We start from the raw sequence: 72,089 nt of genomic DNA on the forward strand, positions 1-72,089 counted from the left end.
TGAGCTTTCTGCCATTTGGATGGTATCATTTGCATATTTAAGGTTATTGATATTTCTCCCAGTAATCTTGATTCCAGCTTGGGCTTCATTCAGCCTGGCATTTTGCATAATGTATTCTGCATAGAAGTTAAATGAGCAGGGTGACACTATACAGCCTTGACGTACTCCTTTCCCAATTTGAAACCAGTCCATTGTTCCATGTCTGGTTCTAACTGCTGCTTCTTGACCTGAATACGGACTTCTCAGGAGGCAGGTAAGGCAGTCTGGTATTCCCATCTCTTTAAAAATTCTCAACAGTTTGTTGTGACCCACACAGTCAAAGGCTTTGACATAGTTAATGAAGCAGATGTTTTTCTGGAACTCTCTTGCTTTTTCTATGATCCCATGGATGTTGGTAATTTGATCTCTGATTCCTCTGCCTTTTCTAAAGTCAGCTTGAACATCTGGAATTTCTTGGTTCAAGTACTGTTGAATCATAGCTTGGATAATTTTGAGCATTATTTTGCTAGCATGTGAAATGAGTGCAATTGTGCAGTAATTTGAACATTCTTTGACATTTCCTTTCTTTGAGATTGGAATGAAAACTGATCTTTTCCAGTCCTCTGGCCATTGCTGAATTTTCCAAGTTTGCTGACATGTTGAGTGCAGCACTTTAACAGCATCATCTTTTAGGATTTGAAATGGCTCAGCTGAAATTCCATTACCTTCACTACCTTTGTTCATAGTAATGCTTTCCAAGGCCCACTTGACTTCACATTCCAGGATGTCTGACTCTCTAGGTGAGTGATCACACCATCGTAGTTATTTGAGTCATCAAGACCTTTTTTGTGTAGTTCTTTTGTGTATTCTTACCATCTTTTGTTAATCTCTTCAACTTCTGTTAGGTCCATACCATCTCTGTCCTTTTGTGCCAGATTTGCATGAAATGTTCCCTTGGTATCTCTAAGTTTTTTAAAGAGATCTCTAGTCTTTCTCATTCTCTTGTTTCCCTCTAATTTTTTTGTATTGTTCACTTAAGAAGGTTTTCTTGTCTCTCCTTCCTATTCTTTGGAATTCTTCATTCAGATGGGTTTATCTTTCCTTTTCTCCTTTGCCTTTTTTTTCTCTTCTTTTCTCAGCTATTTGTAAGGCCTCCTCAGACAAGCTAATAGTAGACACTGCAATTTTAGATTGCAGTAAATTGAAATTAGCTTTTACATAATATATTGCCATAAATATTTCGCATTTGAATTGCTTCACAAATCAGTGAAATACTGATAACTCCTACCTAACACCAAATCCCAGATTATGTCCTTAGTCTCCATCCTAAATTAATTTCTAGACATTTCCCTTGGAAATATGCCATAGAAACCATGAATTTTCAAAGCTACATAATGCATCTTCTATTTTCTGTTTTAAAGTCACAATTGGGAGTACATGGCAGAAACATCAGAGTTAGTCTGACAGAGCTGGAGTAGATCTTCATTTATTTAATCATGCAAGCATGCATTCTTTCATTCTTGTTCTGTTCTTTTCTCCTTGACCATCTATGCTGCCATCACAGCTATGTCTTTTCAGTTTTGATTACATGTAATGCTGTGGTCTCTCTGCCTGTAGTCTCAGCCCACTCCAATCTACCATTCATGCTATACTCTGTGCCAATTTGGTGATGGCATTTTCTTCATTAAAAGCCTTCAAGAACTCATAGTTGTGTGTAGTGGTAGATGATAATGAGGATCCAGAAAAGATAGCTAAAAGGAAAAAGGAGTGAGGAAAGAAGGAAAAGTAGAGGGAGGGGACAGTTTTGTTCCATGATAAAATGAGTTAAGAACATAGTTCAACTTAAATAGATTTCTTTCCGTCAAGATTTGTCTGTCTTAACATCATGGACATGGAATAACAGACTGATTCTAAATAGGAATAGGAGTACATCAAGGCTGTATATTGTCAACCTGCTTATTTAACTTATAGGCAGAGTACATCATGAGAAACGCTGGGCTGGAAGAAGCACAAGCTGGAATCAAGATTGCTGGGAGAAATACCAATAACCTCAGATATGCAGATGACATCACCCTCATGGCAGAAAGTGAAGAGGAACTAAAAAGCCTCTTGATGAAAGTGAAGGAGGAGAGTGAAAAAGTTGACTTAAAGCTGAACATTCAGAAAATGAAGGTCATGGCATCCGGTCCCATGACTTCATGGGAAATAGATGGGGAAACAGTGGAAACAGCGTCAGTTTATGTTTTTATGCTCCAAAATCACTGCAGATGGTGATTGCAGCCATAAAATTAAAAGACACTTACTCCTTGGTAGCAAAGTTATGACCAAACTAGATAGCATATTCAAAAGCAGAGACATTACTTTGCCAACAAAGGTCCGTCTAGTCAAGGCTATGGTTTTTCCAGTGGTCATGTATGGATGTGAGAGTTGGACTGTGGAGAAAGGTGAGCACCGAGGAATTGAAGCTTTTGAACTGTGGTGTTGGAGAAGACTCTTGAGAGTCCCTTGGACTGCAAGGAGATCCAACCAGTCCATTCTAAAGGAGATCAGCCCTGGGATTTCTTTGGAGGGAATGATGCTGAAGCTAAAACTCCAGTACTTTGGCCACCTCATGCGAAGAATTGACTCATTGAAAAAGACTCTGATACTGGGAGGGATTGGGGGCAGGAGGAGAAGGGGACAACAGAGGATGAGATGGCTGGATGGCATCACCGACTTGATGGACATGAGTTTGGGTGAACTCCGGGAGTTGGTGATGGACAGGGAGGCCTGGCGTGCTGTAATTCATGGGGTTGCAAAGAGTCAGACACGACTGAGTGACTGAAATGAACTGAACTGAACATCTAGTATGGTTTTAATTTCCCAAATTGGGAATTATAACACTCACTACTTTCCACCTTATTTGACTACAAAGACTGTCTGAGGAATGTCTGTTAATATCTTGTGTGTCACTGGTGTCTTCGAAAACCTTCCACACCACAATGTTTCCTTGTGAAGGAAATCAGAGTGCTTTTCTTTTGCTACAATCTCTGATTCTTTGAATAATATTTTGGATTGCCAGTCAACTTGCTGATCCCCCAAACACTGTCTGTTTCTTTGTAATCTCTTCAGTTTTCTTTCTTTTCTCTTGGGAAACAGACCTGAAGTACCTCTGTGATTCCTTTGTGCTACCCTCAAAAATGTTTTTCTCAGCTCCTTCTTTATTTGACCCATCTCTTGTCTGTACTTCCATGAGTAAACATGAAATAGCAGCAACATTTTGTTTATGAGCAATCATTTATTGTTTATCTTGTTTTCTCTCAAATTATTAATGCAATGCTTATGATATTTTAGTGTGAACAATGGAAAATCTGTGGTAATCTTTTTCTGGATATTGCATGTTTCCTTGAATATAGGAAATTCCACAGGGACAGGGAACTTACAGTTGATGAATTTTTGTTGTTGTTGTAGTTCAGTCACCAAGTCGTGCCTGACTCTTTGTGACCCCATGGACTGCAGCATGCCAGGCTTCCCTGTCCTTCACTATGTTCTGGAGTTTGCTTGAATTCATGTCCATTGAGTCAGTAGTGTTATGCTGCCATGTCATCCTCTGCCACCCTCTTCTCCTTTTACCTTTGGTCTTTTACAGCATCATTTCCATGTTTTTAAACTGGTGCATTTAAAAAATATTTTAACTATTTTTAATCAAGTATAGTTACTATGTTGTGTGAATTTCAGGTACACAGCAAAATGATTCAGTTAACACATTATTTATCTATCTATATTCTTCTTCAGATTCTTTTCATTATAAGTAACTCAGTTCAGTTCAGTTCAGTCACTCAGTCATGTCCGACTCTGCGACCCCATGAACTGCAGCACTCCAGGCCTCCCTGTCCATCACCAACTCCCGGAGTTCACCCAAACCCACATCCATTGAGTCAGTGATGCCGTCCAGCCATCTCATCCTCTGTCATCCCCTTTTCCTCCTGCCCCCAAATCCTTCCCAGCATCAGAGTTTTTTCCAAAGAGCCAACTCTTCACATTAGGTGGCCAAAGTCCTGGAGTATCAGCTTTAGCATCATTTCTTCCAAAGAACACCCAGGACTAATCTCCTTTAGGATGGACTGGTTGGATCTCCTTGCAGTCCAAGGGACTCTCAAGAGTTTTCTCCACACCACAATTCAAAAGCAGCAATTCTTCGCTGCTCAGCTTTCTTCACAGTTCAACTCTCACATCCATAAATGACTACTGGAAATATCATAGCCTTGACCAGATGGACCTTTGTTGACAAAGTAATGTCTCTGCTTTTCAATATGCTATCTAGATTGGTCATAACTTTCCTTCCAAGGAGTAAGCATCTTTTAATTTCATGTCTGCAGTCACCATCTGCAGTGATTTTGGAGCCCAGAAAAATAAAGTCAGCCACTGTTTCCACTGTTTCCCCATCTATTTCCCATGAAGTGCTTGGACTAGATGCCATGATCTTCATTTTCTGAATGTTGAGCTTTAAGCCAACTTTTTCACTCTCCTCTTTCACTTTCATCAAAAGGCTTTTTATTAGTTCCTCTTCACTTTTAAAGCGTCTGCCTGAAATATGAGAGAACTGGGTTCGATCCCTGGCTTGGGAAGATACCCTGGAGAAGGAAATGGCAACCCACTCCAGTATTCTTGCCTGGAGAATCCCATGGATGGAGGAGCTTGGTGGGCTATAGTCCACGGGTCGCAAAGAGTTGGACACGACTGAGCGACTTCACTTCACTTCACTTCACTTTCTGCCATAAGGGTGGTATCATCTGCATATCTGAAGTTATTGATATTTCTCCCAGCAATCTTCATTCCAGCTCGTGCTTCTTCCAGCCCAGAGTTTCTCATGATGTACTCTGCGTGTAAGTTAAATAAGCAGGGTGACAATATACAGCCTTGACATACTCCTTTTCCTATTTGGAACCAGTCTGTTGTTCCATGTCCAGTTCTTACTGTTGCTTCCTGACCTGCATATAGGTTTCTCAACAGGCAGGTCAGGTGGTCTGGTATTCCCATCTCTTTCAGAATTTTCCACAGTTTATTGTGATCCACACAGTCAAAGGCTTTGGCAGAGTCAATAAATAATTACCAGATACTAAATGTAGTTCCTCTTACTATACAGGAAGTCTTTGCTATTTATCTGTTTTATATATAGTAATGTGTATATGTTAATCCCAAACTCCTAGTTTATCAAACCACTATCCCCTTTGGTAACATAAATTTGTTTTTTATGTCTGTGAGTCTATTCCTGTTTTGTAGATAAGTTCATTTGCATAATTTTTTAAGATTCTACATATAAGTTATATCCTCTGCTCTTTGTCTTTTGGTGTCTTATTTACTTCTCTTATTATGATAATCTTTAGGTCCATCTGTATTGCTGGGAATGGCATTATTTCATTCTTTTTATGGCTGAATAATATTCAGCCCTTACCCACACACACACACACACACACACCCCACATCTTCTTTATTCATTCATCTGTCAATGGACATTGGAGCTTTCCCAGTGGCTCAGTGGTAAAGAGTTTACCTGTAGCGCAGGAGACATGGGAGACACAGGTTTGATCCCTGGGTTGGGAAGATCCCCTGGAGGAGGAAATGGCAACCCACTCCAATATTCCCTTGGACAGAGGAGCCTGGCAGCCTACAGTCTATGTGACTGCAAAGCATTGGACATGATTGAGCAACTGAGCACACACACACACACACACACATGCCACATCTTCTTTATTCATTCATCTGTCAATGGCCATTTAGTTTGCTTTCAAGTCTTGGCTGTTACAAATGTTACTGCTATGGACATTTGGCTGCATGTATCTTTTTGAATTAGTAAACAACTGCATCTTCTAAACCAGATCATGTTCTTCCCTGTGCATTTAAATTTAGTACAGAATCCCTTTGCAAGAAAGAGGCAAAGGTCTAGTTAAATTCACTAAGATGAATTTCAGAAAAGATAAGTTTCTGCATGGTTGAAACATTTGTAACTCTTAGACTCTCATTTTGTACTATTTACTCCAAAAATCAGAGCCAAACATACTTTAATCACAGTCATTAAAGTGTCCTGGAGATGGTTGATATTGAAGATCTTCTTTTAAATAAAATAGGATCAGAGGCATTAAATTGAATCTGAAATTTACCCTATCCCAAATTGTTTATTTCAAAGTTTAAAAATATGTAAAAGTCATTAAAAAATTCTGAATCAGACTGTGCTCTTTAATTATTTTATTTTATTTTATTTTTTTAATTTTAATTTTTACTTTATTTTACTTTACAATACTGTATTGGTTTTGCCATACATTGACATGAATCCACCATGGGTGTACATGCGTTCCCAAACATGAACCCCCCTCCCATCTCCCTCCCCACAACATCCCTCTGGGTCATCCCCGTGCACCAGCCCCAAACATGCTGTATCCTGCATCGGACATAGACTGGTGATTCGATTCTTACATGATAGTATACATGTTTCAATGCCATTCTCCCAAATCATCCCACCCTCTCCCTCTCCCTCTGAGTCCAAAAGTCCGCTCTACACCTCTGTGTCTTCAATTATTTTATTCTGGCGTTTTGGAAACCTATAGATGGATCTAGGTCTTTGAATTTGAAATTCAAGTCCAAATTCAAGTCTCATCTTAGAAGGAATCAAGTGAAATTTCTGCTCCAGTCTTATTTGGCAGAGCTTCTCTGCCTCCATTTTTTCTTTTGTCAAATGAGCATTATCAATAAACTCTAAAGAAGTTCCTAGAAAAATATTGTTATTAACTTTATGTACATTTATTAGTCACTTAGATAATGGGAAAGTTTGGATGCAGGTTCAATTATCAAGTCTACCCACATTTTCAACAGCATCTGAATCAAGAAGAATGGTCCATTAATTACCTACATTGTCAGGGGAGTGACTTGGGAGACTTTGGAACAAAAGGAGTATTCATTAGTGGAAAAAGAAAATGGATGGAGCTTGAGTTCTTTGTTTTTTGGTTCCATGCCAACAATGAAAATGGTTTAGCTTCAACTCTTAGCAATGTATTCCTGTAATTGCAGAGGATTTGATAATGTGTTTAGAATGCCAGGATATGGCTTGCATTATTACCCACAAATGCAGCTTGTTGGATTTCTGCTGCAGGGCACCCTTTCTTGTGCTAGGAAAACGTCTACATCTTGAAGTTACTTTTTGATGCAGTTTCTTTTTAACTGGGCCCAAGCTCAAGGAAACAGAAAAAGAGAAACAGAAAAAGTTGTCTTCCTTTGGCCTGTACTACACAGCTCTCTCCTTTGGGTATCCAGAGTCTTCCATGTAGGTAGGTGCTTACCATGGCTTGTGGTGATGAAGGAGGATCTTGCCAATGTGTGGTGGTTTCTGGAATGCTTTCTGGAATGCTGAAGTTCTTGAAATCATGCAGATCATACCACATACTTTTGACTTAGGAAAATTCTTCAACAAGATCAAAGTCTTCTTTCATTCTACCAACCTTTCACTCATTCATCAAATATTTTTTGAATGTTGCAATGTTTCAGGGCACATGAGACATGCTCCTACCTTTAAAACACTGAAAATATATGGGACAGAGGTAAATTAAAACACTGGTGTGACGCTTCAGTTCTCTTTGATACTGTCCAGTCATGTCACTGAGATTGTAGATGAATAAACTGAAGAACAGGCAACGCAGCTAGCCAAGTACTAGGAAGTGCTAGAATTTAATACAGTGGTCCAAATAGAGAGCACAGGATCTTATGATGTAAACTTATTTCAATTATTGCACGCATAACATTGTCTTGCATAGCACTTGTTCTATGCTGACTGTCCAGTGAAATGTCAACTGACGTTGTTGTTATTTTATTTATGATCACTCTACCATTTGGTGGGGGAAGAGCATAGTGGTTAGGCATGCTCTGTGCCTCAAACTGCAATCAAATCCTCACTTGGATATTAAAAAATGTGCGTGACCTTTGTCAGGGTGCTTAACTCTTTCACACTTCAGTTTCCTAAAAATTGAGATTATAGTGGTAGCTCTCAGTAGAAAGTAACCTACAAGGCTGCAGTGTTATTTCCTGTCTTGCTCCTTTGCTGTAACCTCACCTAATATGACTCCGCCTGCTGCAAAGTAAGAGCTCAATAAATATTTGTTGAAAGAGTGAATGAAAATCTTCTAGAATTATTCCAAGATCTAAACGAGCTGACGTACATAAAGTGCTTAGGAAAATGCCTGAAATGGTATAAGTGTTTAACTTGATTTAACTCAATGTTAACTTGATTTATTTCTATTATTACTATTACTGGTATTATTATCAAATGCCACTTCCCTCATGAGGCCCTCACTGATTATCTCAATAGGACATGAGCTCTTCCTTCTCTAGACATTTAAATGTATGTCTCGGACTTGTCTTAAGACAGTTTCTTCTTTTTTTAAAATCTCTTCTGAGAGATTGAAGGTTCTGTGAGAACAGGCATTGCTTATACATCTTTGTGGCTAGCACACCATATTAGCGAGCTGCTACTCTGACCTCTCAAGTCTTTATTTCCTGCCTGATTATGCTCCTATATTTTTGTTTGTTTCTTGCCTTCTTAAGTCAGATATACAAGATCAGTAGAGAGACAAAACCCAAGTCAGCTCTATGGTATTGTGGCTTTCTAGGAAAGAAATTAGACATTGCACCGGCCATGTCCCTCCCTCCTCGTATGGTGCCTTCCTCCTCCAGGTACTACTCAGAGGTGTCTGATGGAAGAATAAAGGGATGGATGGGAGATGGAATATGCTTACTTTCCTTGACTTATAACAACCTAAGATGGAGACTGATTTACTTCCTGAAAGCAGGTATTATTTAAAAGAAGAATTGAAAAAAAGTATTCTCTCATATAACAGCTGTGTGTAGAGAGCTTTAAGGACCGTACATAGCATTTTCAGAAGATCTGTGTGTGAGTAGAGGGTGTAGAATGATAGACTAGAGATTAAGTCTGAGAGGTGTTCAGATGTGGAAGAGAACTCATTCCCTTAGGATGGGGTTGGGGTAAGGCATTAAGAGTAAATTGTTTGTTGGGGAACTGAGATACCACAAGCCACATGGTACAGCCAAAAAAAGTGCACTATTTAATATATGCTCTTTGAAAATGAATACCTCACTAAATAATTCCCAAAGGAATGGTTCCATCAAGTACAAAGATACGGGTGGAAAGCAAAGCAAAGCAAGACAAAATAAAACAAAACAAAACGTGTTTTGGAGCCAGACAGACACTTTGGAGCTACTGTTGGTAGATGAATTCTGGGATCCATAGACTGACTCAGAGGAATAGCCTCCGTGTCTCATCATCTCTACACTGTAGATACCAAAAAGCTTTATTGAAAAATCACACACATAGAAGCTAGGCTGATTAAAATCTGGACTGAAGCCCATGAAAACCTGTTCAGATAGCGGTCCTTGGTAGTACTTTGGTGAGCTCAGTTGGGAAATGTTTCAGATCAGTTTAAAAAAAAAATGAATTAAACTGAATTGAACATCGAGTTGATTAAGAGCTTACCCCACGGAGAGGAAAGACCACAGGATTTGGGTCAGCAGTCCAGGCTTTATGAGCATTAAGTAATTAATCGGTCAGGGGTAAGCATGGCAATCTGATGTGGTTGATCATTCGCTCAGAAACTGATACTTGTAGCACTTAAAAATAACAACCCTGAAAGAAAACCTTGTAATTTTTCACAACAACAAAGAAGAGATTTTTGATTTCTAGGAGTAATTTTATGCAATAACATTCTTAGAAAAATATACACAATAGGCGTGGAAGTGTTCGGGACAAATGTCTCAATCAAGCCTGGCTCCACCTCTTACTACGTGGCCTTGGGCAAGTTAGTCTAGCTCTTAAATTGTCAAATAAATATATCTACTGATAATACCTAACTCATGGGGATGCAGTACGAATCATAACAACTCCAGTGATATCAAATGGAAAAGCAGATTAATTTGGTGATGTGCCCATGGACCCTTGAGTCAGACTACCAAGATTTGAAGGTCAGTCTCACTACTTCCTAGGTGTTTGCTGGTGAGATCATCTTACTTATTGTTCAATCTCCCTGTGCTTTGTTTTCTCACCTGTAAAAGGAGATGGTAATAATTGTACCTGTGAGGGTAGGTGGTAGTGAGAATTGACTCACTGATTTAAAGAATATTGATTGAGCTTCTACTATAATCCAGCCACCATTGTAGGTGTTATCTGTATGCTAAAAGTGAAAAAAATCACTGCCTTGTTATTTACCTTCTGGTAGAGTGAGAGAGAAAGCAAATAAACATTTTAGAAAGGAGAAGAAGATTAGGAGTGCCAGCCAGGGAAAATAAGAATTGGGGATGCCAGAGAAGGAAGAAGAGTTGGGAATTCCAGAAAGTGGGTAGGCATGTTATAATGCAGCAGTTAGGGTGTTCAGAGTTGGCTTCATTAACATGAAGAATATGAGCAAAGACTTGAATGAAAGGAAGGGGTTATCTACACAGGTGTCTGGGGAGAAATTCTCTAAGCAAAAGGCCCAGATAGACAAAAAAGTAAGCTGGGAGCATTCCTGGCCTGTCTCAGCAACAGCAAGAATCCAATGTGGCTGAAGCAGAGTAGGAGCTGAGAAGAGAGGTAGAAAGTGGGAGGAGATGGCTAATGGGAGTTTGTGATGTTTCAGGACATTGTGGGCCACTGTTAGGATCTGGCTTCAAGTCTAAAGTAGTGTATCCCAGGATTCTAAGAAGAGAGATGATGTAATCTAATTTATGTCTCAAGATCACTCTGGCCATTGTGTTGAGAATACATGTAGAGAGGCAAGAATAAAGGTGGACAGGGCTTTGTGGCAAATATTCTGTACCATGTGTTCTTCTATGTTTCCCAAAATCCCTTTTGGCTAACCTTACCATGTGACTGAGTTCCAGCAACAGGTGATTATGGGACTTCCTGCGGAGGTCCTGAGGCCCTAGGAGTTGTAGAGCCATTGTCGAAGAGGTCTATGGTTTCTATAGTACAGCATAGGAGAGTATTTCTGAAGAACCACCAAACCAGGGGCATCTGCATTGAATTTTGCATGAGCCAAACATAAACTTTCATTGAGTTAGGCCACTCATATTCTAGAATTGTGTTTTACAGCAGTCACCTCATTTGATCAATACGACTTGTTAGATGATTATTGCCAGTAACTCAGAAAGAAATGATGGTATCTCACATCGGTGTGGTAGCAATGCAAGAGGCTGAGAAAGTAGAACCTTCTGGATTGGGTTTGAATATGAAAGAAAGAAAAATGTCAAACGATTTCAAATATTTTTATTTGAACAACTGTAAGTAAGAATGGAGTTACCAACTGAAATAGGGTAATTTTATGTACAGTAGTTTGGGCAGAAGGTCAGGAAGTTTACTTATACATCTTTTGACTTTGAGTTAACTATTATACATCCAAGTGAATTTCTTGAGGAGTCACTTGTATATATGTGTTTAGAGTGAGAGAAAGTTCTGAGCTGGGGAGTTATACTTGAAAGGCATAGATATGTTAGATCACATTTAATGTCATGGGATTGGATATGATCAGTAAAGTTTTAAGTATAAATTGAGAATGAAATAGAGAATTTAATTTTGGCCTACTTCAAAATCAAGCAGTAAGGGAGAAGAGCAAAAATTCAGAAAGTAGACTGAGAAGGAAGGATCAATGAGAAGAGGAAGAGAAAGGGAGTGAGGTAACTTGGAATGCAAGAAAGCTCATCAAAGAGAAGGAAATGATCAGTTGTATTAAAAATGCAGGTAAAATGAGGAGCTCATTCTTGACCTTGATAGATCTTTTTCAGTGGAGGGGTGGTAGTGAAGAATTGCTTAGAATGGGCTTCAGAGACTGAAAAGAGAAAAACTGGAGATAGCAATTCCAGACAACTCCTTTTTAGGCAGTTTTTACTGCAAATGAGGGGCTTCCCAGGCGATTCAGGGGTAAAGAACCTGCCTGCCAATGCAGGAGATGTAAGAGACGCAAGTTTGATCCCTGGGTCGGGAAGATTCCTGGAGGAGAAAATGGCAACCCACTGCACTATTCTTGCCTGAAAAATTCCATGGCCAGAAGATCCTGGTGGGCTATAGTCCATGGGGTCTCAAAGAGTCAGACATAACTGAGCATGCACACATGCTGCAAATGATTGTGAAGAAATTTTGAAACTCTTGTACACTGTTGCTGGAAATGTAAAAAGTCAATCATTGGAAATCTCAAATAAGTAGATTTCCAAAGCCAAAAGGTGGGAGTGTCCTCTTGCCCTCTGATGATAGCAAAGCCCAGCAGGAAGAAGAAAAGCTCATTTTTCCTGATAACAGCTCATCAAAAAAAAGTCATGGACTCTTTGTTTGCTTTAACCATTCCAACCTCTTTTTCTCCTTTTTAGTAGAGTTTTCCTTCCCTTACTGTGTGGGCACTTGCACATGGCTTGTCATAGTTGCAGACCCCAAGTTGATATTTTCTGCTGATCACGAATAAATCTTTTCTTTCTTCTTCTTCTTCTTCTTCTTTTTTTTTTTTTTTTTTTTGCTGGAGAAATAACTGAAAATCTACTTGTTTTAGGTCAACATTTTGATGGCCCATATAGAGACCAGAGAAGACCCTTGATGTCTCTGAGAAGTCAAGTGTGGTACCTAAAACAGCACACTGTCACTCACTGCTTTTCTCTCCAACTCTATAGTTTGAAGATATGTCTTTCTCTTAAATCCCAGCTTCCAACCTCTGCATTTTGAAACTCTCCAGGTTTATTTGGGGTCTATTTTAAGGTTTCTTCTTTTCTGGTTAAGGCTTTGTTTTGTATGTAAGTAATCATTTGGTACTTCAGTCTGATTTTGACTGTTTCAGTCGAAACTGGCTTGCCTTTGAGTCATTTCTTTGGGAACAGGGACTGTTTCATTGAAACTCTGCCATTTTCGGCTTTCGGCCCATTCCTTTGGAATAATAATTATAATAATAAGAAGAACTGGCCTGAAAAGTCTTCAGCCTAGCTCATCCAGAACAAAACGTTCCCCTTAAAAGTGGATAATATTAAACCTGCAGTTGTTGAGATATTTGAGATGTTCAAGTTTGATCTATGTGAGCCATAAACTGTTTGAGCTATGTAAGCTTTTAGGCTGTTTGAAAATCATTCTTTTACTTTACAGAAATCCTTAGAGAAACTTGGAGAAATGGAATCCCCATTATCTATTTTAAGGACACCTCCCTGCTACAGAAACCCTGGCCAATTTTATGTTTAAGAACTACTGTCTTTCTTCATACACATTTCTAACTGAAATTGAATTTCTAACTTTGGAATTGACCAAAGGTGGGTTAGAATATAAATGGCCTGTATAAGGAACTTTCAAAATCCCCAAAATTAATTTTTAAAAAATTGAATTGGATCACTGTAGCTACATTTTATATATAATTTATATATAATATATAAATAATTATATAAATTATATATACTATATATATATATATATATACACACACACACAAAACTTTTACCAGAATTGAATGGAAATTCTATTTAAATTGGTATTTCAAAGGTTTCAAAATTTATCAGGAGCCTAAAATTGCCTCTCTGAAAATAAGACTCTCTCATACTCCAAATGAGTCACCTACAAGGAAGATAGCCAAAATGTTTAATCTTCAACTCCAACAATTGAAAACTGCTAAATAAAACCAAACCTTCCTAGTTTCTGCTGTAATTGCAAAGAACCACAGAATTGGAAAATAGATTGTTACAAATTCAAGCTTTTCAGGGGCCTTCTAATGATCATTTCCTCTGCCCTCCTAATTCTCAATGACAGAGTGCTGAAGAACTCAGAGACTCTTCATAGTCCTCCCTTTTAATCATCTTGGCAAAACATTTCTTCAGATTTGGGATGAATCTCTTCTAGTCTGAATTTGTGTTCAACTCTGCTACTATAAAGCAGTCCCTGCCTTGGAATACTAGAAGAACTCAAATAGTGGGTATCTCTAATAAACCTCAAGAGGTAACTATCTCTGAACCTATTCCCTTTTTTTAGGAATCCAGAGAGACATGCCTTTTTCTCCATAGTTACTTTGCTTCTATCCATTTATTAGGCCAAGTAACATAATGGAATATCTTTCTCTGCAAAGGGGGGAAAAATTCTAGAACTTGAAGAAGTCATCAAAGCAGCCAACTAGGTGGATTAAATGGTCCTTTGACATCTTTTATTTGCTATGAAACTAACAGTACTAGAGCTGATTCTGGAAACACTGGTCATTTGTCCTTATTGACTCAGCTACCCCCTTCCCTATGGACAAAATCTCCAACTGGTGTTGGCAAAAGTCACAGTACACTTCCCATTATTCATATAGATTACTCAAAATCTCTTCCCAGATTTAATCAATACCCTATAAGCAAAGAACTCTTAACAAAGCATACAGCCCATAATAGAAGATTACAAGGTTCAAGGCCTTGTTATCCCTTATGTTTGTCTCTGTAGTATACCTAATTTGCTGGTGAAAAAACCTAAGGGCCAAAGGTGGAGGCTTGTCTAACAATAAACAGCATTATTATACCTTGATATTCTATTGTTCCTAAATCTCATTATGTGACTAACATACCTTCCCACTGGAAGCAAACTCTTCACTGTAATTGATACACGCAGTGCATTCTTTGGTATTCCGGTAGATGAAGCTAGTGAATACCTTCCTGCCTTCACTTGGGAAGAAAAGCAGTTCTCCTGGATAGTAATTTCTCAGGGTTTTACCGAGAGTCCTTCTTATTTCTCACAAATCCTGGGGGCTGTTTTGGATGACATAAAGTTCCCTAGAGATTCTACTTTGTTTCAGTGTGTGGATGATTTGCTTTTTTGCTGTCCTTCTCAAATCTCCTCATAGGAAGGTATCATTCACTTGCTAAAGCTTTTAGCCTTAAAAGGACCTATGGTCACCAAAAAAATCATGGTTTGTTCAAGGCATCTTATGTCAGAACAAGGGCTATGCTAAGAGCCATGGCATTCTAAGTTTCTCAAAACCTAAAACTAAGCACCAACTGTGAGATTTTCTTAGGCTAGCTGGAGAATTAGGGTTTAAATTTATTTATTTAAAACTTATTGCTGAATTTAGATTTCAGATTTCTCTCTTATGGCCAAAGCTTAATATGTTTTACTAAAAAATAACAACCCTAACACAATTTTATAGGAAGAACCATATAACATAGTCTTTAAAGCTCTAAAGGAGATTTTGATGAATCCATTTTACCCTTAGCATCCCGATGATTAGATTCTCCTTTTCTCTTTTGTATATTAAAAGAAAGGAAGTGTCCATGAGGTACTTACCCTAAAGCACAGAAATCAACATTAACCCATGGAGTATTATAGCCTTAAACTGGATCCTGGGGCATGGGGACACCCCCTTTAACTTAGAGTCTTTACTATCACTGTCTAAGGCCACCAAGAAAATTACTATGGGATACCCTATAACCATTTTGTACCTCATGCAGTAGAAGCTCTCCTGAATGCTCATCACATTCACATTTCTGTCAGCTATGTTACTTCTTGTGAAGCTTGTTAACTGCTCCTCACTTAACTCTGGTTACTTTAATTCTTCACTCTTCTCCCCTCCACCACTGATGAGTTCTCTCATGACAGCTTAATGCTTATGTATCACCTCCTGACTCCTTGTGATGCTCTGTAGGAAATTCTTTGGGTATAACTCTGACTTTCCATGGTTCACTTATGGTTTTCATTTAAAAGGTTACAATGGAAAATATTATGCTATATATGCTATTTTTCAGTTACTTTTTATATTGTTGAAGCAGCATCTTTACCTATGGTTATTTCAGCCCAATAAGGTGAATTATATACTCTTACATGGGCTATTATGTTAGCCAAGGACCAAAATTGATTTTAAAGTAACGTGATATTTGAATGTTGCGAAAGCAATGCCCTCAGTGGAGAGAATCCTGTCGTGTACTACTAACCAAACTTTGTGCCACCAAACAAAGTACATTCCTTCAGGGAATGTACTTTTCGGTTCACATGATCGGCCTAAAGAAAACACTGATCCTTGACTGGACCTATACATCATAGTGGCCTGAAAGTAAGGATTTTCCAAAATTGAGGCATACAGTGTCTGGTGAGACCGCTTTTCTCAGGCATCAGGGTCAGGCCTGTTTGAAGCTTTGATGATGATGTCATAGTTTACATGATTTCCAGTGTTTATGATCTTGACAACGTATGCATTTTAGGGAAAAAGTGCCTTAGAGCTCTCTCTACTTCCTCTTCTTGTTAACTTGAATATGATCTCAATAGGCTTCCAATCTGTGCACTTTCCCCCAAGAGAAAGTGTGAGATTCTACACCCTGGAAAGGCCCCTCTTGGCACCGAGGGGCAAGGAGACACTGAATGTGGACAACCTGACTACTGAGCACTGATGCTTTTAGAGAAAGACCTTGATTAAAAGAGGGAAATGTAAAAAGTTAATAAACAGAAACCTCAATTAAATAGACTTGAGAGGATAGAAAGGAGAACTCTCACAATCTGTGATGATCAGTTCAGTTCAGTTGCTCAGTCATGTCTGACTCTTTGCAATCCCATGAACCGCAGCACACCAGGCCTCCCTGTCCATCACCAAGTCCCTGAGTCCACCCAAACCCATGTCCATCAAGTCGGTGATGCCATCTAGCCATCTCATCCTCTGTCGTCCCCTTCTCCTCCTGCCCCCAATCCCTCCCAGCATCAGGGTCTTTCCAATGAGTCAGCTCTTCACATCAGGTGGCCAAAGTATTGGAGTTTCAGCTTCAAAATCACTTCTTCCAATGAACACCCAAGGCTGATCTCCTTTAGGATGGACTGACTGGATCTCCTTGCAGTCCAAGGGACACTCAAGAGTCTTCTCCAACACCACAGTTCAAAAGCGTCAATTCTTCGGTGCTCAGCTTTCTTTATAGTCCAACTCTCACATCCATACATGACCACTGGAAAAACCATAGCCTTGACTAGATGGACCTTTGTTGGCAAAGTAATGCCTCTGCTTTTGAATATGCTATCTAGGTTGGTCATAACTTTCCTTCCAAGGAGTAACTGTCTTTTAATTTCATGGCTGCAATCACCATCTGCAGTGATTTTGGAGCTCACTGTTTCCACTGTTTCCCCATCTATTTCCCATGAAGTGATGGGACCAGATGCCATGATCTTCGTTTTCTCGATGTTGAGCTTTAAGCCAACGTTTTGACTCTCCTCTTTCGCTTTCATCAACAGGCTCTTTAGTTCTTCTTCACTTTCTGCCATAAGGGTAGTGTCATCTACATATCTGAGGTTATTGATATTCTCCTGGTAATCTTGATTCCAGCTTGTGTTTCCTCCAGCCCAGCATTTCTCATGATATATTCTGCATATAAGTTAAATAAGCAGAGTGACAATATACAGCCTTGATGTACTCCTTTTTCTATTTGGAACCAGTCTGTTGTTCCATGTCCAGTTCTAACTGTTGCTTCCTGACCTGCATACAGATTTCTCAAGAGGCAGGTCAGGTGGTCTGGTATTCCCATCTCTTTCAGAATTTTCCACAGTTTATTGCAATTCACACAGTCAAAGGCTTTGGCATAGTCAATAAGGCAGAAATAGATGTTTTTTCTGGAACTCTCTTGCTTTTTCGATGATCCAGCAGATGCTGGCAATTTGATCTCTGGTTCCTCTACCTTTTCTAAAACCAGCTTGAACATCTGGAAGTTCATGGTTCACGTGTTGCTGAAGCCTGGCTTGGAGAATTTTAAGCATTACTTTACTAGCGTATGAAATGAGTGCAATTGTATGGTAGTTTGAGCATTCTTTGGCATTGCCTTTCTTTGGGATTGGAATGAAAACTGACCTTTCCTAGTCCTGTGGCCACTGCTGAGTTTTCCAAATTTGTTAGCATATTAATTGCAGCACTTTCACAGCATCATCTTTCAGGATTTGAAATAGCTCAACTGGAATTTCATCACCTCCACTAGCTTTGTTTGTAGTGATGGTTCCTAAGGCTCACTTGACTTCACATTCCAGGATGTCTGGCTCTAGTTAAGTGATCAAACCATCGTGATTATCTCTTTTGTACAATTCTTCTGTGTATTCTTGCCACCTCTTCTTAATATCTTCTACTTCTATTAGGTTCCTACAATTTCTGTCCTTTATCAAGCCCATCTTTGCATGAAATGTTCCCTTGGTATCTCTAATTTTTTTGAAGAGCTTTCTAGTCTTTCCCATTCTATTGTTTTCCTCTATTTCTTTGCATCAATCACTGAGGAATGCTTTCTTATCTCTCCTTGCTATTCTTTGGAACTCTGCATTCAAATGAGTATCTTTCCCTTACTCTTTTGCTTTTCACTTCCCTTCTTTTCACAGCTATTTGTAAAGCCTCCTCAGACAGCCATTTTGCTTTTTTGCATTTCTTTTTCTTGAGGATGGTCTTGATCCCTGTCTCCTGTACAATGTCATGAACCTCCATCCATACTTCATCAGGCACTCTATCTATCAGATCTAGTCCCTTAAATCTATTTCTCACTTCCACTATATAGTCATAAGGGATTTGATTTAGGTCATACCTGAATGGTCTAGTGGTTTTTTCCTCTTTCTTCAATTTCAGTCTGTATTTGGCAATAAGGAGTTCATGATCCAAGCCACAGTCAGCTCCCAGTCTTGTTTTTGCTGACTGTATAGAGCTTCTCCATCTTTGGCTGCAAAGAATATAATCAATCTAATTTCAGTGTCAACCATCTGGTGATGTCCATGTGTAGAGTCTTCTCTTGTGTTGTTGGAAGAGGGTGTTTGCTATGACCAGTGCATTTTCTTGGCAGAACTCTATTAGCCTTTTCCCTGCTTCATTCTGTACTCCACTGCCAAATTTACCTGTTACTCCAGGTATTTCTTGACTTCCTACTTTTGCATTCCCATCCCCTATAATGAAAAGGACATCTTTTTTGGGTGTTAGTTCTAGAAGGTCTTGTATATCTTCATAGAACTGTTCAACTTCAGCTTCTTCAGCATTACTGGTCAGAGCATAGACTTAGATTACCATGATATTGAATGGTTTGCCTTGGAGATGAACAGAGATCATTCTGTCATTTTTGAGATTGCATCCAAGTACTGCATTTCGGACTCTTTTGTTGACTATGATGGCTACTCCATTTCTTCTAAGGGATTCCTGCCCATAGTAGTAGATATAATCGTCATCTGAGTTAAATTCACCCATTCCAGCCCATCTTAGTTCACTGATTCCTAGAATGTCAATGTTCACTCTTGTTATCTCCTATTTGACCACTTCTAATTTGCCTTGATTCATGGACCTAACATTCCAGGTTCCTATGCAATATTGCTTTTTGCCACATCAAACCCTGCTTCCATCACCAGTCCTATTCACAACTGAGTGTTGTTTTTGCTTTGACTCTATCTGTTCATTCTTTCTGGAGTTATTTCTCCACTGATCTCCAGTAGCATATTGGGCACCTACCGACCTGGGGAGTTCCTCTTTCAGTGTTCTATCTGTGATGATAGCAGAACCCAGAAAGAAGAAGAAAGTCTCCTCTTCTTTCCTGGTAACAACTCAGCCAATGAAATGCCATGGGATCTTTATTTACCATAGCTCTTCCAACTTTCTTTTCCCTTTTATAAAAGAGTTATTCTTCTCTTACTGTGTGATGACTTGCATGTGACTCATCATGATTATAGATCCCAAACTGCAATTTGCTGCTAATTTTGAATCAGTTAATTTTTCACTGATGAAATAATTGTTTTTAAAGTCAGCACTACAATATTGTTGTTCTAGATTGTCTATATAGTAGTATGTCTTGCTCCATCATTTTTCTACTCACCCTCTTACTGTGATCATCCTCCAAAGTTATCATGGCAAGGCTAGGTTGTACATTCTTCTATATAAATTCTAAATTCTATTGAGGTGATCATACACACACATACATGCACACATTCATTCACACAAGCAGGTGTTGAGACTGAGTAAAATTTCATGAAATATGCAGTTTTATTTAATGAGAGTTATTACTTTGATGGGATTGAGATTTCCTCTCCATTATTATGATATATGTTTTCATTTATGTTTTTCAATATAGTTCAATAAATTATTTTGGAGAATCTTGAACATCGTTGAAATTTGCTTCTGAGCCCTTAGAGCTTTCACATTGTCATGCTGCTGCTGCTGCTGCTAAGTCGCTTCAGTTGTGTCCGACTCTGTGCGACCCCATAGATGGCAGCCCACCAGGCTCCTCCATCCCTGGGATTCTCCAGGCAAGAGCACTGGAGTGGGTTGCCATTTCCTTCTCCAATGCATGAAAGTGAAAAGTGAAAGTGAAGTCGCTCAGTCGTGTCCGACTCTTAGTGACCCCATGGACTGGAGCCTACCAGGCTCCTCCGTCCATGGGATTTTCCAGGCAAGAGTACTGGAGTGGGGTGCCATTGATTATTTTGGAGAATCTTGAACATAGTTGAAATTTGCTTCTGAGCACTTAGAGCTTTCACATTGTCATAATGTCATATTATTATTATTTTTTTTAATTAGAGGTTTTTGGTATTCATTTATTTTAAATTTTATTTGTTTATTTTTGGAAATGTTGCATCTTCGTTGCTGCCTCGGCTTTCTCTAGCTGTGGGGAGTGCAGTGTGCGGGCTCCTCATTGCAGTGGCTTCTCTCGTTGCAGAGCACAGGCTCCAGGGAGCAAGGGCTTTAGTAGCTGAGGCTCCTGGGCTCTAAATAACAGGCTCGATAGCTGTGGTACGTGGGCTTAGTCACTTCATGGTATATGAAATCTTCCCGGATCAGGGATTGAACCCCTGTCTCCTGCAGTGGTAGGCAGATTCTTTACCACTGAACCACCAGGGAAGCACTATCATATTATTATTTAAATAAAGTAAAATTCATGGATCTTAAGTGTTCAGTTTGAGAACTTTTGATAGTCGTGTAAACCTTTATATATTCAAAGCAAATATAAATCATTTTCACTACTCCAGACAGTTTCTCATGCTTTCCTATCAAATTTTCACTTACCACCAAAATAAGTACTTACTAATTTCTATCATTAGTTTTGCACATTCATGGACTTCATATAAATCATATTACACATTCTGTATTTTTTTTTTTCATTTGGTCCAAGCTTGACATAATGTGTTAGGTTTCTTTTCTTGTTGTTGCATGAGCAACATTTTATTTGATTTTATTGTGTGTACTATTCTATTGCATGGTTATACTACAATGCATTTATTGACATTTGGGTTGTTCCAGTTTTTGCTTATTCATGAACAAATCTCCTAAGAATTTCCTATGAAAATCATGCAATTCTCTTTGCAGATAGATGCCTTTCTTTCTCTAGGGTAAATACCTGGAATAGAACTGCTAAGCCATCAGGTAGGTATGTGACTTTATAACAGGTTGCCTAACAATTCTCCAAAGTGAAAGAACCATTTTACACTCCCATACACCTTATAGTTTTTCCTGTTTGGTAAAAATTGTCTTTGTAAAAACTTGCACATTATATTTGCATAATCTTTTAATATTGTTCTTATATGAAATATATATGCTGAACTTCCTCGTTAATAAGACTTTATAAATAAATCTTTTTGAATTTTCTGTATCTATTGGTTAATTTCTGTCAGATACAAATATACTGACATGCTGTAACATTCTCATATAACCAGTTTCTGTCCTCAAAGAGTCTTCAATTTAATTTAGCATGTAGGAACACAGTGTGACTTTTCTCCCCATATGTTTCCCCAGGTTTCCCACCCTCAATTTGGATGGGGTCAGGGTCACTAGTTCTAACACAATGGTTAACACATTTGGCACCTCCATTGTCTTGACCTTTGTCTCTCTGTCACACACTCTTTCTCTCTCTCCAACCTTATTTATCCTGTGCATTAAACTGGAAGCAAAGCATTCTGAATAGAGGAGCTAAGGATAAAAGCTACCTGAGTCCCTTAGTGGGTTCTTAGATAATAGCATTGTTATAGGACCATCCAGTCTACACTGGGTAGTGATTTAAGTGAAAAATACAGTTTTGTTCAACTACTGAACTTTGGGGGTTCACTTGCTCCTGAAATTTGAGTCTATCTTCTTATGAAAAGAAGAAATTAATTGCAAAACAATTAGTGCTGTCTTAAGTTCAAACTCAAGGTGCCAGGGAAATACAGAGGAGGTTATCTGACTCAGCTTTAGAAGTTAGAGGATGGTTTCTAGAGGACTTACACTCTAAACTGCAAAAATTAACAGGCATTATTGTGCTCCAGCACAGTTCCTAGAACATGGTCATTCTAAGTTCCTTTCTGAATGAATCAATGAACTCTGTCAATGATCGGAATAGAGGGGTGTTTTTGAGCATGTCCATAAAGGTTTTCTGATTAATCTAACCCTGGGTAACTGTCAGGACTAGTCTTAGAAGCTAGGACTTTTTGGAAAATAGCTTCATGTGTTCCAGTTATGGATTGATGACCGGAAGTGAAAACCTGTCTTCTCGCCTGCCTCACAACATAGCATCGATGCAGTTGCTATCTTCTTGGCCTCTTTTCCTTGCTGTTTATATTCCTATTGCCTGACAGTATTTATATAAATACTTCCCTGATAGGTCAGTTGGTAAAGAATCCACCTGCAATGCCAGAGACCTGGGTTCGATCCCTGGGTCGGGAAGATCCCCTGGAGACAGGAAAGGCTACCCATTCCAGTATTCTGTCCTGGGGAATTCCAGGGACTATATAGTGCATGGTGTCACAAAGAGTTGGACACAACTGAGTGACTTTCACTTTAAGGACTTCCCTGTAGCTCAAGTGGTAAAGAATCTGCCTGCAATGCAGGAGACCAGAGTTCAATCCCTGGGTCAGGAAAATCCTCTGGAGAAGGGAACGGCAAACCACTCCAGTATTCTTGCCTGGAGAATCCCATGGACAAAGGAGACTGGTGGGCTACAGTCTGTGGGGTCGCAAAATGTCGGACACAACTGAGCGACTAGTACACATTTATATTTCAGGCAGTTCTAGGGGGTTTCTCAGAAAGAGGAAACCAGAGCTCAGATAAGGTGATTAAAAGCAAAAGCAAGAGGGAGAACAAAGGTGTTTGCTTATGTTTAGAAGACATAGAGGGCAGCAGGGTGAGAGTGAAGGTGAGCAGAGAAAGAGAGACTGAAAGCAAATTGGCCCAGTGACAATAGTGACCTTATGATTCAGAAGTAAATCCATGGTAACCTGGGGGTAAACACCTGAAAGGAAACAGCTGCTGGGGAAGGAACATTTTTGCTTCAGAGAGAAAACACTGGAAAGAAACCTTAAACATACTCATTATCTTTAATCTTAGCACAATGGTAGAACCTGTTCAACACATCAAGACACTTAAGATCATTTATACAAATTTGTCAGTTCTTCCATGGAAGAGATGAAGATTTTATTAAAAAGAAGGGAGCCTCAGAGTTTTATTTCCACTCTTGAGGGGACAAAGTGAGCGCTCTTTTAATTGCTTTCGATGTTTTCCTTGATGGATGTTAAATACTCATATAATCAAGTCAAAAGCATTTCCCCCCCCCTGGTGTGAAGTGCTCTCTAAGCCATGACAGATAGTATTATTTGTAACATGTTCTGCAAGGGTTGCCATGGTTAAGAGTTTGTTTGTCCCCCCTCCCCATCTTTCCATAAATAACAAGTGGAAGAATGCAGAAAGCCTGTATCGAAAAGATGTCTGGGGCCAGAGTAATTACTTAGTGCTTTGCTATCCAGAAGGGTCACCAGGTTTTATGCTAAATATATTTTATACTTAAGGGGCTCTCTTTCTCCTTCTGTCTCTACCCTCTCTCTCTGTTTTGGGTAGGTGGCCTGATCTTCAACATTAGACAGTTCCAAGCACTACCACCAAAACTGGCAAAATTATTTGATTTAATGAAGCGCAATGTGATGTGTGTATGTGTGTATACGTGTAGATGCGGTTGAATTTCAGTAGCAGTTCACTCCTGTAAATGCCAACTCTGTCTTAATTATGTGAGACTTCGTAGTCATCTGACTTTACAGTGGGGTTTCAAACACAGCTTTCTGTTTCCTTTCTAAGAAGGAAAACTTGGTTAATACTTATATGCCTACTGAAAATTTCTAATGTATTTCCATGGAATTTTTTTAGCAATTCTCTCTTGTGGAGTCAATCACCATGAGGTGACATGAAAACTCTTCGTTTTCATCTGAACAGATCCGCCTTTGGTGTTCAGTTTAGCAGATGTTCATTTCATGCCTATTTTGTGTTCTGGGATGTTCTAGAGAATCAGAAATAATTAGGATGTGATCCTTGTCCTCGTGAAGTTCTTACTCTTCTGGTTTGTTTTCAGAATAGCAGTCTTGGGTTTAGGAGTTTTCCTTTGTGGTTTGGAGAAATGGTATTCTGGGGACAGATGCCAAAATATACAGGTTGGAAGTTATGTGGATTGAGGCCATAGTTTTGGGTAACCTAGAGGAGCATGAGCGTAACTGACTCCATAGTCTAGAGACAGCGTGGTGGCAGGAAGAGCCACTGTTCTTGTTGATTCTGTCCTCAGTGGTTCCTGAAAGACTGCAGCAACCACGGGACTGAGGACTGAGCTACTAAGAGGGAGATGCGGCCATAGGTATCCTCCCTTGCCAAGAGGCTTCTGCTGCCTTTTAAATCAGGGCACCTCTGTAGTTTCTGCTCAATTTCTTCCTTTTTAGCTGAGCCCTCTGGTCTTAAAGGGCACTTGTCCAGCTGGGATGACACAGAGCCTATGTGTGCATATCCTGAAGTGAACATTCACTTTGTATCTTCAAGATTTTGACTAAAAGAAGGGACCTGGTACCTGCCAAGCATAGCGAAGTGATCAGAGTAGTACATTATCACAAGATTATTATACAATAAACCTTAAAATATAGTTTTATTTTTCATGTAATAGAAAAAAATTAGACTGTAATGGCTACTTCATTTCTTCAAAGGGATTCTTGCCCAAAGTGTATATATAATGGTCATCTGAGTTAAATTCACTCATTCCAGTCCATTTTGGTTCACTGATTCCTAAAAGGTCAATGTTCACTCTTGCCATCTCCTGTTTGACCACTTCTAATTTGCCTTGATTCATGGACCTAACCGGAGAAGGCAATGGCACCCCACTCCAGTACTCTTGCCTGGAAAATCCTATGGATGGAGAAGCCTGGTAAGCTGTAGTCCATGGGGTCGCTGAGTCGGACACGACTGAGTGATTTCACTTTCACTTTTCACTTTCATGCATTGGAGAAGGAAATGGCAACCCACTCCAGTATTCTTGCCTGGAGAATCCTAGGGACAGGGGAGCCTGGTGGGCTGCCGTCTATGGAGTCGCACACAGTCGGACACGACTGAAGTGACTTAGCATGGACCTAACATTCCAGTTTCCTATGCAATATTGCTCTTCACAGCATCGGACTTTGCTTCCATCACCAGTCAACTACACAGCTGAGTGCTGTTTTTGTTTTGACTCCATCTCTTCATTCTTTCTGGAGTAATTTCTCCACTGATCTCCAGTACCATATTGGGCACCTATGACCTGAGGAGTTCACTTTCAGTGTCCTATATTTTTGCCTTTTCATACTGTTCGTGGGGTTCTCCAGGCAAGAATACTGAAGTGGTTTGCCATTCCCTTCTCCAGTGGACTACATTTTGTCAGAACTCTCCACCATGACCTGTCTGTCTTGGGAGAGTGAATACAGTTCAGAGAAGAGCTAATAGGGAGAATTTCAGTTCAGTTCAGTTCATTTCAGTTGCTCAGTCATGTCCGACTCTGCGACCCCATGGATGGCAGCATGCCAGGCCTCTCTGTCTATCACCAACTGCCAGAGTTTACTCAAACTCATGTCCTTTGAGTCGACAGTCAAGTAGGGAGACTTTAGAGGACTGCATAGGAAGTTTCCCTGCCCATAGGAAGTGGATGAGGTCTGGCGATGATGGTCATCATACCCACCACATTCCTTTGGCGGGATTTCAATCACATGGCCACATAACTTTTAGAGAAGTCGGAAACTGTGGTCTAACCCAGGTGGGAGAGAAGCTCAGTTTGGTAAACAACTAATCTCTGGCCAACAGCAATATAACTAACTTACTAAAGTTAAATAAGAAAGAGGGAGAAGACTTGATGGAACAGGAAAAGAATGAGACTTGGAGGTCTCTGTTTTGATATTTTAATCATAGTACTGATATTTTTTATGTCTCAACACATATTTTTTATTAGTTGGGTGATAATAGGCACTTTACTCAGTACCCTGAGGTTCAAAGGCCTATTGTGTGGATTGAAGAAATCTGTCTCAAGAGTTTTCAGGAGAATGATAGGAGCTCACAGATGTTTAGCTTCATGGACAATACTTGGCACAAAGTAGATGCTCACCATCTACATGTTAATTCCCTTCCCCTAATATCCCTTTCTTTTACAGCTTTCTCTTTAAAAGTTTTGAGAGAGACTTTTGCCATAGAGGTACACTTGTCAGCTAAATGTTAGTATATTTCTCCCCTAGGAAGAAGGGTCTTCTCTTTTTCTGTATTGGCATGCTTTCAACTTTAATGTTATTGTTCAGTTGCTCAGTCACGTCCAACTGTTTGTGACCCCATGACTACAGCATGCCAGGCTTCCCTGTCCATCACCAACTCCCAGAGCTTGCTCAAACTCATGTCCATCGAGTCAGTGATGCCTCCAACCATCACATCCTCTATCGTCCCCTTCTCCTCCTGCCTTCAATCATTCCCAGCATCAGGGTCTTTTCCAATGAGTCAGTTCTTCACATCAGATGGCCAAAGTATTGGCGCTTCAGCTTCAGCATCAGTCCTTCCAATGAATATTCAGGACTGATTTCCTTTAGGATGGACTGCTTGGAGCTCCTTGCAGTCCAAGGGAGTCTCAAGAGTTTTCTCCAAAACCACAGTTAAAAAGCATCAATTTTTGATGTATTCCTTTCCCAATTTTGAACTCGTCTATTGTTCCATGTCCAGTTCTAACTGTTGCTTCTTGATCTGCATACAGATTACTCAAGAGGCATGTAAGGTGGTCTGGTATTCCCATCTCTTTAAGAATTTTCCACAGTTTCTTGTGATCCACACTACGTCAAAGGCTTTGGCGTAGTCAATAAAGCAGAAGTAGATGTTTTTCTGGAACTCTCTTGCTTTTTCTATGAGCCAGCAGATGTTGGCAGGTTGATCTCTGATTCCTCTGCCTTTTCTAAGTCCAACTTGCACATTTGAAAGTTCTTGGTTCACGTACTACTGAAGCCTGGCTTGAAGGATTTTGAGCACTACTTTGCTAGTGTGTGAGATAAGTACAATTGCGCAGTAGTTTGAAAATTCTGTGGCCTTGCCCTTCTTTGGGATTGGAATGAAAACTGACCTCTTCCAGTCCTGTGGCCATTGCTAAATTTTCCAAATTTGCTGGTTTATTGAGTATAGCACTTTAACAGCATCATCTTTTAGAACTTGAAATAGCTCAAATGGAATTTCATCACCTCTACTAGCTTTGTTCATAGTTTTGCTTCCTAAGGACGACTTGACTTCGCATTCCAGGATGTCTGGCTCTAGGCGAGTGAATACACCATCATGGTTTTCTGGGTCATTAGTTCTTCTGTTTAAATTGTGCACTGATTCTAAGTATCATCTAAGTCATTGGGTGTGTTTACTTTTTAAAAAATTTACAAAGCAATCACATTTGACCTAGCTAGATTAAATTTAAAAAATTAAAGTTTTCATAATAAAATTCTCTGCAGTAGCCTCAAATAGCCTTCTTTGTGGGTCAGAAGACCTTGTTATTAGCTATGTCTTTTGGGTCAGTGCTTTCTTTGCAGGTCTGTCCTTTGACATTTAGGTAGGACAGTGATGAGAATCACAGTCACATAAAGGAGTCAATTGTCCTTTAATTCTTCCTTCCACCTGAGGGAAGAATTCCTGAAGCCTTTTCACTTTTACAGGATTAAATCTTATATTCATTTTCACATTTTCTTATTCATCTGCTGCTGCTGCTGCTGCTGCTGCTGCTAAGTCACTTCAGTCGTGTCCGACTCTGTGCGACCCCATAGACGGCAGCGCACCAGGCTCCCCCGTCCCTGGGATTCTCCAGGCAAGATCATTGGAGTGGGTTGCCATTTCCTTCTCCAACAACAGTTACCTAATACCTTCAGTCTATTGAGAAGTACCTACTGTAGCCTATAAGAATTTCAACCTAAATTAGATTAAAATGAATGAAATTTATCAAATCTTTAACAATAGCCAACTAATATTTTCCTCTCAATGAGCTCAGGAAAGTCTCATTTTATAGTGAATAATGAAAGCCTATGGATAATGGGTGGGAAATCCATCACAATACGAATACCAATAACTTATGCTTTTTTCCCATTGAGACATCTTCTGGGGAGTTTGTTTTTCCCTAAGGCAGAGAAATCTCACAGGTAACAGTGGAAAATAGTCAGATGAAACTGCCCCAAGATTTGAGTCAGTTAAAAATTGCTATTGTACTGAGAAACATAAAAATCTGTGTTAATGGTAATAACAAAAGCTGTCATTTATTTGCCGTTTACTATGCACTCGACTGAGGTAGTGCTTCACAGCTGGTGAGGGTGAGGTTTTACCTCCAGGTTGGATGACTTCAGAAGTTCTTACTCCTATACCAGCCTGGCTCTGGAGACAGAGCACGACGAAAGACCGCTAGTCCTTTGGAATCAAAGGATTCCACAGAAGTGATCTGTCCATTTCCTGTGGGACTGTAGGAAATCAGTTTATCTCTCCAGGCCTTCTTCTCATTTCTAAAGTGAGGATTAAAAACACTTGGAAAATTATAATTTTCCTGTCTATGTAGGTTATTATGCAAAGTACAGGTTCCTTTAGGGGCTCTAGAGAAACTGAATAGCTGAAAAGTCTTTACAAATGAATCATTTGACTCAGACATATTTCCTCTACTTTAATGAACTAGATTACATGTTAGTGAGGTTGTATGCCATTTGGAATCCATTAAATTTCTTTCCATGAATTATAGATTAATTAATCTAACCTAACATTTACTGAGCACCTGCAGTAGGCAAAAACTCATCCTACTATTTGTTTCTCATTCTCATTTCTGTAACTCATCCTATATTTGTTTCTCATTCATAGGAGAAACAATATAAATAAACTGTAGTCTTGGTCTGCAGGAGATTCTTGATTGTAACTAAACAGTAATAATAATAGAAGTAGTAGTAGTAATGATAACACATGGACTGGCTTCCCTAACTGAAAGTCAAGAGATGTGTATACACGTGGTCAACAGTGCTATTAGGAATTCATTTCTCTCTATCTCTTAGCTCTGCTTTCCTCTGAGTTGGGTGTTCTTATAGGTAAGATGGTATCTTGTAGCTCTTGACTGACAATCATCTTGTTTAACAACTACCTTCGCAACTCCAAGGTAAAAGGAAATGTTCTTTCTGAAGATACCTGCACTAATCTCGAGTGTCATTCTCATCAGCCTGTATTGGGTCACATACCTACCCCGAAACTACTCCCTAAAGTGTGTGTGGGGAGTTGCCATGCTCTCTTAGACATGAACCAGGTACTCTTATATCCATTTTTTTGGCCAAAGAGTGACATCTGCAGCTACACTAGAAGAAATGTAGAGAAAAAGTTGTTCCTTAAAGGAACGTGAAAAGAAGCAGAAAACTAGATGTTTACAATAGAGAGCACTTCGGTTTGGCTGTGAAGCATAGGAGTTTGACATAAAAAAAACAGTGAGGTGTATTCCAGGTGGAGAATCCAGCATGAGTGTGATGCCCAGATACTTGGCAAAACATTATTCCTGAGTGGATCTGTCCTGGTGTTTCTAGAAGAGCTTATTATTTGAATCTGTAGAGTGAGTAAAGAAGGTCACGGTCTCCAAAGTGGGCAGGCACCATCAAATCCACTGAGATCCTAAATAGAACAAAAGGGTGGGGAAAGGGAGAATTTGCTGATATCTTCATCCTCTTCTGCCCTCAAACACCAATGTCTCTGCTTCTTGGACTCTAGACAGACTGAATTAACCACCAGCTCTCCTGGTTGCCTACTTGCAGATGGCAGATTGTGGGACTTCTCAGCTTCTAATTCTGTGAGCCAATTTTTATAATAAATCTCTTCTATTGGTTCTGTTTCTCTGGAGAATCATTACTAATACAACAAATAACAACACTGACATGGGAAATTTTGATTGGAAACATAGGTTACATAAGAAGGTTCAGTGGGTGATAGGGTGAGGTCATGCAGCAGGGTGCTTTAAATGCAGAAAGAAGAACTTCAACTTTACTTTATGGGCTATGAGAAGTCTCTGATCGCTTTGGCAATGGACATATGAAGTAAGCTATTTCCCAGTCCTCGGTGAGTCCCCTCGGAGCCAGAAGGTATCTTTTCCCCACCTTCACTCCCAGCACAGATAGAGGGCCTAGTAGATGGCTGGATCTCTTTAAATACTTGTTGAAGAAATATCAGTTTTATCATCAAATGTCTAGTGAGAGTTGACACTCACTGGAAGTGTCTGTGTAGGTACTGGGCACTCTAAGTGCTTTACACATATTTCATGGGTCATCATAGAAACCTTGTGGGGGAAGTATGTGCGTCCTACTTTGTAGATAAAGACTATAACACTTACAAAGATCAGGTGGGAAAACGAGGACTTTAAGGTCCTGTGCTTTCAAATCATATACTCACATAGCACATCAGTGTAACTCCATGTAATGTTTGTGCAGCAAAGTGTATTAAGCACCAAGTCTTGTCTGACTCTTGCAACCCTGTGGACTGTAGCCTTCCAGGCTCCTCTGTCCATGGGATTCTCTAGGCAAGAATACTGGAGTGGGGTGCCATTTCCTTCTCCAGGGGATCTTCCTGACCCAGGAATTGAACCCAGGTCTCCCGCACTGCAGGTAGATTCTTTACTGAATGAGCTACATGGGAGAGAGAGCTGGCTTAAAGCTCAACATTAAAAAAAAAACTAATATTGTGGCATCTGATTCCATCGCTTCATGGCAAATAAATGGGGAAACAATGGGAAGAGTGACAAACTTTATTTTCTTAGGCTTCAAAATCACTACAGATGGTGACTGCAGCCATGAAATTAAGACATTTGCTCCTTGAAAGAAAAGCTATAACAAACCTAGACAGCTTATTAAAAAGCAGAGACATTACTTTGCCAGCAAAGGTATACAATCAAAGCTGTGGTTTTTCCGGGAGTCATGTATGGATATGAGAATTGAACTGTAAAGAGGGCTGACCACTAAACAATTGATGCTTTTGAACTGTGGTGTTGGAGAAGACTCTTGAGAATCCCTTGGATGGCAAGGAGATCAAATCAGTCTATCCGAAAAGAAATCAACCCTGAAGATTCATCAGAAGAATGGATGCTGAAGCTCCAATACTTTGGCCGCCTGATGTGAAGAGCCAGCTCATTAGAAACGACCCTGATGCTTGGGAAGATTGAAAGCAGGAGGAGAAGGAGACAACAGAGAACAAGAGAGTTGGATGGCATCTGACTCAATGCACTTGAGTTTGAGCAAGCTCTGGGAGATGGTGAAGGACAGGGAAGCCTGGTGTGCTGCAGTCCATGGGGTCGCAAAGACTCAGACATGACTGAGTGGCTGAACAACAACAGCCCATATATACAGTGCTTTACTCAGGCTTCACTGTATTTCCATGCTGCTGCTGCTTCAGTCATGTCTGACTCTTTGTGACCCCATGGACTGTAGCCTGCCAAGTTCCTCTGTCCATGGGAGTCTCCAGGCAAGAATTTTGGAGTGGGTTACCATGCCCTCCTCCAGGGCATCTTCCTGATACAATTATTGAACACATGTCTCTTACGTCTCTTGCATTGGCAGGTGGGTTCTTTACCACTAGGACCACCTGAGAAGCCCTATATTTCCACGAGGTGTCTGTTATTATCATTTCTATCTTATGGCCAATAAAATGAAATCCAGAGGGGAGAAGTAACTCAACCAGCATCACCAAGCCAGTAAGTTGAGGTGTTTGGCTTGTATTTGGCAACCCTGTGCTTCAAATTGATTCATTTCCCCCAGCACCAACATGTATTCCTAGCAATTGCCTGACCATAAAGTGAGCATGGTGGGGAAGATGATATGTTAGTTTGTGTGTGTGTGTTGTCAGCTCTAATATTCAGAGATTCTAGTCTTACCACAAAAAATTAAATGTGCATAGCACTTGTCTCAACTCTTTCAAATGTTATAAAATGTGAGCTGTGTAGACTAAATAAAATGGTCACTGGAATCATGATTTTTAGCTGAAACCATGATTTTAGTTGAAAAATCATGATTTTTCAACTAAATCACAATTTTTCAACTAAAATCATTATTTTAGTTGATATTTTGCTGTTTAAATCTTATGAAAAGGGGCTGGATTAGCTTTCTTTTATTGTTTTCTCTGCCATACAAATATCCACAAAATTCTCTGCACTAGAAATCCATGTACATTTCAGTGGGTACTGAGGGTGAACTGACCCATTCCACTAGATTGCTAACTTTTCCAGTAGGGATACTTGGCAGTGTGAACTGGCTTTTAACCCATTTTTGAGCTTGTAACCTGAACTTTAATGCAACAAATTACATATTCATAGCATCTCATAGGATCAAAGTCTTAAATGAATTAAGAATGGTGATGACAAATTTTTATTTCATTTGACTCTGAAAATAAAAAGAGAACAAAAATGCTTTTGTGCTTGGTGCATATGCTGGAAGGATGGCATGCAGTGAGGTGATAACAAACAATAGGTACAATGTTAAAAAAAATTGAGATCTATACTAAGCAGTGTATTTGGAAATTTTACTTTTAGCATGAAGACTTGTTTTTGTCTTTAGTTCATAGTCCTCTTTTTCCTGGGAGAGAGGACTTTGGTCAGTTTTTCACTTTTATTGACTTAGACAAACATACATCCATTATTCTTGGCATGGACCCAATTGACAGTGGCGTTAACCAAATGCAGAAGCTACTGATGGCCGTATTAAGCCATTTGTTTATTAATTTACATTGGACATATGTTTGATATGCCTGAAAATTGTGCACAGTACTTTTTGCTAAATTTTGGTTTAAATTTCCCTATGTCTAAACATTATTTTTTTCCTTTGTATGCACATTTAGTTTTGTTATAACAAAGCAACATGCATACTTTTAACATTTAACACTGAGTCTGATCTTTCACTTTCCAGTGAAACAAAAAGAAAATTTAAATATAAACAAGAACAAAATTACAATAGAGAATGTTAGTTGCAAATAAGATCTTCTACAGGTTCTGCTGATTCTCCCATCAAGTGGAAGGGCTCAAGATATCATTCAGTTCAGTTCAATTCAGTCGCTCAGTCGTGTCTGACTCTTTGAAACCCCATGAATTGCAGCACGCCAGGCCTCCCTGTCCATCACCAACTCCCGGAGTTCACTCAAACTCACATCCATCGAGTAGGTGATGCCATCCAACCATCTCATCCTCTGTCATCTCCTTCTCCTCCTGCCCCCAATCCCTCCCAGCATCAGAGTCTTTTCCAATGAATCAACTCTTCTCATGAGGTGGCCAAAGTACTGGAGTCTCAGCTTTAACATCATTCCTTCCAAAGAACACCCAGGGCTGATCTCCTTCAGAATGGACTGGTTGGATCTCCTTGCAGTCCAAGGGACTCTCAAGAGTCTTCTCCAACACCACAGTTCAAAAGCATCAATTCTTCGGTGCTCAGCCTTCTTCACAGTCCAACTCTCACATCCATACATGACCACTGGAAAAACCATAGTCTTGACTAGAAGGACCTTAGTCAGCAAAGTAATGTCTCTGCTTTTGAATATGCTATCTAGGTTGGCCATAACTTTCCTTCCAAGGAGTAAATGTCTTTTAATTTCATGTCTGCAGTCACCATCTGCAGTGATTTTGGAGCCCCCCAAAATAAAGTCTGACACTGTTTCCTCTGTTTCCCCATCTATTTCCCATGAAGTGATGGGACCAGATACCATGATCTTCGTTTTCTGAATATTGAGCTTTGAGCCAACTTTTTCACTCTCCTCTTTCCCTTTTTTTTTTCTTTTTTTAAACAAGAAAAAGTAGACAGATAGATGTTGGTAAATGCTAACTGTCAATATTCACATAGAGACACAATGTAATCTCTGACCCCAATATACAGAGAAAGGAGGAAATTATCTAGAATTCTATGCACTACTACACAGGGGCCTAGCACCCTCCAGCTTCCAGCAGAGCTAAGGGAGCAGAAGCTTTTTCTTTTTTCCCACCGAGCATGGTGATGTTGATTCCATAAAGTTTTTGTTGAAACAGGAAGCAACAAGAGTGAATTTGGAACTGAAAGGAGTAGAGATCCTTTTCCCACTGAATTCTACTCAAGGTATTTTTCCCCCAAATAAGTTGTGAACCATGGTATAAAGGAGAAAAGAGACCTCAAAAACAGGGCGATTGAGTACAAGAGGAGAAAAGAAAAAGACTGCAACTTGCTCCCAGGGACTGGAGAAAATGAAAAAGGTTGGAATCATCAGCATTCCATTAGTCATCATCATCTTCATCTTCGCCTTCATCCTTATCCCCTTCTTCATCAATATCTTCCAATCCTTCTTCCTCTTCATTGTCATTGCCATCTTCTTCTCTTTGCCCTTCCTCATCATCCATGTCAGGAACCAAGTAGCACTGTAGTGGATTTGGCCAAATATCATCTTTGATGACCTCTCCTAACTCATCTGTACCTGAGTCAGAATGATCAGTAAACCAGGTCAAGAAGCTTCCTGGTTCCTCGTGCTATCTATTTCTGCTGGCTTTATTCTGTGTTTGACTTGATCATTTCATCGAATCCTTTCCAGATTTCCATTTGATTTCAGTGGACTTTGAAGATGGTTCACCACTCTCATTCAGATGAAATTCTTTGAAGAGAATTTTATTTTCAAAGTAAGGGTTTTCATCAAAATAAAAATCTATTCTGTAACCTGATTTAATGTCTTCAAATTCTATCACTTCCACTCTTGTCAAATAATGCAGCACCTCTTCATCCTCCTCCTCAAGCAATGCAGACACTTGTGGATGGTTAAAAATTGTTGTTACCCCCAAATCTGGGATTTTGGCAATCAATTCCAACCGCTTCTGAAAAAATGGTTGGCAGAGTTTGTTATATTTCTATTCTACTTTCAAAATCTCACTGGCTTGTTCATTAAATCTGTCTATTTCATTTTGTACTTCATCAGTATGTACAGTTGCTTCTTGCTGTTCTTTTTCTTCCTTTGGCAAGTTTGAAGAACCGGAGGCCTTGCCTGGCCTGGAGGCAGGAGTCGGCCTCGCTTTCTTTGGTTTCTTTGCTTGAGGTGTAAGTGAAGACTGGTGTTTGGGGGCCATGCTGGGAAAAAAAGCCAAGAATCCTCCCAGGGGAAGAGAGAGGTACTGCAAGCTCAGAGAACTCTAAACATTATGTTTTGTTTCAGGAAAATGTTAGCATTTTTGTGTGTGTGTTTTGTTTTGTTTTTTTTGCCTAAGCATTTGCTTCCAGGAGATGGAAAGTGGAAGACAGATCACACATAAAGGTGGCTTAATATCATCCTCACCCAGCATAGGAAGACGGGCTGGGAGCAGGAGTTGAGATCAGCTTGGACAGTTGAGATCAGCTTGGACCAGCACAGCACCATTTTGGCAGGCCCACTTGGCAAGCTATTTCCTGTATATAGGGCTAACTAACTCTAAATAAACAAGCATTTTAGGAATGAGCTGTCAGATCACGATAACTGCCAGGAGCCTAGGACCAGACCATACCTTGTGGGTGGAGAATGGATTTTCCCAGGATGGGAAAGGATGTTGTCCCTGGAAGGGTTGTGGGAAAAGATTAGCCCCAGGTTGGGACATGAGATGGGGCTTAAATAAAGGGTAGGAGGAGTTGAGAGAAATATGCTCTTCTTTACCCTCTTTCCTTCTGGGGCTGGTAGGGCAATAGATGGACATCAGTTCTAGGTGAAATGTTTGTGGGAATTAGACAAGAACTCAGGAACAGATTCTGGTTTGAATAGCCAATTCTAAAAGAGGAGCTGCTTCTAGGTAATCCTGAAAGAAATCACTTATGGCAGATCAGCAACTTCCCTGCAGACCAGGGTAGGCCAAGTCCCCAATATAGGACAGCTGTGTCTTCAAAGAGAGAAACTTTGACAAATAAACCAGTGACAGAGATTGAAGACATCTAGGAAGATGGAGAGAGTAGAGAAGAATAACACCAAGGATATGAACAAGCATTTAGTGAACCCTCACTGGATGCATACTGTATCATTCACTGTGCTAAGCCATAGCTTTGAACACAAAAGATTTCTGGTCTGTGAGATGCTCACACTCTAAGAGGCAGAGGGGGAACTAGGGCTAAATATGGGAACAGCAGATTCACACCTCCTTTCTCACCTAGGAATAAATACCAGTTATTGAAAGTGGAATTTCACATAATGTTGAACTGTCATTCCCTTCTCTTGCTTTTTTAATATTTCTATCTCTGGACAAGAGCTTATGGTTGAATTCTTACTCAGTTAAATGTGGATGTTGAGTACTATGCTCACATTATTTCACTGAATATTTCAAACAATCTGACAAGGTAGGTGGTAGCTATTATCTTCCTCATATTATACCTAGAGAAACAGGATAATGAGATTGAGAGATTCATCCAAAGTCATACAGATACAAATAGGGTATCTGACATTTAGATTCAGAGAGGAGAAGAGTAAGGGAACATCGATGAAACAGCACACGTTCTGGCCCCGGTGCTGGTATCCAGGCCATAATTCACTTTCAGTTTCATGACCTCCTGTTGTGAAACCCACCGACTGGTTGTACAGTCTACATTCTCTTGCCTGTTCTTCACTCTTGTTCATCCTCTGCTAGAGACTGAACATTGGTGTTTTCCCCAAATTCACACGATTACACTTTTTCTCCAGTGAGACAGTGTTAAGTGAGGTTTCTGAGAGATGATTAAGTCATCAGGGCAGAGCCCTCATGAATGGGATTAGTGCCCACACAAGAAACCCAGAGAGCTACCGTGGCTCTTGACCATGTGATGAAATAGCCAGAAGCCAGCCTTCTGTGAACCAGGAAGATGTGTGTGCTGCGCTAAGGCACTTCAGTTGTATTTAACTCTTTGCGACCCTATGGACTGTAGTCCACCAGGCTCTTCTGTCCATGGGATTCTTCAGGCAAGAATACTGGAGTGGGTTACCATGCCCTCCTCCAGGGGATCTTCCCAACCCAGGGATCAAACCTGTGTCTCTTATGTCTCCTGCACTGGTGGGTTCTTTACTGCTAGTGCCACCTGGGGTGGACCCCACTAAACAAGGAATCTTTTGGTGCCTTGAAGTTGGACTTCTCAGTCTGCAGAACTGTGAGAAATAAATTTCTGTTCCTTATAAGTCTTGTAACATTTTGGTATTGCAGCCCAAACAAACTAAGATACCCTTTAAATGGTTCCCAGTTCATATTGAATTTCTTATTATCCTAAAGTATGGTAGTCTTTTCATATCTCTTTGACTTTGCATCTCCTCTCCTTTTTGCCCACAGTACTCTTTCTCCTTCTATAATTTATAAAAAACACCTTATCAAAAACCAGGTCAGCATCAAGTCTTCCAGAAAAAAAGCTTAGCGCAGTGTTCAAAAGCATGACCCAGGGTTCTGCCACTTAGCATCTGTGGGAATTCACTAAGCTTTAGTCAGTGTTCTCATTTTTAAAATGGAGCCAGCAGAACTGTCTGCAACACAGGGTTATTTAAAATATTAAATATAAAGGGCTTTGCATAGATCATAGTGAATGATGAATGAGATTTGTTACCTTAGTTCTCCATGAAGACATCCCTGACTTTGCAAGTATAATCACCCACCTTCTCAGATGGGTTTTAGAGTAAATAATATTCATATCTTTATTTTAGAATTTATTCTGTTATCTTGTCATTATTTGTTTAAATATCCTTCCTGTACTACCTAACTTCTTGTCAATAATATTTCAAATTATGCTTTGTGGGAACTCTATGCTTTGCCAGGTGGGATCAGGAGAAGTCCTGGAAAGCAGACATCAAGAATCTGATTTGGAGTTGGGTTTCCTGTGATCTGATGGCAATGAGGGACCCACAGTATCAGTAATTAGTAGGGTAATAGCCCCTGGCATGTAGTGGCATTATAATTGCTAATGTTTTCACCTACAATTAATTGGGAGGTGAAAGGAGTAGGTGGAACATTATTTTATGGAAAGGCTCTGCTGAGTAAACAGTTTGGGGAAAATTATAGTTATGAAGATATTTCAGTGGATTAACTGCATTTCAGTCCTTGGCAAAAGACAACAATAGACAGAGAAGTAAACTGCCAGCTTGAACAGTCTGTGAGAGTCAGAGGGGTTCTGTGGCTGCTGTGAACAGCAGCGCGATCTGTTACAAGTCTGCATCAGACTGTGCAGGAAGTAAGGGAATGCAGCTGCAGAACAAACCGAGTGCGCAGCCGTGACATATCTTCTTTGTTAGGACCTTACAGAAAAGCAGGAAGAGCCTGAAAACGGAATTTGTGGTCAAGAAGCCTGAGGACCTTGAACCTCACCTTCCCTTGAATGTCCCACCAAGGAAGAAGCATCCCTCTTCCTTTTGCCAGAGGAAAGTGGCCTCTCTTTACTGGAGACCATCTGATGCTCTGCCATGAAAGGCCTTAATAGTGCTTTCCTGTTCTCCTCAAGCTCTGTATCTACTAATCTTCACTTCATCTAGACCAATATCTGTGATCAGATCTTGGCACTCACTGTTGGAATGGGGAAGTACTATTTGGACCTCAAGAAAATATAGCTTATACCCCCAAGGAACCTCAGAAGTTGACTGTTCTGTGCTTTGTTGCTCGGTCGTGTCCGACTCTTTGCAGCCCTATGTATCTGGCCAGCTCCTCCATCCACGGGGATTCTCCATGCAAGAATACTGGAGTGGGTTGCTGATAGCTTATGGTGAATGATGTGGGATTCATGATCTCTGAAGAAGATTTAGCTTTGGAACCAGGGACCAGGCTTGATCACTCAAGAGCTTTTGTGTAGCAGAGTTTTCTTAAAGTAAGAAAAGGGACATAGAAAGCTTCTGACACAGACATCAGAAGGGGGATGGAGAGTGCCACCCTCGATAGTCTTAGAAAGGGAGTTATATACTTTTTAAATTGGTTATTACAATAAATCAAAAGAATGTCTCAAGGTTGTAAAGATCTTACTAGACCCTCTCCCACAATTTACATTTTAAGATGACAGGATTAGAATTTAGCAATAGAAAGATTTTACCAAATCCACTCCCATAATATACATTTTAAGACAACAGGATTAGTCAGGTTTTCAGGAAGGAGAAACTGTCCTCAAGCAGGATACATTGTTGCTATATAATCCTTAAAGTGAAAGTGAAGTCACTCAGTCGTGTCCGACTCTTTGCAACCCCATGGCCTGTCCATGGGATTTTCCAGGCAAGAATACTGGACTGGGTTACCATTTCCTTCTCCAGGAGATCTTCCCGACCCAGGGATTGAACCTGCATTTCCAGCTTTGTAAGCAGATGCTCTACCATCTGAGCCACCAGGGAAGTATCCTTAGTACAGAGTTTAAATTGAGTTGTTTGTTGTTGTGTAATCATCAGTTCTGGGCTTAAAGAAAAAAAATGTTTTAAGACTAAGAAATGTAGAAAAAAAAACACTTTGTTTTCTCTTCCTCCTTCAGAATTTCAGACCCCTATCTCATCCTTCAGAGCCCCAGACCCCTCTCTCCTCCTCGAGGGCCCTGGACTTCTTATCAGGCTGCCTAGGAATTGACTCTGTCATAGCCATGCCCTCCTCCAGGGGATCTTCCCAACCAAGGATCGAACCCAGGTCTCCTGCATTGTAAGCAGATTCTTTACTGTCTGAGCCACCAGCGAAGCCCCAGAAGTTGACTAACATGTACCGTTAATAACTAGGGAAGCATTTGTGAGAATGGAATTAGAGGGTATTGGAGCAGGCAGAATAGATTATGAGGCTTGCTAGGAGAGAAGTTTTGTCAGGGCACTTTCTCATGACTCTGCATTCATGTTCTGGAAAAGATATCTGAATTTTCAGGATGGGCACCTTGAAGCTTAAATGTAAAAGTGAACTACAGTGAATGGGGTACTGGTGGCCGAACTTCTCTGGAAGCATCTTAAGGTGTGGGCAGGTGAAAGGTTTGAATGGCTTTAAGACATTGAGAGTGCTACACCTGACTGTGGGTCCCAGGAGAGCCCAGGGAACACAATCTTCACTAAGTGTGTAGAGAATGCACTGGTAGGAAGTACACCAGCTTTTTCAAAGCTCAGTGGTTGCTGTTTTATACTGACTTTTTTTTTTAAATTTTTATTTTTTATTTTTTAAAATTATTTATTTATTTATTTATTTATTTATTTTACTTTAAAATACTGTATTGGTTTTGCCATACGTTGACATGAATCTGCCACAGGCTGACTTGGTTTTATGGTGGGAGATGCGGACACAAAACTGAGGGCTCCCACATATGGCTGGTGGATTTGGGGAATGGCAGAAGCCACACTGTAGCATAGGAATGCCAGTTGCAGAACAGAAATAATGATCATGATGGGCATCGTGTCCAGAGTGGCAACTGGGGTGCCTTGTCCAATAAGGATAGGGTGATAGCTGTTAAATTATTATGTTCTGTGCGGAAGGGCAGAAAGAGAGGTAGAAAGAGGGACAGAGAAGGAGACAGAGAGAGGGACAGGGAGAGGAGGAGGAAGGGGAAGGAAGGGGAAGAGAAGAAAAGAGAAGATTGAAAGTTGGTAGGCAGAAGGCTGACACCAGTTATCACAGTGGGAAACCACGCCCCCTTATCCAGTGGCAAGAATACACAGAAGAACTATACAAAAAAGATCTTCATGACCCAAATAATCACTATGGTGTGATCACTCACTTAGAGCCAGACATCCTGGAATGTGAAGTCAAGTGCGCCTTAGGAAGCATGACTATGAACAAAGCTAGTGGAGGTGATGGAATTCCAGTTGAGCTATTTCAAATCCTAAAAGATGACGCTGTGAAAGTGCTGGACTCAATATGCCAGCAAATTTGGAAAACTCAACACTGGCCACAGGACTGGAAAAGATCAGTTTTCATTCCCCTAAAAAAGGCAATGCCAAAGAATGCTCAAACTACCACACAGTTGCACTCATCTCACATGCTAGTAAAGTAATGCTCAAAATTCTCCAAGCCAGGCTTCAATAATATGTGAACTGTGAACTTCCAGATGTTCAAGCTGGTTTTAGAGAAGACACAAGAACCAGAGATCAAATTGCCAACATATGCTGGGTTGTAGAAAAAGTAAGAGAGTTTCAGAAAAAAAAAAAAACAAAAACAGAAAAACATCTGTTTCTGCTTTATTGACTATACCAAAGCCTTTGACTGTGTGGATTACAATAAACTGGAAAATTCTGAAAGAGATGGGAATACCAGACCACCTGACCTGCCTCTTGAGAAATCTGTATGCAGGTCAAGAAGTAACAGTTAGAAGTGGACGTGGAACAACAGACTGGTTCCAAATAGGAAAAGGAGAACGTCAAGGCCGTATATTGTCACCCTGCTTATTTAACTTCTATGTAGAGTACATCATGAGAAATGCTGGGCTGGATGAAGCACAAGCTGGAATCAAGATTGCCGGGAGAAATATCAATAACCTCAGATATGCAGATGATACCACCTTTATGGCAGAAAGTGAAGAAGAACTAAAGAACTTCTTGATGAAAGTGAAAGAGAGTGAAAACGTTGGCTTAAAATGCAACATTCAGAAAACTAAAATCATGGCCTCTGGTCCCATCACTTCATGGCAAATAGATGGGGAAACAGTGGAAACAGTGGCTGACTGTTTTTTTTGGGGGGGGCACTCCAAAATCACAGCAGATGGTGATTGCAGCCATGAAATTAAAAGACACTTACTCCTTGTAAGGAAAGTTATGACCAACCTAGATAGCATATTAAAAAGCAGAGACATTACTTGACCAACAAAGTTCCATCTAGTCAAGGCTATGGTTTTTCCAGTGGTCACGTATGAATTTGAGAGTTGGACTATAAAGAAAGCTGAGTGCCAAAGAATTGATGCTTTTGAACTGTGGTGTTGGAGAAGACTCTTGAGAGTCCCTTGGACTGCAAGGAGATCCAACCAGTCCATCCTAAAGGAGATCAGGCCTGAATATTCATTGGAAGGACTGATGCTGAAGCTGAAACTTCAATACTTTGGCCACCTGATGCGAAGAACAGACTCATTTGAAAAGACCCTGATACTGGGAAAGATTGAAGGCAGGAGGAGAAGGGGATGACAGAGGATGAGATGGTTGGATGGCATCACCGACTCAAAGGATATGAGTTTGAATAAACTCTGGGAGTTGGTGATGGACAGGGAGGCCTAGCACGCTGCAGTCCTTGAGGTTGCAAAGAGTCGGACACACTGAGTGACTGAACTGAACTATCCAGTTTTCAGATCTACATCAGTTCACAGACCCAGAACCCAGCTAACAGAAGGAAATTGCAGATCTCTTTGATAAAGCTCAAAGTACATAGCAAACACACCTTTGATACTTCCTGGAATGACTTGTAGACATTTGGCATCAAGGAAAAAAAAAAAGCTCAGTTTTTTTGAAAGCCATTAGATAAAGGATTTGAATTGGTAGTGATGCTAGTAGTCCTTCAGCTTGGGTGGGAGGCACAATGGAACCTGAGTAATAAATGGAGTTTGGCCCCAAGTCCTTCTCATTCTTTTGGTTGTTCTCCAGAACCCAGTGGGATAGACAGCATCTGGTGGAAGGCATTCCTTGGCTCTCTGAACTGTGCCACAAAGACTGTTGATTTAGAAGACACTGAACAGTGAGAGGCTTTCTTTTCTTGGGCTCCAAAATCACTGCAGATGATGACGGCAGCCATGAAATTAAGAGACGCTTTCTCCTTGGAAAACTATGACCAACCTAGGCGGCATATTAAAAAGAAGAGACATTACTTTGCCAACAAATGTCCATCTAGTCAAAGCTATGATTTTTCCAGTGGTCATGTACGGATGTGAGAGCTGGACTACAAAGGACTGAGCGCCGAAGAATTGATGCTTTTGAACTGTGGTGTTGGAGAAGACTCTTGAGAGTCCCTTGGACTGCAAGGAGATCCAACCAGTCCATCCTAAAGGAGATCAGTCCTGAACATTCATTGGAAGGACTGATACTGAAGCTGAAACTCAATACTTTGACCACCTGATGCGAAGAACCGACTCATTTGAAAAACCCTGATGCTGGGAAAAATTGAAGGCAGGGGGAAAAGGGGAAGACAGAGGATGAGATGGTTGGGTGGCATCACCAACTTGATGGACATGAGTTTGACTAAGCTCCTGAAGTTGTTGATGGACAGGGAAGCCTGGCCTGCTGCAATCCATGGGGTCGCAAAGAACTGGACATGAGTGAGCGACTAAACTGACTGACTGATTGGAACCTGTTGCCATGGGCCTGAAGCATTTTATTTCAGGAGGTTTTCAGGGGACAGGATAATTTCCTGAGAGGATAATATGCTCAGGGGACAGGATAATTTGACCTGTGAAGTCAGTGACCTCTGTCCTTGGCTAGCCCAGTGCTGCTTGCTATGGCCTCAAGACGCCTGGCAATGCTGTTTCCTGATAATTCTCTAAACCATAAAATAGTCTTTCTCTTCATTATCAGTTCCTTTCTAACCTAACCACCCTTTAATCATATTCAGTGTCTTATGGTTGTTGCTGAAATGGGACTTCTAAATTAAAAGAATGCTAATCATCCAGTTTCTTATTTAAGATCATTGGGAGCAGAGATAAACCACCAGTATCTGTTAATTGTGACTCATCTTTGCTATGGAATAGTCTAAAATAGTAAAAAACAAAAAAGATCATCCTGCATGGGTATAGAAAGATCTCCAAAATACATGTTTAAAGGAAAATATAGGACAAATGGAGAAGTTCAAAATATTATGAAGAGTAAGATTCTTTAATATTAATAAAAATGAATATATGGCTTCATACACATTAAGTGATTTAATTGATTTAATACTTTTAAAGTGCTACAACTGTGCCTGGTTAATAGATGATACTTTATAAATGCAGCTTATTACATACACCATTATACTTGCATTTCAAATTATTTATTCTTAGTATTGTAGTAATATTTGTAGAGAGGTGTATGTGTGTAGGTCGTAGAAAATTTTTTACTTTTCATTTTGTGCTTTCGTGTATGGTTGTTCTTTCTCATCAGATCAACATGCTATATTTTTCCTTCTTTTTATCTTTAAAACATCAAGGCTGAAGGCATTGAAACATGTATAATATCATGTAAGAAACAAATCGCCAGTCTAGGTTTGATGCAGAATACAGGATGCTTGGGGCTGGTGCCCTGGGATGACCCAGAGAGATGGTATGGGGAGAGAGGTGAGAGGGGGGTTCAGGATTGGGAACTCATGTACACCCGTGGTGGATTCATGCTGATGTATGGCAAAACCAATACAGTATTGTAAAATAAAGTAAAATTAAAAAAAAAAGAAAAGAAAAAAAATCAAGGCTCATTTGGACACTAGTTTATCAGCTATTTCTTATTTCCCTCTTGAGGTTTCCCTATTTAAACAAATTTGAATAATAATAAAATGAAAGAAAGCACAGATTAAGGAAAAGAGAGGGAGAAATGATTCAGAGTTTGAAGTAAGTGTGCGGAGAAGACAAATTCTGGGTTTGTATATCAAATAGATCAGGTCCTGCCTATTTTCTCTGGGTGTGAACTTGAGTCAGTTCAATTAATGTTTCTTGACTTTGGTTTCCCTATCTGTAGAATGTAAATAATGACAGCTACTATATAGAAGTGTTGTAAGGATAAAGTGAGATAGTCCTTTTAGGATACCAGGAAGAAAAAAAAAAAGCTCATATATATGGAAGGGCAAGAGCTAGTTTCCTCCATAATAAAATTGTAGGTAAGAGTAACAGGATTAAATATTTTGAATGCATGGGTTTTCAAGCTGGTTGCATTGTAGATTTATTGCTAGGATAAATGTGACTTGTACAAATTACAGTCACCAACAAAAAGGGACAATGCCAATATAAACATCTCTTTCCTGTTTCTTTGTTGGGAAGTCCAATGAAAAGAAAAGACATTTTAAGGCCAGAGGCACATTTAAGCTTGTGATTTGCCTAAAAATTATAGTCCTGTTCTTTTATCCTCCCAGCTTTGTGGAAGCACCTTTCTCCAAGTCCCTAGGTGTATTTGTGCAACTCAAAGTAATTGGCTCATTAGGCTATAATGTTGCCCCTCATCCTGCACCCACATCCCTCCAGTTAAGCTGGACGGAAGAAGCAGCACTCTTCATTCAGGGACAGCACAGCTTGCTATCTTTTTTGCATATCTCCAAGTCAAAAAAGAGGACACAAAGGGATGCTTTCCTGCGTTAATTGGCCGTGCGGGCTTCTGAACTGCTGAGGTTGGAAGCCTTTCAATGCCATGATCATACTGCCCCCACGTGGTCAAATCTAGAAAATCTCACCACAATCTACTCACCCAGAGTAAAAGCTTATCCTATAAAGGACCAAAGCAACAGGCTCTTACAGACTTCTACAGTTGTGCTGATTTCCTAGAGAAACCGCTGTGATTATTTAGATAGTACAGTTATCTCAGTCTTGCAGAGAGAGAATAAATTTCCTTGGTTTTGGAGCTATATGCTAATTCTCCCAATAGTGTGACTGTAGTTTTAAACCGCTAATTTCTGCTCTGGGAAGTAAGGGTGAAAATCCCTTTACTGCCTTATTCCATGAGTTGGAGAAATAAAATAACACTGGCTTTAAATGTTTTGAAATTCTATGTGTTGTGGTGTAATAAAATGGATAGGAGTAAGCGAATGTTTCCAGCAGAAGCACTGTCAATTGAATACTGTCACCGTTAAGGGGCCTGAGCTGAATCAAGTTTTTAAATTTCCTGAGATGGTATTTTCTTGTTCGGAAGAAGAGCTGTAAATAGTACCTCAAATATTCTTTTTTAACTGAGTTATTATATGAAATTGTTTGTTGTAAACTTGCTTTATCAAATATAAACTGCAATGCTAATCTTAGCTTCATAATGATTAAATATTTGGATATGACCCTGAGACCCCCTGGAGTGACAAGCCCCCCCCTCCCCCCCCCCTCCCCCCCCAGTTCTGGCTTGCTCATGAACTTGCTAGGTAAAATTGGACAGGCCAGGTATCTAAGTGTGAGGGGATCCATTTTTTTACCTCTCAAGTGTGGACGATAGTTTTGCTTTGCTTACCTCCTTGTGAATGTTGCTGAAATGAACCTTTTGGGGAGAAATTGTGAAAACTGCCTGTTGAAGATGTTACATGCTTTTGCTTTCATTCCAGTCACAAGTACTTCTTTCCTCCTATTAACAAGTAATAGGGTCATTCACAGATCACAGATTTACTTCAAAGTAAATAAATAATTCCTACAAAGACATGCCTCATTTGCTATAAATGATCACGGAGCCAGGAGCTAGGATCTCCGGTAACCTTGCAGTCTGTAAAGTCGAATGTCCTTTCATTTCTTTGTGGCAGGTGGCAGTTCAAATAGATGCTCTACCTATGGATCCTGTTGGTTTTCCCATGCCTTATTCAAAATGCATGTTCTGAATAACTTGGCTTAAGAGTGTGAATAATTTACAAAGAAAACTCTCCTTCCCTCTCCAACAGTAGCAATAAGCACATGTTCTGTTTTCCTTTAGCCTGTTACCCTAGTAAAAAATGTTTCATGTCAGAAAATGCAATACTTTTCCAACTGGTCTTTACTGAGGTCATACCGCATGTTGAATAGAACCTTCTACCCTCTTGTGGTGAATAGCCATGTGCTGTGCTAAGCTGCTTCAGTCGTGTCCGACTCTTTGCAACCCCATGGACTGAGCCCACCAGCCAGGAAAGAATACTGGAGTGGGCTGCCATGCTCTCCTCCAGGAGATCTTCCCTATCCAGGGACTGAACCCATGTCTCTTGGGTCTCCTGCATTGGCAGGCAGATTCTTCACCGCTAGTGCCCCCTGGGAAGCCCAGTGCCACAACCCACCTCTCTACACCTCACTCCCAGCTCTTCCGAGGGGTGGATTAGCATAGCAAAAGGAGTGTCTGTATACTGATGAGTCCCTGAGAACAGCTGGTCTTTAAGAGAATGGAGAAAATATTTACATACACACACATATACACACACTCCACAGCATTTCCAAGACAGTATGTGGAGACTTTAAAACAGGTTAATTAATTCTGGGAAATGAGAATGAGAATGGTAAGTTCTGGGAGGATTAGGGTACTTCCATTTTCACTTTTTAGGTTTAATATTATTTTTCTTAATATGAACATGTAACTACATATCACTTCTGCAAAAAGAAATACCATATAGATATTAAAAAGAATAATATCTATATGTATAGACAACATAGCTTCCCTGGTGGCTCAGAGGGTGAAAAATCTGCCTCCAAAGTGGGAGACCTGGGTTCGATCACTGGGTTGGGAACATACTCTGGAGTAGGGAATGGCTACCCACTGCAGTATTCTTGCCTGGAGAATTCCATGGGCAGAGGAGCCTGGCAGGCTACAGTCCATGTGGTCGCAAAGAACTGGACATGACTGTGGGACTTTCACTTTCATAGACAACGTAATCATTCTGAGATATGTTCAATGGAAAAGGAAGCTGCAGAATAACATGTATCATGGTATTTATATTATGTAAAATAGGTATGTATATATACATTTAGAAAAAACTATGAAAGTCTATGTAACCATATGGTTAAAAATTATTGTCTGTAAGATTTTCAGGTGAAGAAAACATATATTTAAAATCTTTTTTTCCATTTTCCTAGTTTTTGATTTGATTTTTATACTAAACCTGTTTATGTGGTTACTTGTATAATTGAAAAAATATATTTTATTCCCATACACATTGGCCAGATTGGGTGGTTGTTTCATGTCTGGTGGGTATACCCATTCGTCCTGGGCTCTTTGAACAGTCTCTGCCCAGACCTCCTTGTCTCTAGGCCGAGCCTTTCTTGGAAGTGTCTTTTAACCACCCCAGGCTGGGGGAGGGGCCTTGTTGTGCTCCCATCAGAGGCTACTTCTATTCCACCAGAGAACTTACCACACCGCATTTCAATTTCTTATTAATTATCTGACCTCAGTAGGCCACAGGCAACTTAAGGTTATATTTCTGTGTTTCAGGTGTAGTTTTTGACATATAACAGATTCTGAAATCAATGTTTATTAAATAGATCTAATCTAATGCGTGCATGTAAAGTTGCTTCAGTTGTGTCTGACTCTTTGTGACCCTAAGAACTATAGCTCTCAAGGCTTCTCTCTCCATGGGATTCTCCAGGCAAGAATACTAGAGTGGGTTGCCATGCCCTTCTCCAGGGGATCTTTCTCACCCAGGGATCAAACCCCTGTCTCTTATATCTCCTGCATTGACAGGAGGATTCTTTACGCTAGTGCCATCCGGGAAGCCCATTAAAAAGATGGGTAAATGGAAAGAAGGAAAGAGGAATGGAGGGATTGAAGGTGGGATGGAGGAAGGAAGGGGTAGAGGGGAAGTGATATCCACAAGAGAAAGAGATGTGGTTAGGCTGGAACTTAATAAGGAAAAAAAAATGTGTCAGTATTTATTCAGCTCTGTCTGAAGAAGAAAAGGAAATTTCAATGACTATAGAGGCGTATATCATTTGGGAACAAGAATTTTTCACCAAGTTTACCATGTTGTTCTTATAATTGCTTTTATATATATATATATGAAGAAACAGAGTCACATTTATATTAATTTAAAAATTTAATGTATGAGAATAAAGTTAAGAATTGTGGTAGGATGTATATAAAGAAACCCATGAGAATTTACTGAATGATTTGAAAGAGGCTGGAATAGATAAAGACACATTCCATTTAGTGGCTGGGAATATACGATATCAAAGTGATTAATTATCCACAAATGACTTTATATATAGGATGCAATTACTGTGAAACTCCCATTGGTTTTGCTTCTTTCCCTTCTCTCCCCACCTTTCCTTTCCTATTCTTTCCTTCCTTCCGACACTGGCATTGTTTCTGCGCCTTGAGCTCCAGGCTCTCCCCAGGCTCAGCACTTCGCCATCAGCTGTTCCTTATGCTGAATTTCTCTCTTCCCAGATCTTCAAAAGGCTGCTTCTTCCTGAACACACGGAGCTCAGCCCAATATCACTATGTCAGAGAAAAATCTCTCAATCACCTAACTTAAAGTAACTTTAAGTCACAAAGTCACTCTTATTATATTATTCTGCTTTCTTTTCTCCATAGCACTTGTTGTAATCTGAAAATACTGTCTTTATATTTTATGCGTATAATCTATTTTCCCCCACTAGAATGTAAGCTCCATGAGAGCAGTGGCATTCCCTAATATAATACATTGCATTCCCTGCCCCCCGAAACAACACCAGGCACAAGAAAGACACTCCATTGATTGGTTTTGTTCCTAATGAATGATCAATTTTGCAATTTTAAGAGATCATTTAGTAGACAATCTTAATATTTAACTGTTTCCCTTGAAACATGCCTAGAGATTTATTAGATTAGTTTTAACTGTGTTTGCTGTGCTGTGGTTAGTCACTCAGTTGTGTCCAAGTCTTTGCAACCCCATGAACTGCAGCCTGTCAGGCTCCTCTGTCCATGGGAATTCTTCAGGCAAGAGTACTGGAATAGGTTGCCAGGCCCTCCTCCAAGGGATCTTCTCAACCCACAGATCGAATCCAGGTCTCCCACATTTCAGGCAGATTCTTCACCATCTAAACCACCAGGGAAGCCCAAGAATACTGGAGTGAGTAGCCTATTCCTTCTCCAGGGGATCTTCCTGACCCAGGAATTGCAGGGGTGTCTTGCATTGCAGGTGGATTCTTTACCAGCTGAGCTACCAGGGAAGCCCTTAACTGTGTTTATATTTTGTTAAAGAACAATTCTGTATTTTGCCTGCCTATGATTCTTATTGCTACCACCTTTGATCTGTGTGACTTTGGGCAAGTTGCTTAACTTCCCCAGTCAACTTCCTCATCTGTAAAATGGGGATGCTGAGAGTAGCAACTTGGTAGCAACATAATTCTGTGAATTATGAATCGATGAGTAGATAATGACAACTGCAAACTTAATGATATATTGCGTGGCATCTAGTAAACTCTCAATAATTGTTGGTTATCTTTGACTACGGAGGAGGCAATGGCATCCCACTCCAGTACTCTTGCCTGCATTATTCATCTATTGGAAGTCTGGCATGAAGGCTCCTTAACATATGACCATCCAGTGTTTTGAAGACACTTAATGAATTATCTGTAAGTCCAACTATTCTACAAGGGCTGATGTGAGTGTATTGCTGCACTCTGGTTTCACGAGAGAACCCTGCAGATTGATAATCTTGGTTTTTTGATAATCTCTTTTGCACAGATAATATTCATAATTTTCTTACCAACTATTGTTTGAATGTCTCCTTTCTTGACGATAAAACTCAGGACTTGTCCTTTAAGCACTCTTACTGCGTTTTAAAGCAAACATCAGCCACAATATGTGACTGCTAATGGCACCTGTGGTGGTGGGCAGATCTGATGCTTTCGATTTGACATATAACTCTTCTCTTCATATCTCTCCCTTTAGCCAATATTTGTGGCATGGTCACTTTGTACCAGGCACTGTGTAGTTCTGAGAATGATGTGAAAAATAGGGCAAACTCATCCCTGCCCCCTTATAACTTCGTGCTTATGAAAGGATGTGTGTTGAAAATTGTAAGTACAGGACTTTGTATATATTTTCAGATGAGGTTTGGCCCTTTAAAGAGTTGGCAGCCCACTGTGTACTAGGGTTATTTTTTCTTTGGGAGAATGTCACCCTTGCTTCCAACATTAGATATGGAAAAGCCATGTGCTAAGTGGTTTGACATTTCAGTTTGATTTAAACCGATTGACATTGACAGCTTCATGCCAAAGTGTGTTAATTTTTATTCGGAAATAATATCCTCTTGGACCAATGAATGTGTTCAGCATTAATTGGCAGTGGCTTCTTGTAAACTTCCTAGGAGAAGACATGGACAGGAAAGAAAATATAAGCAATTTAGTTGAGGGGAAGTGTGTTTATGAAGCAGCCACATCAAAGAGAATTTATTATCCCTTCATGTAAACCGTGTTCTATTTGTTGGCCATTTGTGCCTTCATGTAAATCACATTCAAGAACATCTACTGCGTACTAGGAGCTCTGGAGAAACAAAAACACTGTATCCCTTGAAAAAGTGAAAATGTTAGTCGCTCAGTCATGTCTGACTCTTTGTAACCCCATGGACTGTAGCCCACTAAGTTCCTCTGTCCATGGAATTTTCCAGACAGAATATTGGAGTGGGTTGTCATGCCCTTCTCCAAGCGATCTTCCCAACCCAGGGATTGAACCCAGGTCTCCTGCATTGTAGGCAGATTCTTTACCCCTACTATATCCCTTAAGGAGCTCCTAATCTGATAGCGGAATCAGACAAGGGTACAAATAATTAGCATACAATGTGATCAGTTCTTTTATGAACTACAAGAGGATTTGGTGCTATCTCCTTTAGCACAATTGAGCTGATTGTGCAGGAGATGGTTAAAGGTTTTGACAGGAAATAGATATCAATGTTTTTGCATACTGGGGAAATACAGTTTTTAGTTTAGAGTTCCAGTTCTTCGTAAAGACCGCCCCTATCAATACATATTCAAAGGTCCTCTCCCTGCAGGGCTCAAAGAATGTGTATTGCATAAGAGAATGCGGCTGCCAGTGGTACATATTAGAGGCAGGGTGAACGCAAGAGGAAGACTGCTGGACGTCACATGTCTCCCAGTTTCTCAAGCTGAAATCTGAGTGCCTTTCTTGACTTCTCTCTGTCCCCCTCCACTTCTAATTAATCCCACAAGTTCTGTCAGTCTTTTCTTTCTTGCATATCTCTCTGGTGTAGAAATCTCTCTCAGGTCTACTTTTAATTGATCTGGGGTGCAGCTTTGATATCTGCAGCTTTAAAAATCCCCTCAAGGTGATTCTAACATATAGCAAAATCTGACTTCCAGATAAATCAGAATCTCTGGAGAAAAGGCACATCAAAGCTGGAATAAGACATCATCTCACAGCTGTTAGAATGGCTGTTACCAAAAAGACAAGAGATATCAAATATTGTTGAAGATGTACCAAGAAAAAGAAAAAATAAAACCATTTCTGGGAATGTAAATTGGTACAGCCACTATGGAGAACAGTAAGTTTTTCAAGAAGTTAAAAGTAGAACTACCATATGATCTAGTCCCAAAGAAAATAAAATCTGTATCTTGAAGACATATCTGCAGTTCTATGTTTGATATTAATATTAGTCACAATAGCTGAGATATGGAAACAACCTAGGTGTCCATCGACAATGAATGGATAAAGAAAAAATACACATATACATGTCCACACATATATGTATGTATATGTACACATACTTCTGCATCTAAAATGCACATATCTGAATTGGATATGTTCCCAATTCAGTGAATGTCCAGAGTTGGGAAAACCAGTTTATTTGCTACTTCTTCTCGAGAAAGATCATCTTCTCCAGGAACTACTGGCCTCTGGGCTTGGCAGATAATGATTCTGCTGCTGAAATATCAGGCATGCAATACCTCACACTGTGATGTAGGTTTTCACCTAATGGTATGGGAAGTTAGGCTTAATGGACTTCAGAAATCTTTCTCATCTACCTGATAAGGTGTACATTGCAGCCATGAAATTAAAGACGCTTACCCCTTGGAAGGAAAGTTATGACCAACCTAGATAGCATATTGAAAAGCAGAGACATTACTTTGCCAACAAAGGTCCATCTGATCAAGGCTATGGTTTTTCCAGTGGTCATGTATGGATGTGAGAGTTGGACTGTGAAGAAAGCTGAGTGCCGAAGAATCGATGCTTTTGAACTGTGGTGTTGGAGAAGACTCTTGAGAATCCCTTGGACTGCAAGGAGATCCAACCAGTCCATTCTAAAGGAGATCAGACCTAGGTGTTCTTTGGAAGGACTGATGCTAAAGCTGAAACTCCAATACTTTGGCCACCTCATGCAAACAGTTGACTCATTGGAAAAGACCCTGATGCTGGGAGGGATTAGGGGCAGGAGGAAAAGGGGATGACAGAGGATGAGATGTCTGGATGGCATCACTGACTCGATGGACATGAGTTTGGGTGAACTCCGGGAGTTGGTGATGGACAGGGAGGCCTGGCATGCTGCAATTCATGGGGTCGCAAAGGGTCGGACATGACTGAGCGACTGAACTGAACTGAACTGAACTGAAAGATATAATGAGATAATGCAATACAAAGAGCTTAGCAATCTGCCTGACTTCTATCAGGCACTCAGTAAATAATAGCTGGTATGTTAATTCTTAACAGTGGTCTGATTTCTGTCCTTCCTCCACGATTCTCTGGGATAAACTGCTTATAGGGAAAGCTGTTATAAAATCAACTGTAGAAGAATGAGAAATGAAATAAAAACTCAATTATGCAAGTTCAGAAGCAGCATGAAGCTGAAAATACAAGTGCTATATGAGATGATGTTTGCTTAATTCAGAGCATGATGCAGGATTCAAATCTGACTCTGGGATCTGTGACCTTGGGAAGAAACATCTTTTTAGGAAAAAAAAAAAATGTATCTTTCAGCTTTGATACAGTCAGGAACTATCAAGAGAATTGTCAGTTTTGCAGTTTGTACCCTTAGGCATCCTGAGCTGAAAGGAACACTCAGTTGCTATAGCAGCACCTACTTTAGGAGTATTTTTATGCAGATATATGTCTTTGTAAAAAATAGTAGTGGAGTGGCTCTGAGTGAAATATCACTTGTAAACTTCAATTTGAAGCTCATTTTGAGTCTGGAATGAAATTTAGATGTGATTTATCTAGCAGTCAAGGAAACCATATATAGGTGTTAGGAAAAGTATGTTGATACAAAAACAAAATCTTTTCTTCTTTTAAATATCTAGTTACAGCTAGATATTTATGGTGACAAGAGTACAAAGGCTAGATGAGAATTTGTTGTCCAAACAGAGATTTTTTTTTTCCCCAGGATTTCAGAAAGGGAAAGAAAAATCTGAGGAAGGGATTCATTGGCAGAATGTCAATGCTTCTTAGAACTGGATCAAACTTGGAGAGCATCTTCAGATATCCCGAGAAGAGTGTTATATACTTTATGCAGAAATAAGTCCCTCATTCCTTCTGGGCCCCTTCCCATAATACCAAAGAGAATTAGGAAAAGTATATAGGCATGGGTCTGGAGGAGGGCACAGCAGCCCACTCCAATGCTCTTGGCTTGGAGAATCCCATGGACAGAGGAGCCTGGTGGGCTACAGTCCATAGGGTTGCACAGAGTCGGACACGACGGAAGTGACTTAGCGTGCACACATATGGCATGGGTATGACTAGGGAACAGAGTTTTCCACAGATTCTTGGGAGACAGGAAATAGGACAGGGGAACATAGGCACATATCAGAAGAGGCGAGGGCCAGGCAGTGCAGCTCCCAGCACCTGTTAGCTAAATTTTTAAGGATTACCACCAGGAAAGAGTAGGCTGAAATTGGAAAGACACATGGGTGATCCATTAATGGGAAAATTGCATCAACCTCGTGGTGCTACCTTCCTCTACCATGCTTCTGAAAACTGTCGCGAAGTTGGGTACTTGGACAAAATTTGGACCATTCATGTTTTTCTTTCTTTCTTTTTTTTTCTGAGGTGGATCTCTACAAGTGCTAAAGTTCTGTGTTTCCACATTATATTGAAATTTTGTTTCCAATCACAAATAGTAACACCTCATCAAATATTTTTCATATATTTTGAGTTTTGGGGAAGATGGCATAGGCCAGCGGTGAGAAGAGTAGGTGCTGGTGTCAATGGCCAATGTTCAAAACTTATCAGCTGTGCTACCAGAAACAACGTAAGCACAGATTGTTGCCAATTAATGAGGAAGAGCAGGGGACTTTAACAAAACTGAAGCAAACATTTGGGGAAAGCTAACTATTCTAGCTTGAATCTCAATACCTCTAAATAAAACCCTTTTACACTAGATTTGTCTAGATTTAGGAAACCTGACTAGATACTTTTTCCAGCACACACACACACACACACACACACACACACATTGCCAAAATCATACACATGTGGTAACAAATTGAATAATACAGAATAGTCCCTTCATTAGAACCAAGAGCCCAACATATAGAAAAGAAAACATAATCTTAATATGTGATATTTACTAAAGGCTGTTCATTGCTTTTTTCCTTTTATGATCAAGTTATGAACAATGTAAGATGTAAGATGATATGGATGTGAGAGTTGGACTACCAAAAAAGCTGAGCACTGAAGAATTGATGCTTTTGAACTGTGGTGTTGGAGAAGACTCTTGAGAGTCCCTTGGACTGCAAGCAGATCCAACCAGTCCACCCTAAAGGAGATCAGTCCTGGGTGTTCATTGGAAGGATTGATGCTGAAGCTGAAACTCCATACTTTGGCCACCTGATTCTAAGAACTGACTCATTTGAAAAGACCCTGATGCTGGGAAAGATTGAAGGCAGATGGAGAAGGGGATGACAGAGGATGACATGGTTGGATGGCATCACCAACTCAATGGACATGAGTTTGAATAGCTCCAGGAGTTGGCGATGAACAGGGAGGCCTGGCTGCAGTCCATGGGGTCACAAAGAGTCAGACACGACTGAGCGACTAAACTGAACTGAACTGAACTATGGACGGTGCACAGGTAAAAGTGTGACTGAATTAAAGGAGGCATGAAAGTAAAAGAACAGTTTGCTGCTAAAAATCCTCATTTCATACAGCCAAAACCCAAGAGACACCGTCAAAAGTTGGTGGAACAAGAAATAGAAGTATAGGTTTAAGGTTACAGAGTTGGTCACTTGAAGAACTGGGAAGATAATATAAACAATATATTTATTTACCTTTGGGAAGAAGGGAAGAGAGGACGTGGAAGTTTAGGTAGCTAATTCATCATTTTGTAGAGTCAGTAGCTGTGCTCCTAAGCTGATAAGTCAAGAAGTGTGGTTACTAACATGTTACTTACTATTACAAAAAATTATTGGTAGAATCAAAACAAACAGTAAAAGATAATACCATTGTATAACTAAGCTTTGTTTGGTGGAATATGCAAAAGGAGTTTTGTGGTTTTTAAAAAATTAGAACTATTGTTTGATTTGTTACCATGCACATATATCACTTTGATAAACACTTAAAAATAAATTACAAAAAAATATGTAAAGGGAGGAAAGAAGGAAGGAAGGAAGAAGTTAGGGAGGGAGGCAGGCAGGCAGCAGTGAGTCTGCAGAGCAGTCCAGTAACACGATCACCTCCACGTTCACTCTCATTACACTGCAGCCATTTCTACTGACACCACTGTTATTACTCGGACTTGGGTGTCAGACACTGGGCTAAGTGTTTTGAATGCAGTGTCTAATTTTAGTGTTCGTCTCCTTAGAAACAAGAATTAATAAATTCTAATAACTCTGCTGAGACTAATTTCTTTCTTTCATTTTAAATCCGATTTGAGAAATAATGATCATCTGCTCATTTTCTATCAGATATTTAACTATACCTGGACACAGAGTATTTAGAAAAAAATATTTCAGCAGCAAGACAGTATTCCTTAATATTTGAAGAGCTGACATATGAAAGATAATTAAATTTGTTCTGCAGTGTTAGAGAGCATGCGGACGGTGTAGACTGTACTGGAATAGGTCTGATACAGAGTGTGCTTTTTAGTATGCACCTCAGCAGATTCTGATCCAAGTGGTGCATGCGTCGGGCATGGAGAGACTTTAGTTAGTGGTGGGGGCTGTATTTGCTAATCTCTAGGATTTCTTCTACCACCAAGAGCCTTTGACCTTCTTAAATTGGTGCCTTGGTTAGATATTAGCTTAGAAGTGCTAGCTAGATTTCGTGTGATGGGAATGGCAGTCATCCTGATGGTTTATAAAAGAAAAGAAAATAAAGTCAATAAAAATTATTTGATTTCCAGTTTCCATCTCCTACCACTCATTTCAAGTATTATTTCTGCTGACCTTATGTACAAAAAGGTTTCACATTTATAAAGCCTATCCAAATATGGATACAAAAATACACTATGCTGGTTTGTTTAAAAAATAAAGCAGATTAACAAATAAAACCTGTTCCAGCCAAAAGGATCAGTTTTCCAATAAGGAAGAAAATATATTATGTCATCAAATGTTTCTTTCTACTCTGAGAGGCATATCTTCCCACCATCTACAAGGTGCGAAGTACAGAAAATGATGTTTCTATTTGCTGAGTCAATGGGTTTCCCTTGATTTCTTAAGGCAGTCTTGCAAAATTAAGAGAAAAACCTTTATTCTGTTTTTTGGTACTTTACAGAAAATAGCATGCTTCATATTCATGAGATTGAAACTTCTAAAATTAGGAGTAATAACCACAAACACTGTGGTAACAAGAAACTTACAGTTTTGCTGGCTTTGTGTTCTGAAATCTTTGGCTCTATATCACCCCTCTATTTATTAATCAGCTTCTTATAAGACATATATGAAGGAAATAGAGTCTTTCAGTTCAGTTCAGTCGCTCAGTCGTGTCCGACTCTTTGTGACCCCATGAATTGCAGCACGCCAGGCCTCCCTGTCCATCACCAACTCCCGGAGTTCACGCAGACTCACGTCCATCGAGTCAGTGATGCCATCCAGACATCTCATCCTCTGTCGTCCCCTTCTCCTCCTGCCTCTAATCCCTCCCAGCATCAGGGTCTTTTCCAGTGAGTCAACTCTTCGCATGAGGTGGCCAAAGTATTGGAGTTTCAGCTTCAGCATCAGTCCTTCCAATGAACACCCAGGACTGAGTCTTTAGCTAATACTAAATATAAATGAAAATATTTCCAAAATAATTGATTTGGTATTTATAATTAATATTGCCTATGTTCATAAACCTTTAAACAATGGAAATGTGTTTACTTGCCTTATATGGCAAATTGCTGGGTCCATGAAGAAAATCATACTGTTCATTAGTTTCAACTTTAGAAATTAACAGCGACTCCAATCAGTAAGAATCCAAGTGGTTAGTCAAGCTGGTAACATTTTGTCCTCATGAATCTAGTTAAAAGGAAATCAAGAGGGTGGAAAAGAACATATTTAAAAATGTTTATGAAATGCTTAGCATGTTTCCAGTTGCATGAATAAATCTTCCATCCTTTCACCCTAATGAAAATGATAGAAATGAGAAGAAACAATTTAGATACTTTTCTGTTACATACTGTCATGTTCTTATTACTATGTATTTGATCCCATGCCATCATCGAAAACAATTTGAGGAGATTCAATCTTAGAATAAATCTCTGTCAAAATCTACTAGGTTTCATTTTATTTTCTTTCTTCCTCCCTCCCTTTCCCTTCCTTCTTTCCTTTCTTCCTTCCTTCCTCTCTTCCTCTCTCCTTCCCTTTGTACTTTCCAGGTTGCCATGGAGATTATAAAAATTCAAGCCTGCTTGATGAGAATCATAGTGAATTTGAATGTTCAGTGTTGGGACTTTCGTGACACACTTAGATTTCTCCTCCTCCTATACCGCCATCACTTTCCTTCCCTATTTCTTTTCATCATTGAGGATCTACTTACTTCCTGAGATATCCACTTTCTTTTCATTTTTCAATATTATCATACAGCATCATCTAAGCAACCTGGTTAGCTCATTTTCAGGGGGAAAAAAAAAAAACAACTGATGCCAAAATCACCAAAACTCAGAAATATATGATGCTCATGTTGACTTTGGCATTTCAACAGTGTTGTATTCACAACTTGAGAGTAATATAGTTGATGAAAAGTTTCAAGAATTAAGTGTTTCTTAAATGGCCAAAGATGCTTATTTGCATGTTCCCAGAGGGGGACACATGCTTTCCAAGCCTCTCAAATTTCTCTACAGAGAAATACTGTAGTTGATAAAACAATCGAAGCAAAACATACCTTTTACTGGGTGTCTGAGTTTACCTTTGTCCTTCTTGTGACATTCTGTACCCTACCACTTCTGTCAACCTTTGCCTAAGTATTCTAGCCTTGTGGTTGTCTTATCATTAGGTGCAAATACCTAGCGCACAGCAAACTGGCATATTTCTGAGGATCCCATATAAAATAGTTTCTCAGGAATAGCACTCTTAATTGGTCCAAACTTCATATTTTTAGAGTTACTCACACACATATTTATTTTATATTCTGTGTATTATTATTATTAGTTGCATATATATATATATATGGACACATATGCACACACATATATATACGAAGAGGAAGCTTTATGTAGTCTTATAGTTTATTTATCTGGGAATATATATTAATTTATAAATCTTGTGTATGTATTACTCTCACTGGCTATTGTACCTGGGTGTAACACCCATAGACAGCAAGAATCATCATTCATGGTCACAGATATCAAAGTTCTCTTGATGATATGTTTGGATGTCTCATATATCTGGACTTCTCATAACAGTTTACTTTATTAATGAATGACTTGTAAAAGGAATAAGAGGAATAAGTTTTTTCTTGTTTATTTTGTGCTTGAATTCTGGATCTTATTTTTAATTAACCACATTTCCGAAGGACACTTTTTCAAGTTGCTTGTCTACCTTATGAGAGTTAGAGTTGCACACATCACAGTTCTTCCCTGATACCTGATTCAACTCTGGATATGTTTGTTCCTTTGTGGTTAGATGTAGCCATATGACCATTTCTGGCTTATGAAATGGGACAAAAGTAACATGAGTCACTTCAGCACCAGAGGATTTAAATGTTGGTGTGACAACTCCTGTTCTATCTTCTTCCCATTGTTGCACCCAGGGATTTTCCAAATTGGAACGTATAAATGGAAGTTACAATAATTTATTTCTACTGCCTCAAAGTTAGTCTTAACAGTGTCATAGGACAAGGTAATCACCAGAAAACAAATTTATACAAAATTTCTAGCATTATGAACGTGGATGAGTCTACTGTGGGAGACCATAGACAGCAACAGTTTCTGTGTCCTGCTCTCAGTTCAGTTCAGTTCAGTCGCTCAGTCATGTCCGACTCTTTGTGACCCCATGGACTGCAGCAAGCCAGGCTTCCCTGTCCATCACCAAATCCCAGAGCCTGCTCAAACTCATGTCCATTGAGTCAGTGAGCCCATCCAGCCATCACATCTTCTGCCGTCCCCTTCTCCTCCTGCCTTCAATCTTTCCCAGCATCAGGGTCTTTTCAAATGACTCAGTTATTTGCATCAGGGGGCCAAAGTATTGGAGCTTTAGCTTCAGCATCAGTCCTTCCAATGAATATTCAGGACTGATTTCCTTTAGGATTGCAGTCCAAGGGACTCTCCACAGTTTTCTCCAACACCACAATTCAAAAACATCAATTCTTCAGTGCTCAGCTTTCTTTATGGTCCAACTCTAACATAAGCCAAACTCCAACAGGTGAGTTTGGAGTTGCCCCTGCTTAACATGGGCCAAACTCCAATAGATGAGTGGCAACTATTTGGGGAGTTGAAGATTTTGTTTATTTACTTATTGAGATTCATTCTTTGTAGCAAACCATGTAAAATAATCAGAAGCTCAAAGCCCATCCTCTAGTGTAGCAAATGAGCCATTTTGCTAGAAATATCATGAAGTCTTTGTCCGTTAGCAAATTCATAAACCATAAAATTAAAATATAGATTAAATTATTCCAGGGAGTATTCACAAATAAGTATTAGAACATATAAGTGGCTTCTCCAACTTTGGGGAAAAAAAATTGTCTTGAGAAGCATATTCTAAGAGACAGGGCTCATTTCTGTGATTTTAAAGTAACCTGTGACTTCTGTTTAAGTGTGCAGACCTTTAGCTTAAGACAGTTTCTTATAGGGAATTGACCTTCACAGGTCTCTCAGATAATCTCAAATACAGTATTTAATTCCTTGACTTTGAAGTAAGAGTAGTAGTATACATCAGGAATTTAGTCAGTGTCTAAAAGAGGATTTAAAAACTGATGTTAAAAGGCAGTTTTTAACAGAATCAATGTAATGGTTAAAGGTAGACATTGAAATGGCTCATTATAATAACTCATCTACCTATAAAAAACCACATGAGAAAAGATGGCTCAGCATCACTATTTATTAGAGAATTATAAATCAAAACTATAATGAGGTATCATCTCATACCAGTCAGAATGACAGTCATCAAAAAGTCTATAAATAGTAAATACTGCAGAGTGTGTGGGTAAAAATAGGAACCTTTCTACACTGTTGGTAAGAATGTAAATTGGTGTAGCTACTATGGAGAATGGTATGAAGATTCCTTAAAAAACTAAAAATAGAGTTACTGTATCATCCTGCAATTCTACTTCTGGGCATATATCTGAGGAAAAGCATAACTCGAAAAGACACATACATGCCAGTGTTCATAGCAGCACTATTTACAATGATCAAGGCATGGGAGCAACCTAAATGTCCATCAGCAGATGAATAGATAAAGAAAATGTAGTGTATTTATACAACAGAACATTACTCAGCCATAAAAAGAATGAAATAATGCCTTTAGAGCAACACAGATGGACCTAGAGATTGTTGTACTAAGTAAAGTAAGTCAGACAAAGACATATATCATATGATATCGCTTATTCGAGCAATCAAAAATATTATACAACTGAACTTAAAGACACACTAGAAATAGACTCACAGACATGAAAAACAAACTTAGGGTTACCAAAGGGAAAAGTCGGGGGGAGGGATAAATTAGGAGTTTGACATTAACATACACTGCTATATATAACATACATGATCAACGAGGACCTACTGCTTAGCACAGGGAATTATACTTAATATTTTGTGGTAACCTATAAGGGAAAAAATTCTGATAAAGAATATATCTAACTGAATCATTTGGTTGTATACCCAAAACTAACATGATATTGTAAATCAATAGTATGTCAACTTAAAATAAAAAGAATGTCTACCAAAATTTAAAAATATCATTCATTCATCTACCCTTTACAATGCATCTAATGAGAGTTTATTTTGTCCTACGAAGTGCTAGGTACTGGATTTCAGAGATAAACAAGACACTGTTTCTGTTCTGGAAGAGCTCATAAACTGGTGGAGGAGACAGAAAATGCATCAGTTATGTAAGACTGAGGACTGAAGATTGGCAGCAGAAAGGCTTGGCCGCTTGCCTTAGGGAAGTAGGGAGAGATAAAGGGAAACCTTTGTGGGGAGGATGACTATTGCTCTGGGAAGGCTTGGCCAAAAATATGGAACAGGAGAAAGCATTCCAAGACAAAGCTTTCGAACACGAAAATTTCCTGGCTAATGCAGAGATTTACAGCTCCTTTTGGCCTAAGTAGATCAGGTTGAGTTAAGCCCGCTGGGAGCCAAGAATCCTAAAAAATGCCCTCACTAATCCAGCTCCCCCTGTTCTTCCCCTAGTCTAGCATTGTATTATAATTACTTGTTATGTTGTTTTCTTCCTGACTCTAGGCTGCTGTCTATGGGGTCACACAGAGTCGGACACGACTGAAGCGACTTAGCAGCAGCAGCAGCATAGAGGGTAAAGAAAGAGGGCCCGTGTGTCACCATCAGTGTATCCCATTGTGCTTTTAATTCATGGCAAATGTACATCTGAATGCTTGAAAGATTAAAGAATGTGTGTCACCTTGCTGAGCATGAGTCAGGAGATCCTGTTTCTAGACTGACTCTGCTCTTTGCTAGCTTTGTGGCTTCTGGCAAGGAACTGTCTGAATCCACACTTTGGTTTCCTCTTGTGTATAGCAAGCATGTTAGATTAGATGTGCTCTAAGATCCTTGAGTTTAAGTTTGGATAAGCCTGTGATTCTGCCTAATTAGACTATAAAGCTTTGGGGAGGTTCAGAAATGAATATCGTTTTACGTTCTTTCAGGACACTTAGCTGAATACTTTTTAACTTTGGAGTGTGTGCTTTGAAGTCAGAAAATCTTAGTTCCCAATTCTAGCTCTGCTTAGCTTCCATCAACTTTAGCCTTTTTCTTTTGTAACATGAAAAATATAAATTCTCCCTCTTGTGTAGAATTATTTTGAAGCTTAAATGGAGTGATGCACAAAAAGTGCCAAATAAATTGCCTTAGTTTAGGTGCCAGAAAATGTAAGCTCTCTTCTTTAGTTTATTTGCAATAATTAATAGATGTTTGTTGATTGTTTTGCCTTAAGTATTAGTCCAGAGCAAAGGGAGATTAAAGTTAAGAAGAAACTCTGCCGTCTTCTCTCACACTGCACTTGCCTCCGAGAAGAAAACGGGATGGGTTGATTCCATTCGCATGCCCCTTGTGCCCTTCTGAGGTCTAAATTTTCATTATCTATTTAACACAACAAATTCACTGAGTATCTGCTCTGTGAAAGTTGCTCAGTATAAGAAGTCTGCCTAATACACTGAGAAGGGAAATGAACACAGTTTGAGATCAAATTTTCAGGCTTTCTGAAACTCAAATCAGGAAATATGACCTGACAAATACCCATGTGCTTTGAGGGGTGCTGAGATAGTGTGTTTGAAACTGATTGTCATAGAAATGAGAACAGCATATATATAAGAGGGTCATTTTCTTCCCGGGTTCCTGTCACATCCACTTCAGCAGCCAATTCCTCCTCCTTGGTCAAATATAAGCTTTTTTGGATTGTCATTTCCTCTACCTACTGGGACATGAAATTGTCAGCCACATACAAATGCCTTTAATATTAGAGCTAAAGTGATGCATGTCTCAGGAGAGGTGATAGACATAATCCTACAGGAATTCAGAGACAAAGAAGTCGCCTGCAGCAGCCTCTTTGCTTCTTTCCTTGCTATACTTTACTGTAAACCCATGCTACCCAGGGTTCTAGAAACATAAGTTTTCTCATGAGTTGGACTGTAGTTGGAGCAAAGTCATAGAAAAATTGTACAGAGTGAAGTAAGCCAGAAAGAAAAACACCAATAGAGTATTCAGTTCAGTTCAGTCGCTCAGTCGTGTCCGACTCTTTGCAACCCCATGAATTGCAGCACGCCAGGCCTCCCTGTCCATCACCAACTCCCAGAGTTCACTCAGACTCACGTCCATCGAGTCATTGATGCTATCCAGCCATCTCATCTCTGTCGTCCCCTTCTCCTCCTGCCCCCAACCCCTCCCAGCATTAGAGTCTTTTCCAATGAGTCAACTCTTCGCATGAGGTGGCCAAAGTACTGGAGTTTCAGCTTTAGCATCATTCCTTCCAAAGAAATCCCAGGGCAGTATACTAACGCATATATATGGAATTTAGAAAGATGGTAACAATAACCCTGTATGCGAGACAGCAAAAGAGACACAGATGTATAGAACAGTCTTTTGGACTCTGTGGGAGAAGGCAAGAGTGGAATGGTTGGGGAGAATGGCATTGAAACATGTAAATTATCATATGTGAAACAGATCACCAGTCCAGGTTCGATGCATAACACAGAGTGCTTGGGGCTGGTGCACTGGGATAACCCAGAGGGATAGGATGGGGAGGGAGGTGGGAGTGGGGTTCAGGATGGGGAACACATGTACACCTGTGGTGGATTCGTGTTGATATATGGCAAAACCAATACAATATTGTAAAGTAATTAGCCTCCAAAATAAAGAAAAAAAAAGAAAACCATAGATCTGAAGCGATATTGTTTTTACAAACTGTCATTTTTTACAAGTGTTTGACTTAAAAACAAATGTGGTTACAGTGAAACTACAAATATACTTCTCCATGGTTTTCTGATAGAAAAATAATTATTTCTTCAATGCAAATATGATCTGAATTCCTTAAAAACATTCTGTTTGAACATTAGATGATTGTATACATGCCAAACATCCTTCATTTTGAGTTAACTAGAGTTTCAAATTAACTCATTTTCTTAGCTGATCTGTATTGTTTACTTGAAGAACAAAAATAAAAATAGGTTAAAATGAGTTTTTAGAGAGACCTGTAACATAACATGACAAATACAGATTTAAGACTTCTTTGGCTCAGAGGTCACATGGAGTCACTACTTGGTCGCTGCTATGGACTGAACTGTGTCTCCCGCAAATTCATATGCTGAAGCCCTAACTCTCAATGCGCTCATCTTTGAAGATGAGTCTTGTGAGATAATTAGATAAACATTCTCAGTTTTATGGTACAAGCTTTCATGTCTTTCTCAACAAATATTTATCCATGATTTCAACACTCAATTTCCTAGTATATTTATGCCCCTGTGGAAGAAATAAGAAATAAAACCACAACTTCTTAATGGCCTATTTCTTCTCAGGATTGCTCCAAGATCTTCTTTCTACTATCCACTTACCCTTCTCTAGGAGTGCCACTTCATTTGACTTCCAGCCTTGACTTGGTCTCCTGTCTCCTCTCTGCACCGTGAGAAGGAGTTTTATGTTCTGTCTCCATGGGTTTGACTGATGGAGCAGCTTCCAAGCTACATGTTGATAGGAGGATGACTCTCCTCAAAACTACAGAACGTGTCCTTTCTCCATTGTATTTCCTTCTATACCAGCTCTTTGGAATCTTCTTTCTCTCACCCAAAACTTCCTTGAAATGTCATTTTTAGTCATGAGAAGTAACAGCTGAAATTTTTATTTTATTTTATTTTTTTAATTTTAATTTTTACTTTATTTTACTTTACAATACTGTATTGGTTTTGCCATACATTGACATGAATCCACCACGGGTGTACATGTGTTCCCAAACATGAACCCCCCCCTCCCACCTCCCTCCCCATAACATCTCTCTGGGTCATCCCCGTGTGCCAGCCCCAAGCATGCTGTATCCTGCATCAGACAGACTGGCAATTTGATTCTTACATGATAGTATACATGTTTCAATGCCATTCTCCCAAATCATCCCACCCTCTTCCTCTCCCTCTGAGTCCAAAAGTCCACTATACACATCTGTGTCTTTTTTGCAGTCTTGCATACAGGGTCATCATTGCCATCTTTCTAAATTCCATATATATGTGTTAGTATACTGTGTTGGTGTTTTTCTTTCTGGCTTACTTCACTCTGTATAATCGGTTCCAGTTTCATCCATCTCATCAGAACTGATTCAAATGTATTCTTTTTAATGGCTGAGTAATACTCCATAAGATGTCCATCAGCAGATGAATGGATAAGAAAGCTGTGGTACATATACACAATGAAAATTTTAAATTAAGTAGAAGTTTTCCTCTGGTTCAGTTCTAGTTATATCCCTAGTCTCCCTTGTTGTTCAGTCACTCAGTTGTGTCTGACTCTTTGAGAGCCCATGGACTGCAGCATGCCAGGCTTCCCTGAATTCACTATCTCCTGGAGTTTGTTCAAACTCATGTCCATTGAGTCAGTGATGCTATCTAACCATCTCATTCCCTGCTGCCTTTTTCTCTTGCTGCCCTCAATCTTTCCCAGCATCAGGGTCTTTTCCAGTGAGTCAGCTCTTCACATCAGATGGACAAAGTATTGCAGCTTCAGGTTCAGCATCAGTCCTTCCAGTGAATATTCAGGATTGATTTCCTTTAGGGTTGACTGGTTTGATCACCTTACAGTCCAAGGGACTCTCAAGAGTCTTCTCGAGCACTAGAGTTTGAAGGCATCAATTCTTTGGCTCTCAGTCTTCTTTATGGTCCAGCTCTCACATCCATACGTGACTACTGGAAAAACCATAGCTTTGACTATATGGATCTTTGTTGGCAAGTGATATCTTTGCTTTTTAATACACTTTCTAGGTTTGTCATAGTTTTTCTTCCAAGGAGCAAGCATCTTTGGCTATTCTGCTTACTCAGCCTAGATATATTCACTATTACTCAAACTTACCTAGCACAAACCACCAAGAACCCTTGAACTGGCTCATCCCTGGACTTTTCTTTCCTCAATTGTCCCCTGTAGTCACTCCTCTTCTTTGCATCCTTTAATAAAATGTCCTACAGAAATCACCTAGCCCATTACTCCATGCTTATTGTTTTAAAATACAGTGTATTCATGGAAAATTTGCTGTACAATAAGGCCAACAGATCAGGAAACAATTACCATTGAAAATAGGGCTCATTATTCATAGTTCCCAAGGGGAGGGGACATGCAGGGCAGCTCAGGGTCTGTTACTAGACTGAGGGAGGTCTAGTAACTGTGGGCAAGAGCCTTTATTGTGGTTTCCAAGTGAAGAAATAGACAAGCCAAGGCAAGCATGTTTAGGATTGATCAGTTTGAATAATTTCAGTAGGCTCTGATACATAGGGGCTGTCTCTAGGTGTCTGGCACCTGGCCCTGGAGTGATTAAGGCGGGTGGATAGTGGCTTGGAGTGTGAAAGCCCAATAAGGGTAGTGGTTGAGGGTATAGACCATGGATTAGCTGGTTCATATTTGAAAAGCATGCCCTGGAAGGAATATTCTGCCCAAGGAGGTGTGAAAGGTAATCAGGGAGGTAGAAGGCCAAGGCAAGAAGTCTCAGGCATGTTATTGTGTTGTCCAGAACAAGATGTGTCTAGCATGTGCTTGTCAGGCAGATATTATAGCATCACATTTACAGATGCTATTAACTTTGTTAACATATCAGCACTCCTAATTCCCCTTACTCTAGTTTTTTTCTATAGAATTTTATCACCTGCTACATATCATATCATACATATCATACTGTGTATTTGTTGTTGTTTAGTCAATTAGTTGTGTCGAACTCTTTGTGACCCCAAGAACTGCCAGGCTTCTCTGTCCGTGGGATTTCCCAGGCAAGAATACTGGAGAGGGTTGCATTTCCTTCTCCAGGGGATCTTCCCAACTCGGGGACTGAACCCGCATCTCTTGCATCTTTTGCATTGGCAGGTGGGTTCTTTAGCAGTTGAGCCATTGGGGAGGACCCATTATGTTTATTACCTGTCTTTTCTTTATACTATAAGCTTTGTGAGGATAAGAAATCTTTTATTTTCTTAACTGGTAGTGCATGTTAGTCACTCAGTTGTGTCCAACTCTTTGTGACCCCATGGACTCTTCTGTTCATGAAACTCTCCAGGCAAGAATACTGGAGTGGGTTGCCATTCCCTTCTCCAGGGAATCTTCCTGACCCAGGGAGCAAGCCTGGGTCTCCTGAATTGCAGGCAGATTCTTTACCATCTGAGTAACTGATAGTGCCTAAACCTGGAATAATACCTAGCATGTGTACATGCTCAGTAACTATTTATTGCATAAGCACTTTTAACTCTTCAATCTATAAACTATTGGCATTACGTATCATTCCCCAACCAAGATTCTGAAATGCTGTACTCTGGATGAAGGTCTCTCTGGACCCTGATTATTTATGGAGGGGGACAGGACATTCTTGACTCTGAAACAAAATCTAACTGCTGGAAAGACCTTGGTCTTAGTCTATTTAATTTCAGTTTGTTTTTATATTGAAGATGCTGGACAGAATCTATATAACAATCTATTTAGTATTCTAAATTCAAGGTCCCATGAGCTGCTTTCTTTGTTAACATAGTCCAGTGCTTTTTTACCTGTTGTTGTTTTCAGGTTATTGTGAATTCAAGTCAGGAAGTGGTGTGTCTGTGCACACATATACCATATGTGGATGTGTGTGTGTGTGAAAGAGAGAGAGAGAGAGAGTTGGAAGGGGAAGGTGGGGGGATAGTGTGCACACATTTCTGCAGATATGTCAGGAGCAGAGGGCTCACAATGCTATCACTGCAACCTGTGATGTCTTCTTTTCTAGTAAATCTCAATGTTCCTTTACATATTTTGAGGAGTGATTACCATGGAAACTATAATAAAGTGTGAAAGCTTTGTGGCTTTATATTCTCCACCTAGAGCCTCTAACAAAGAGACCTCACAGATACTTAACTTCCTAGTCTATTCTTGCTAATTACACATTTGTGTTTATTTTATGCAATGAAAATAGAGAGACCTGTGTTGTTAATGTCATTGTTAACAGTCAGTGTTGACAATGTTGTCTTTATCACTTGCACTACTCACAAACTCAGCTTTGGTTTTGGATTTCCAAGGGAAAATATAAAATTTGATATCTCAATAAAATTATTATGTCACCTTGGAAAATTTTCCTGAATTTAACCATATTTCTCATTTCCTGTTTTTTAAAAAATCTTTCACTTCTATGACAGAATGAGAATAATATTTTAAATATCTCATATGGTAGGAATAATATGACAAATGTTGTCAAAACATTATGGAGATCAGTCTATGCTAGAGGGTTTTTTTTTACCACCTGCTTTATCAAAAAAAAAAAATGAGAACTGCACACTGAGAAAAAATTATTAAAATATACTTGGTATGCTTGGAACCAGAGACTTTGCCTTTTGTTGTTAAAATATACTATAAAGATGGAGTGTCTGGAGAAATGAAATCCATTTTGCTTTTTCACTGCTGTGCATAATATGCTGAGATATAACAATTGCCATTTGGACTTCTTCCTATGTTGTCTGTATTTGCACAATACGCCTTCTGCTAGGCATGATAATGAATGATAAAAAATTATACCAGTTGGTGGCAATGTTGTTTTCACAGCAGTGGTCACTTGTTAAAACCACAAGTCTATGCTTATTTTCTCCTTATTAATTCTGTTATTTTGAGTTTCCATCTTGTGCTACAAGTTATTCCTGGCTTGTAAATGAAGCCAGGTTTCTATAACCCCCAAGTATTCATCTTGTTATCTTTAAATCTTTTTCATTACTGAAGGCAAACTAAACATGAAATAATAAATAGCAGGATTATGTGGGATGAAAAAGCAAATTCTGAAGACCGCAGGAAACTATATCAAACATTGCCTTGCTTCATCAGAAATTATACATACATGCAATGGAAAGCAATTTTGAATCCTGATTCTCAAATGCGTTTCATCTGTTATTCTCTTTTAGAGTTTATTACTTAATAGACAGAATATGTGGTATTTAGTGAAAACTTCCCTAAACATCAATTTTTATCCAGCTAAACTCAGAAAACTTTCCGAGACAAGCAATTGATAAAGTTTGACTGTGTAAATGTATTTCATGTGTAGAACTGATAAATGTGATATAAGAATACATGTAGTGGATGGAAAATGAGCACCTCCATTCATTGGCTTCAACTCGTGCTAGAATTCTTTACCCCCTGGCTCAGATTTCAACTTTGACCAAGAAATCTTTTCAAATCACATCCCACTTTGGATTAATGCTTATGCCCCAACTGTTCCCAACTTCTGCAATACCTATTCATATCTCTACTGTTGTACCTGCCTCTACTTGCTACACACTGATTATTTATGCAAACATGTTATTTCCCTTAGATATCAATTTAATTCCACAAAGTTTATTAGACACTGACCATGTGCTAATCCCAATGCTGGATGTCAGTATAGTGAAATTTGCAGAGTCCATGCTGCTGCTGCTGCTGCTGCTAAGTCGCTTCAGTCGTGTCCGACTCTGCGACCCCATAGGTGGCAGCCCACCAGGCTCCCCCATCCCTGGGATTTCTCTAGGCAAGAATACTGGAGTGGGTTGCCATTTCCTTCTCCAATGCATGAAAGTGAAAAGTCAAAGTGAAGTCGCTCAGTCGTGTCTGACTCTCAGCAACCCCATGGACTGCAGCCCACCAGGCTCCTCCGTCCATGGGATTTTCCAGGCAAGAGTACTGCAGTGGGGTGCCATTGCCTTTTCCTGCAGAGTCCATAGTGAAATCTTATTCAGTTCTGTGTCTCTTGTTTTTCTGAGCATCATGAAACGTCATTATGTGTTCACTGACTTTGATGAGATTAGAGCTTTCATATTTAAAGGATAATGATGGTGAACTTATTTCTTGAGTAATTGCAAGTGTGCAAACCTAGTATCAAGAACCAAGTATTGGGTTGGCCAACCCAAGAGATGAGCCAATTGAAAGGAAATGGATTGACACTCAAGTGCCAGGAAGAAAGCAGGGGGACAAGCAACAGAATGGAGCTTGTGGTTTCATCAGGGAGAATAGAGAGTGAGGGAAACAATGATAGAAGCAATCACAGAAACAAGCACTGCCACATTTCTTCAGTTATGTACATCCTATGAATCAACTCATTTAATCCTCCCAACAATGTCCAAGGTGGGCATTAATCTCGCTCTCCCCATTTCACAGACGGAGGACCTTGTAGATGCTATTGTAGTGGCCTATCCGAATTCCGATTCCATTTTTTCCTGTCTATCCGTACTTTGATTTAGTTCAGATATTCACGCTTTCCTAATGCAGAGAAAATTCCTCCTGAAAATTGATACATCCATCTGCAGCTCTAGGAGGGTCCCTGTTGATTTAATGATAACTCCATTCCTTGCAACTGAGTTGTTCAGGAACTCAGGCCTCAGGTGTTAAGCCAATGGCACTGCCCGGGCAGAGGAACTGGTTTAGGAATAGGCATACGACCTGGCTTAGACCGAAGACTTGCTGAAGATTCCTAGGAAAATAAATCTTTCATTCTGAAGAGAGAGAGATCTGGAAGCAACTCTCTCATTTCCTGTCAATAGTGAACACAACATACAGTGTCAGAAACTGCTCCAAATATTTTCCACCGTGAAAAAACTAGAGACAACTTCAGGTGTGATGAGCGAATGAATTTACTGTCTAAAATGTCAATTTGGGTCAGAGTTTTTGATTTGTTAGCTGCTGCTGAAGGCATCCTTATTGACCAGGCATAAACAAGATAAAGTGAAGAACCAACCTCAAAGTGAGATCCATTTGACCAGTTCTGACCACGTTTTTGCTTTACCTCCCTGTGGCAGCCTGGGGAACTGCTACAGGAAACTTCTGAGAGCATATTTATACTTGAGCTAGTTTGGGTTTCCCTAACAGATTTCAGTTACTGTCTTCATTATGCACGACTTCTCCCCAGTGCTCTTTCATTGGGGAACCTTTATTGGCCTGATATCTCTAGCCATCTCCCTCCTCCCACCCCAGTGACTGGAGCCGCTTTCTTAAACTCCTGGCTTAAGAGTGCAAGTCTGTTTTTACTCAGATGATTGTGTCAGTAATTGTAACAAGATACCAACCTGTGAAGCTTGTTCTCTTCAGACACTACTTTGGTCACATAGTATCAGCAACTCAGCTTCCTAAGAAATACAGTCCTCATTTGGAAGTGTTCATTCTTCCTGGCAACATCATGATCTGGGCTGCAGCTCTCCTTTCTCTTAGTCCCTATAGCCAGGTTCCAGGACTATTCC

General features: G+C 39.8%; 1 pseudogene; it reads right to left on the reverse strand.

Annotated features, from left to right (window-relative positions):
• Positions 1-34,434: 34,434 nt before the first annotated feature.
• On the reverse strand, positions 34,435-35,271 carry LOC128049933 (protein SET-like; annotated as a pseudogene).
• Between the last annotated feature and the right edge of the window lie 36,818 nt (positions 35,272-72,089).

The sequence above is a fragment of the Budorcas taxicolor genome, chromosome 6 (assembly GCF_023091745.1).
Source record: "Budorcas taxicolor isolate Tak-1 chromosome 6, Takin1.1, whole genome shotgun sequence".
NCBI lineage: Eukaryota > Metazoa > Chordata > Mammalia > Artiodactyla > Bovidae > Budorcas > Budorcas taxicolor.